This window comes from Bos indicus x Bos taurus, chromosome 5, assembly GCF_003369695.1.
Source record: "Bos indicus x Bos taurus breed Angus x Brahman F1 hybrid chromosome 5, Bos_hybrid_MaternalHap_v2.0, whole genome shotgun sequence".
Lineage (NCBI taxonomy): Eukaryota > Metazoa > Chordata > Mammalia > Artiodactyla > Bovidae > Bos > Bos indicus x Bos taurus.
In genome coordinates, this window is record NC_040080.1 from 86,990,387 (window position 1) to 87,062,475 (window position 72,089).

At 40.8% G+C, this 72,089-nt stretch overlaps 1 long non-coding RNA gene across 2 annotated transcripts; it reads right to left on the reverse strand.

The window, feature by feature from the left end:
- Positions 1–30,949: 30,949 nt before the first annotated feature.
- Positions 30,950–41,100, reverse strand: LOC113893042. 2 transcript variants are annotated; one of them, XR_003511199.1, is made up of 3 exons: positions 41,013–41,100; positions 32,289–32,510; positions 30,950–31,105 (listed from the first exon to the last, which is right to left on the reverse strand). It is a non-coding gene; the product is annotated as an uncharacterized LOC113893042 (long non-coding RNA). The 2 variants fall into 2 exon arrangements; XR_003511200.1 differs by lacking the exon at positions 41,013–41,100 and adding an exon at positions 38,300–38,967.
- Positions 41,101–72,089: the final 30,989 nt, after the last annotated feature.

The following is a 72,089-nucleotide window of genomic DNA, read 5'->3' on the forward strand; positions in this document are numbered from 1 at the left end:
TGATCTTTTTAGTTTTGTCAGCATAAGGTATATCTCTAAGTTCAAGGAACTCTGGGTTTCTGACAGGTCTCAGAGCCCACAGATCTGAGGTCATTCCCTGGCAAGTGCTAAATTCATTACCTGAGACAGTCTCGTCATGTGGACCTTGTGAGGGCAGCCAGCCAGCACTCTCCTGGCAATGCCACTGTCTCCTCCATGCACCTCCTCACTGCCTTTCAGCCAGATTCAGGAGAGATGCCATCACTACCATATTCTTTTCCTCGGAGAGTCCTTCATAGACTCCATTTGACAGTCATTCCTCCTCCAGTAAGGCCTTGTAGTGCCTAACTCCACCGATAGATAATGACCCCACTCTATGATAGAAGAAGGGATGTAATCGTATCTAAATCAGAGAGAGAGGGAAAAGCAACCAGTCAACCCAGTGGACAACCCACCACTCTGTGAATGAATAGGAATGAATGATTGTAACACTTTTTCCTGGAAGTTTTGTGTGCATGGATAATAAGTAGACTCTTGTTCTTTTATATAATGCTTTATTTCAGAGAACTCACCCACCTCAAGATTTCTCACTTAACCCTCAGGCTTTCCTGGCTAACCCCATTCCATAGGTGTCACACCAAATTCATCTTTAGAGCTAAGAAATTCAACCAGACAGTGCACTTTCTCTCAAGAAAAAATTGTGACAAGGACCTTTGTGAATTCTTTGTTTCATTAGATTTATCATCCACATTTAGCTTTCTGTACATGACCAGAAAATATTTTAAAATATTAAATGCTCAAATTAGTGTCAGACATTCAAATGTGAAGTCAACATAAGTCCCATGCCTCTTGGTAGTTAATGTAACATTGCCTTAATAATACACAAGCCTAGAAGAAAAAATATGTTTATTTAAGTAAAAGCAGTTTTTAAAACATGTCATCTAGTGGATCAAACTTTCTGATTTCAAAATTTCAACATCCATCAATCATTACTGGTTGTCCTTTTAGCTGCTGAAGGGACTGTATTTTTATAATTGACTACTGACGTGATTGATTGGGAGGGGGGATGGGGAATATTTAAAAAATATAAAATCTACTGAATTCAAGTAATGTTACTTTGTGACACTTCAAGGCCTAGTATCTCAGAAACAAGCTCAGTCAGTTCAGTCGCTCAGTCACGTCCAACTTTGTGACCCCATGAATCACAGCACGCCAGGCCTCCCTGTCCATCACCAACTCATGGAGTTTACTCAAACTCAAGCTAAATCTATGCAAATTCACTTCATAATCAAAGAAATTAAGTATATGGTTAAGAGTGGAACTCGTATGTGCCACCATGAGGCCAGCATTGTGTGATATACAGAGGAGCTTCAAGTATTTCACAGAACAGGGACCCAAGAAAGAGATGGGATAACTGGGGACACTGCCAGCCCTAAAGGCAGTGGTAGTCTGCCTTCTGGGACTGGAATTCATTTCTATTTCTACCACCCTCAGCTGCCCTCCAGTCAACCCTGCATCACCTCTTGCAAAGTGATTGGCATGAATAATTAGAGACATAGAGATGAAAGGGATGTAGAGACTGCAAACTATAGTCCCTCCATTTTCTTTTACAAAATGTATGCCAAAATAAGTCTTTAGGAATCAGAATCTTTTCCTATTTTTTCCTCAAAAGCGTGATTGAAGGATCAGCAATTTTTAAGTTTTTTGGAAGTCATAGTTTAGCAGCCTGGCCATAGCTCAGCCTGGCATGACTCTCTTCCCCTTTCTACTACCTGCACCCCTGCAGTGACCTGTTTGTTTCTGGGAGTGGATGGGCTGATCACTTCCAACAACTAGTGGGTATGGCTTGTAAAAATAGCTATCCTGGACTTGTTGGCAATGTCTACATCTCAAGGAAGATGAGTAGTGATCTGAGTCAGCTGTTCATGAAATTCAAGCAAGTGGACAGGGTGATTAATCAGGAAAGAGAATTGATGGTGACCAAAAGGTCCCCAGTGGCACCCCACTCCAGTACTCTTGCCTGGAAAATCCCATGGATGGAGGAGCCTGGTAGGCTGCAGTCCATGGGGTCGCTGAGGGTCGGACCCGACTGAGCGACTTCACTTTCACTTTTCACTTTCATGCATTGGAGAAGGAAATGGCAACCCACTCCAGTGTTCTTGCCTGGAGAATCCCAGGGACAGGGAAGCCTGGTGGGCTGCCGTCTATGGGGTCGCACAGAGTCAGACACGACTGAAGTGACTTAGCAGCAGCAGCAAAAGGTCCCCAGATAGCACATAATCTCAGTGAGGAAATGGAGATATAAATTGAGCAGAAAAATGTGCCAGTGAATTAAGAAAAAAAATGATTTTCAATATTATATTTTAAAAGATTATATTGATTATGTTTATCGTGGAATCTTCCCTGGTGGCTCAGACAGTAAAGAGTCTGTCTGCAGTGTGGACATTGCATAAATAAAAATTCATAAACAGAAGGATTAATTCAATGATTCATTTTTTTAATTGGAGGATAATTGCTTTGCAATATTGTGTTGGTTTCCTCCATACAACAATGCAAATCAGCCGTAAGTATTAATATACATATATCCCTTCCCTCTTGAGCCTTCGTCCCACCCCTCCCACCATCCCACACCTCTAGGTCATCACAGAGCATGGAGCTGAGCTCCCTGTGCTATATAGCAGCTTCCCACTAGCTATCTCTTTTACATATGGCAATGCATGTATTTCAATGCTACTCTCTCAGCTCGTCCCACCCTTCCTTCCCTAGCTATGTCCACAAGTCCATCATCTATGTCTGCATCTCTATCCCTGCCCTGCAAATAGGCTCATCAGTGCCATTTAATTCAGTGGCTGTTAAACCTGGAAACTAGAGTAGTATCAGTTCAATTCAGTTCAGTTCAGTCGCTCAGTCGTGTCCAACTCTTTGCGACCCCATGAATTGCAGCACTCCAGGCCTCCCTGTCCATCACCAACTCCCGGAGTTCACTCAAACTCATGTCCATCGAGTCAGTGATGCCATCCAGCCATCTCATCCCCTGTCGTCCCCTTCTCCTCCTGCCCCCAATCCCTCCCAGCATCAGAGTCTTTTCCAATGAGTCAGCTCTTCGCATGAGGTGGCCAAAGTACTGGAGTTTCAGCTTTAGCAACATTCCTTCCAAAGAAATCCCAGGGCTGATCGCCTTCAGAATGGACTGGTTGGATCTCCTTGCAGTCCAAGGAACTCTCAAGAGTCTTCTCCAACACCACAGTTCAAAAGCATCAATTCTTCAGCGCTCAGCTTTCTTCACAGGGTAGTATAATTGTCCTCAAAAGTTCTCTCTGTTTCTGGGATTTAAGTTTTCGATAACAAACCACAGGCTTTTGGGAGAGTCTGCAGTTGGACCAGTGTATCGTTTCTATTCTAAAGCCAGAAAAATAATTTTTTTCTTTTCTGTCAGGATTTCGATCTATCCAGTAGATTTAACCACAACTTACGTGTAATCATTGTTAATAATCTTTCATCTATTTAATATCCATTTGGCTTAGAGATCAGAATATTGTATTTTTAAGAAATTAAAAGGAGTCAATTTAGTTTAATACTACTGGTTATTTTTTACAGAACTGAATATATGTAATCATGCATCCCTGAGACCAATGTCTGGACGTGCGTGTGTGTGTGTGTGTGTCTTTGTGTTCAGTCACTAAGTTGTGTCCGACTCTTTATGACGCCATGGAATGCAGTACGCCAGGCTTCCCTGTCCTTCAGTATCTCCAGGAGTCTGCTCAGATTCATGTCCATTGAATTGGCGGTACCCACTGTGTGTTCTCCTAGTTAGTGCCTGGCCAAAAAAGTGCAGGAGGTAGAAGAACAAAGATTATACCAATACCTGGAAAAGTGACCCATGTAAAAGTGGAATATTTGTTACCAATAGTGCATTAGAAAGTTTCAACATTTATGCCAAAGACTCTTCAGATTTGCAGATTAACTTCAATAATTAATTGGTCTATGGGTGGTATTACTGCTTCTTAGTACTTTTTCATGCTTTAGTATGTATCAGATACTCATCATAATCAATGATTTTAAAGTTCAAGAGGCGTACCCATCTCTGCTCTGCAGGAAGAAGCAAGAGTGGAGGGGATTCTCCTCCATTCCTTTACTGTCAGGGAGAGACCTCACTGCTTCAAGGCACCCTTCTCACAACCAGTGCACAACTAAGAGTAATTCAAGGTTCATAGAGTGATTTCATACCTCAGCACCAACCGTGACATTTTTCGGGATAAAATTGAGGCACCGAGATCTGAAGTGCCTCTCCCTGGAGAACACAGCAAGGGATAGAGGTTGAGTTTAAATCCAAGTCTTCCCAAGAGTCCAAGCCCTTTCCACAGTATCATTTAACAAGTTCCAAGCAGGAAGCATTCATTTCTCACAAGACAGAAACAAGGCAATGTACAATCTAGGAATATAGATAAGGTCTTTCTCCTAAGGCCTAAAGAATATCTTTAACTGATGAGACTTCTTAGAATCAAAATTTTTTTTTTCTTAAAATCTCCAGTTATTATTCACATAGTGTTAAAAAAAAAAAACTTTCAGATTTACAGATTTAAATAGGAAAATAAAATCCATCCTAGAATAAGAAATTTTGAAAATAATGCATGCAAGTTTTTGAAAACATTATCAAAGCTGCTTTGAGAACTAAAGGTGATAAGAATATTAATGAAATACAGTTTGAAAATGACCAGAGATCCTGGGAGGAAGAAGGTGGCTAGATTCTTTGAAATCATACTGAGCCTAAATGACTGGAAAAATATGATAGTAATTGTATCACAGTGACACCCAGACACTCCTCATACCTAAGGACATCAGCTAAGAGCAGAGCTTTGCTCTGTGTATCACAGGCTCTTATTGGAACAGTCTTCTAAATAATTGAAAATATTTTTATCTTCTTCAGAGAAGAAAACTAATGTCAGATTTTCATCTAGAGGGATGTATACACACACACACACACACACACACACACACACTCCTACTCATAAATCTTCTGTGGATGAATTTGGTAGACAGATCATCCTTTCAGGTCTTTCTCTTTAAAAATCAATCCAAAGGTATTTTTAAAGCCATTTCTCACGAAAAATCTCTGTGATGGTGTTTAAAATGGTTGTTTAAAAATATGCCTAACATGCAGTAGATGCTTGTTATTTCTTGGCTATTTGATGGATCTAAAATGGCTTGAAGAGGGGAGAGAAAGAAGACACGAAGACCAGGTATTGACTATTGCAACAGCCCAGCAAAAAGTGATGAAGATTTATTTGGTGGCAATGGGAAGAAGAGAGAAGACACCAGGGCCATTGTACAGGTAAAGCTAACTTCCTTATTGGATATGTGGCAGCTTCTTACAATCTAGAGAAACTAGAGGGCTTTCTACTAATTTCCTTTATCAACTTTCCTAGCTTTACTCATTCTCTATGAAAAGTTTTCTTCTCACCAAATCATCTGGAAAGTAAACAAAGCTAAAACATGTAAATAATTAAAATTAGCTATATTCCAGTAACATCAAAGGCAATCACTATACTCTTTGTGATATATTTTATAGATAAAACATGCCTTTAATGTAGTCATGTCTGGAGAGGTTGAAATCATAGTTAAAAGGGACATTTATCTTCAGGAAGTAAGAAGATAAGAGGAAAAAAGGAAAAGACTATCACTTATATGAAATCTAAAAGTGTGTGTATTTGCCTTTTGTTGAGACTGGTCCTTGGATGAGCCAAACCAGATCTCTCAGAAAGACAAGCTTCTCCTATAAATGGTGTGTCACTTCCTTGAATTTGGGGATGAATGTGGAGCAGAGTCTTTGGTTCCCCTGTAGACTCACTCCTATATACAGAATTCATGGTGTCTGCTAGGATTTATCCTCAAAAATTGCATTGGGTTCATCTGTTGATGCCTGTGAACTACTTCTGGTTGGGAAGGTAGAGGATAAAAGGGAAAGAAATAGCCCACAATCCTAGTTCAGACTAAGGAATTGAGAGAGAGTTTAAGAAATTGGAATAATTGATAGTTCGATTCAGTGATTGTGTTTCAAGGGCCTGCTTTGTGTTTACTAATAGGCTTTACAAAAATTCTTGCATCAAATTGTTACGGATTTTAAAAACTTCCACTTTCTGCATTTGACTTGTTTTCAGTATTCCTTCTTTTGATGCATTGTAAGTTGATAAGATATGAGGCCTCCATACTATTGAGCAGTTAGCACAAAAAACTTTCATCCTTGTTCCCTGTTCTCGCTTATGTGTGTCTTATTAGCAACTGGTTAGAGATAGGATTTGGAGAAGGCAATGGCACCCCACTCCAGTACTCTTGCCTGGAAAATCCCATGGATGGAGGAGCCTGGTGGGCTGCAGTCCATGGGGTCACTGGGAGTCAGACACGATTGAGCAACTTCACTTTCACTTTTCACTTTCATGCATTGGAGAAGGAAATGGCAAGCCACTCCAGTGTTCTTGCCTGGAGAATCCCAGGGACAGAAGAGCCTCGTGGGCTGCCGTCTATGGGGTCTCACAGAGTCAGACATGACTGAAGCAACTTAGCAGCAGCAGCAACAGCAGCAGCAGCAGAGATAGGATTTGGTATCAGGCAGAAATATCTGGGAAGAACTGTTCACATATATTTAGAGTAAAAGGTTCTATAATGTGATGAAAGAAAATAAAGCACAGTTAAGCAGAGCCCAGCCTAGCGCCTCCGCCTGGAGAGCAGCCTCTGGGACCCCCAGGAAGCAAATTAAAGCACATGTAACCTGAAGCAATGGCACCCCACTCCAGTACTCTTGCCTGGAAAATCCCAAGGACGGAGGAGCCTGGTGGGTTGCAGTCCATGGGGTCGCTAAGAGTCGGACACGACTGAGCGACTTCACTTTCACTTTTCACTTTCATACATTGGAGAAGGAAATGGCAAGCCACTCCAGTGTTCTTGCCTGGAGAATCCCAGGGACAGGGGAGCCTGGTGGGCTGCCGTCTATGGGGTCGCATAGAGTTGGACACAACTGAAGTGACTTAGCAGCAAGCCTACATATGGGTATTTTAAAATTATGGCTTATGTGCAGCAGCTTAAAAAGTATATTAGTGTTACTTCCACCCATGTGACCTAATATTTATGTCGTTCACTTAAATGGTGAAGATGACCTTGTCAATGTCCTGCTTCTTTTTTGAGGATTCCAACTTTTTCTTTTCCTATATGCCCATCTAAATGAACCATGGCTGTGGGGGATGGTGGAGAGCAGTAGATGGGGAGATGAACTCTCCACCGAGGAAGTAAAACACTTAAATATGCTTCTATGAAGTACCTGGGGTAGGTCATGTAGGGTCAAAAAATGCAAATAATTCCTCTTAAGGGCACTAAGGATAAGTTAAGAGTGACTCTCTGGTGCTTTTGAGGTCCTTGTGAATCCTAAATTCTGGAAATAGAAAGGGCTTCAACAAGTTCTGCCATATGCCTTGTCCTGGCAGGTTTTGCCCTTATTATTCCCCATGATAGCAAAGAGCACCTTTGCCACTGCCGTGTGCAGGTCAGGGCTGTGCAATCCACAAATCAAACAGGCAGCAATTGGCTTTTAGGATGTGACTCCAAGTCCACAGCACAGGCTCCTGTGGGGATTATGCTCAGCCAGACCTGCCAGGGCACACTGAGAAGGATCTGTCCTGGGACATTTTATTGTTCTTAACTCCCAGGCATTTCTCTGTAAATTTTTCGAGGGTTGTTTTCGATAAGAAATTCTGAATTCAGGGTATTTTTTGTGAATTTATCATTTCTGCATTCCTCAAGGTTGAAATGATTAAGGCTCCTATGTAGCAACTTTGTTCTGGGAAGTGACTAAATTGTGCCTGAAGTGATTAAACTAGGGCCTAATTCCCCATCTGCATTTGTGGTGGCTGCCATTCATCTGCCATGAGGCTACAGCTAAAAGCAGCCATAGAGCTTTCTCAATCCAACATTCTGGGAATTCTATTGGTATTAGTATGTGAAAGGCAGCCTATTTGCCTAGATTAGGGAGCTTCAGTTCAGAGTTGCACAGAGGACTTATTAATAAGAACGCTATATTTAGGACAGGATTCCTTAGTTGACCCCTGGCTTGCCTTGGTGAGGAAACCAAATCTCAAAATAATCCAAAAACTCACCCAGGCTCTCAGGAAGTGGCAGGATAAGCAAGGCCAGCTGACTTGGTCTCATCCCAGGTTACATTCATCATCAACCTGGATTTACTTCCAGAGAAGAAAAATGCCAACCTTACCTTTATTCAAGTTTCACTGTCTCATTTTAGACTGTTCTAGAATAGAGTCCATAATTTTTGTTTTAGTGGGAGAAAAAAGATTCTTTAGGGCAAGTAATACTCTTAACTAATTAGGTGAAAATTGCCTTTGAAGCTCTCCCTTTTCTCTGAAAGTAATCAGATTCACGTGAGCAGGAGTGGTAGATGGAGAAGTTTTGTATGTAAAGCTTTTCTGCTTAAGTAACAATGTTAATTTAGCTAATACTTACTGAGTGCCAAGCACCGTGTTAGTTGAAAGTCAACAGAGAATACAAGGATTCAATACAAGAGATACAATACAAGGATCCTGATCTTCAGAGGATGGAGGGTGAACCCCAAGCAATGGCCATACCGGTGTGTAACTCTCGTGCGATACGGACTATATGTGCAATAAGGCGAATACGAACCAGACGCTAGCTAGAGAGCACAAAGAAGGACGTGCCAGCCATCCTGGAGTTCAAGGAGTTCTCAAGGACATGGAAAGAATGTCAAATTACTCAACCCGCGCATAACAAGACTGGTGGCTTTTAGAGTTTGCCACTTGGTTCTATAAAAGTTCTCAGCCTAAGAACTCAGAGGAGAGTTTCAAGAAGGAGCTTCCCCACTGTCACCTTGTGATCCAGGTTTAAGGTTGCATTGAATTGTTTTGACAACCTCAGGATCAGGTTTGATTTTTTGGCTTTGGCTTTTAATATGTGGTGTTTTCACCTTCAAGTATCCCATACTCAAGTCGTGTCATGCCTGGTCCAAGCGAGGCACCACTGGTTTTGTAAATAACTGAAGCATTGCTCAGAATCTGTGGAGGACAAATCAGAGAGCTGTCTACGTTGGCCTTTACTCTTGGGACGGCTTAGCTTGTCCTGATTGTAAGCCATTGAAGCTACTGAGGATAAGCCTTGGCAGTCAAACCTGGAAAGCCTCGGGAGTCATTCAGAGGATCTTTGCAGAGCTCCCACTGGTGCAGCCAGTGTCCTTTGAGTGAGGACACACAGCCTGGGTCAAGTGTCCAGTGTGGCAATTCGGGGGTTGGGGGGGGGAGGTAATATGCGTGGAGGGAGTGCTAGCGAATGTTACAGCACCAGCCCAGCCGCCAAGAAATTCCAGCAGCTCAGGCTGCCCCACAGCCAAGGGCAGCTGGCAGGGTAGACTTTTGAGGCTTTTCCCGATGGCAGAATTTAAACCACTTATTTTTCTCTCTTGGAACAATGTAAAAAGTTGAGGGGGACTTTTTGGTTATTGCTGAGAATTCCTGCCATCTGACTCTTGATCTGGGGACTTTTCTTGGTTCAGAATGACCTGGCTCAGCAGATGGATTTGATAATTTTTTACTTCAGAGTTGATTAGAGACTAGCGTTTGTGTTTTATGGGTTTTGGGTTGTCAAAAACCCCAAACTTTGGCCACCCCATGCAAAGAGTTGATTCATTGGAAAAGACTCTGATGCTGGGAGGGATTGGGGGCAGGAGGAGAAGGGGACGACAGAGGATGAGATGGCTGGATGACATCACTGACTCGATGGACGTGAGTCTGAGTGAACTCCAGGAGTTTGTGATGGACAGGGAGGCCTAGCGTGCTGCAATTCATGGGGTCGCAGAGAGTCAGACACAACTGAGCGACTGAACTGAATTGAACTGAACTGGGTTGTCAAAGCCCACCCAACATAGCTCAGCTGGTAAAGGATCTGCCTGCAATGCAGGAGACCTGAGTTCAATCCCTGGGTCAGGAAGATCCCCTGGAGAAGAGAATGGCTACCCACTCCAGGGTTCTGGCCTGGAGAATTCCATGGACTGTATAGTCCATGGGGTTACAAAGAGTCAGATTGAGCGACTTTCACTTTCACCCAACGCAATGAAGTCACTCAGCAGGCCTGTGCTGTAGTGTACACTGATGAAGCTTTGTCATTGGAGTCCAGAGACCTGGTTTTAAGCCCCTGGCTCTGCATGCGTTAACTATGTCCCTTAGGGCAGTTGAATTAACTTCTCTGAAATTCAGTTTCTCTTAGTAGAAGCAGTCCCCAGCTATAGAAAATAGGAAGATGAGCTTTACTGGTTATTGTCTCAAGCTAAAAATGCTTTCAGCCCCACGGTGTTTTTGCTATCTAGCTAATGATGAATGAATCATGGGCAACTGCTCTAAACCCCAATTGTCATTTTGTGAGAGAGGTTCTCCAAACCATAGTTGTTTTTATATCAGGTATACAATGGTTTATTTCCTTTGGTTTTTAAGCATATATTTTGCAACTAATTTTTCCTGGAGGAGTTAGTAGGAGAGTAAGCTATGTGACATGTTATATCTCATAGGAGCATTGCTGAAAGATTTCTCTAGCCTGTGTGCCAAGATTTAAGCTAAGTGCTAAGGACACTGGCTCTGTCCTCAAGGACTTCACAGTCTTGAAAGGGATGGAGCCAAGTAAACAGAAAAGTGCAACAGAATATACATTAATCTAGATAGTGCAATGGTTATTATTCCCAGAGATTATAACAGAAAGTGAATGGTGCCTCTAAAAGTTTGTAAATTGTTTGTAAACTAAGCTGTTTATAAACGTAGACAAGAAAGAGCCAATATGAGACTACAAGCCAATATGACTTACATATTCCTTTCCTAAAAACACAAATACTCAGACTGAGTTTCTTACAACTGAGTCACTAGATTGAATGAAGAATAATTTAAAATGCTTATTTCATCCTTCATTTACTATTTATTTCTAAAAACCAGCATTCATATATTTTACATTACAAAAATAATATGAGCTTTTACAGTAACTGGAAAATGCAAAAGTGTTTACAAAAGGAATCACTCATAATTCAATCATTCAGTGACAATAATAATATTTTGATACATTTAGGTAGATTTCCCCATATGCATAAATACATTAATTGAGATAATATGCTTTATACAAAACAGTGTCTCTCTATTTTTTACCAAATATTGTATCCTGTTCATTTTCCCATAACATTAATACTTTCCATCTCCACAAAACATGAGAAAACCAAATTCAACAATACATTAAAAGATATGTTTAAATATTAATTAAGTGGCATTTATCCCAGAGATGCAAGAATAGTTTAGTATTCACAAATCAATCAATGTGACACACCACCTTAACCAAGTGAAGGACAAAAATTACATGGTTATCTCAATCTATTGAGTAAAAGCTTTTGACAAAATTCAACATCCATCAATGATAAAAACATACAACAAAGTGGGCAGACCTCAACATAATAAGGACAATATATGACAAACCCATAGCTAACATAATTTTTTTTCTTTTTTTTTACTAAGTCACTTCAGTCATGCCTAGCTCTTTGCAACGCTATGGACTGTAACCCACCAGGCTCCTCTGTCCATGGATACTCAACAGCTAAAAGCATTATATCTAATTCAGGACTAATACAAGGATGTACACTCTCATCACTTTTATTCAGCATAGTATTGGTAATCCTAGATGCAGAAATCAGAGAAAAAGAATTAAAAAGGCAAGGGAAGAAGTAAAACTGTTCAAGAATGTGCATTGAGGAAAAGACAGCCTCTTAGATACACGATGCTGGGAAAACAAGAAAGCTACATGCAAATGAATCAAACTGGACTACTTTTTCACACCATATATAAAAGTAAGTTCAAAATGGATTAAAGATTTAACTGTACAACCCCAAACCATAAAACTTCTAGAAGAAAGCATAGACAGTACACTCTTTAACATTGATCTTAGCAATATTTTTTGGAGATGTCTCCTCAGGAAAGGGGAACAAAATCAAAAATACAAATGGAAGTCCATCAATCTAAAAAGGCTCTGCATAAAGAAGGAAACTCAATGAAATGAAAGGGTAGCCTACTAAATGGGAGAAAATACATGCAAATGATACACCCATAATATACAAAGAACTCATAGAGTTCAGTTCAGTTCAGTTGCTCAGTCATGTCTGTCTCTTCGCGGCCCCATGAACTGCACCACGCCAGGCTTCCCTGTCCATCATCAACTCCTGGAGCCAACTCAAACTCATGTCCATCAAGTTAGTGAGGCCATCCAACTATCTCATCCTCTGTCATCCCCTTCTCCTCCCACCTTCAATCTTTCCCAGCATCAGGGTCTTTTCCAATGAGCCGGTTCTTTGCATCAGATGGCCAGAGTATTGCAGTTTCAGCTTCAGCATCAGTCCTTCCAATGAACGCCCAGGACTGATCTCCTTTAGGATGAACTGGTTGGATCTCCTTGCAGTCCAAGGGACTTTCAAGAGTCTTCTCCAACACCACAGTTCAAAAGCATCAATTCTTCAGCATTCAACTTTCTTTACAGTCCAACTCTCATATCCATACATGACTACTGGAAAAACCACAGCTTTAACTAGATGGATCTTTGTTAGCAAAGTAATGTCTCTGCTTTTTAATATGCTGTCTAGGTTGGTCATAACTTTTCTTCCAAGGAGCAAGCGTCTTTTAATTTCAAGTCTTCAGTCACCATCTGAAGTGACTTTGGAGCCCCCAAAAATAAAGTTTCCATTGTGTCCCCATCTATTTGCCATGAAGTGATGGAACCGGATACCATGATCTTAGTTTTCCGAATGTTAAGTTTTAAGCCAACTTTTTCACTCTCCTCTTTCACTTTTATCAAGAGGCTCTTTAGTTCTTCACTTTCTGCCATAAGGGTGGTGTCATCTGCATATCTGAGGTTATTGATATTTCTCCCGGCAATCTTGATTCCAGCTTGTGCTTCATCCAGCCTGGCATTTTGCATGATGTACTCTGCACATAAGTTAAATAAGCAGGGTGACGTATATACAGCCTTGACGTACTCCTTTTCCTATTTGGAACCAGTCTGTTGTTCCATGTCCAGCTCTAACTGCTGCTTCTTAACCTGCATACAGATTTATCAGGAGGCAGTTCAGGTGGTCTGGTATTCCCATCTCTTTCAGAATTTCCCCCAGTTTGTTGTGATCCACACAGTCGAAGGCTTTGGTGTAGTCAATTAAGCAAAAGTTATGACCAACCTAGATAGCATATTAAAAAGCAGAGACATTACTTTGCCAACAAAGGTTCATCTAGTCAAGGCTATGTTTTTCCTGTGGTCATGTATGGGTGTGAGAGTTGGACTGTGAAGAAGGCTGAGCACCGAAGAATTGATGCCTTTGAACTGTGGTGTTGGGGAAGACTCTGAGAGTCCCTTGGACTGCAAGGAGATCCAACCAGTCCATTCTGGAGGAGATCAGCTCTGGGATTTCTTTGGAAGGAATGATGCTAAAGCTGAAACTCCAGTACTTTGGCCCCCTCATGCGAAGAGTTGACTCATTGGAAAAGACTCTGATGCTGGGAGGGATTGGGGGCAGGAGGAGAAGGGGACGACAGAGGATGAGATGGCTGGATGGCATCACTGACTCGATGGACGTGAGTCTGGGTGAACTCCGAGAGTTGGTGATGGACAGGGAGGCCTGGCGTGCTGTGATTCATGGGGTTGCAAAGATTCGGACACGACTGAGCGACTGAACTGAACTGAACTGAGATGCTTTTCTGGAACTCTCTTGCTTTTTCCATGATCCAGCAGATGTTGTCAATTTGATCTCTGGTTCCTCTGCCTTTTCTAAATCCAGCTTGAACGTACAACTCAACATCAAAAAACCAAACAACCCAATTGAAAAATTTGCAGAGACCCTGAATACATATTTTTCCAAAGAAGGCATACAGATGGCCAACAGACATAAGAAAAAATACCTAACATCACTAATCATCAGGAAAACGCAAATCAAAACCACAATGCAATATCCCCTCACACCTGTCAGAATGGCTATCATCAAAAGAATAAGGAATAACAAGCGTTGATGAGGATATAGAGAAAAGGGAACCCTTGTGTACTATTGGTAAGAATGTAAATTGGCACAACCACTCTGGAAAACAGTATGGAGGTTCCTCAAAAAATTAAAAATAGAGCTGCTACATGATCCAACAATTCTACCTCTGGATATTTTTTTTGAAGAAAGCAAAAAATGCAAATTCGAAATGGTATATGCATGCCTGTGTTCACTGCAGCATTATTTACAAGAGCTAAGATAATAAAAGGAACCAAGTGTCCATCAATAGAGGGACAGATGAAGATGTGGTGTGTTATACATATACACACACACAATCAATATTGTTTAGGAATAAAAAAGAATGAACTTTCACCATTTGTGACCACACTAATGGACCTAGAGGACATTATGCTAAGTGAAATAAATCAGACAGAGAAAGACAAATACTGTAAGATCTCACTTAAATGTTGAATCTGAAAAACAAAATAAACCAGGAACTTCCCTGGTGGTCCGGTGGTTAGGACTCTGCGCTTCCAATGCAGGAGATGCAGATTTGATCTCTGGTGGGGGAACTAGGATCCTACATGCTATGTGGCAAAAAGAATAAAAAAACAAACATAAATACAGAGAGCAAACTGGTGGTTTCTAGAGAGCAGAGGGGTGAGAAGTTGGGTAAAATAGATAAAGGAGATTACCAAATACAAACTTTCAGTTATAAAATAACTGTCATAGGGATATAATATACAGCATAAAAAATATAGTCAACAATATTATAATAATTTTCTCTGGTGACAAATAGTTACTAAACTTGTCATGGTGAGCATTTTCTAATGTATTTTATTGATCACTGTTTTATACTGAAAATGAATATAATATCATACATCAATTATACATTAATAAATAATAATATTTAAAAATAAAACACTGACACAAAAACTTTTAAAAGGATCCTTTTAATAACAGGATAATATGTTTTAATGAATGTGCCATAATTTATTTGCTACAATTACATTTCAGATAATGCCGTTAATATAAATAACACTATGATAAGCATCACTATACACATATTTTTTCTGTTTCTCATTATTTTCTTATATGAAAATCCTATAAATTACTTATTGTTCTTATTGAATGGTACTTAATTTTGTGATTTGACTCAAATGTCTATTAATATACTAACATTGTATAAAGATTCAATAAGATAATGTATGTTCTTATTTTCCAAATCTGTATAGGAATAAAAGCTGTGGTTATACAACTAGAAGCACTAGAAAAATATTAAGAAGAGGTGGCAAGAATACACAGAAGAGCTATACAAAAAAAGGTCTTAATGTCACAGATAACCACAATGGTGTGGCCACTCATCTAGAGCCAGACACCCTGGAATATGAAGTCAAATGAGCCTTAGGAAGCATATTGTGAACAAAGCCAGTGGCGGTTATAGAATTCCAGCTGAGCTATTTCTAATCCTAAAAAATGATGCTGTGAAAGTGCTGCACTCAATATGCCAGCAAATTCGGAAACCTCAGAAGGGGCCACAGGACTGGAAAAGGTCAGTTTCGTTTTCATTCCAATCCCAAAGAAGGCAATGCCAAAGAATGTTCAAACTACCCTACAAGTGTATTCATTTTACATGCTAGCATGGTAATGCTCAAAATCCTTTAATTTAGGCTTCAACAGTACATGAATCTAGAACTTCTAGATATACAAGCTGAATTAGAAGGTGGAGAAACCAGAGATCAAATTACCAACGTTCATTGGATCATAGAGAAAGCAAGGGAATTCCAGGAGAACATCTATTTCTGCTTTATTGACTACTCTAAATCCTTCAACTGTGTGGATCACAACAAACTGTGGAAAATTCTTAAAGAGATATGAATACCGGATCACCTTACCTGTCTCCTGAGAAACGTGTATGGAGGTCAAGACGCAACAATTAGAACCAGACATGGAACAACTGATTGGTTCAAAATTGGGAAAGGAGGATGACAAAGCTTTTATCGTCACTCTGCTTGTTTAAACCTCTATGCAGACTACATCATGCGAAACGCTAGGCTGGATGACTCACAAGCTGGAATCAAGATTGAGAAATATCAACAAATTCAGATATGCAGGTGATACCACTCTAATGGCAGAAAGCAAAGATGAATTTATAACCTCTTGATGAGGGTGAAAGAGAAGCTGGCTTAAAACTCAACATTAAGAAAACTAAGATCATGACATCTGGTCCCATCACGTCATGCAAATAGATGGGGAAAAGTGAAAACAGTGGCAGATTTTATTTTCTTGGGCTCCAAAACAGCTGCAGATGGTGACTACAGCCATTAAATTAAAAGGTGCTTGCTCCTTGGGAAAAAAGCTATGACAAACCTAGACAGCATATTAAAAAGCAGAGACATCACTTTGCTGACAAAGGTCCGTATAGTCAAAGCTTTTTTTTCCAATAGTCATGTATGGATGTGAGAGGTGGACCATAAAGAAAGCTGAGCACCAAAAAATTGATGCTTTTGAATTGTAGTGCTGGAGAAGACTCTTGAGAGTCTGTTGGACACCAAGGAGCTCAAACCAGTCAATCCTAAAGGAAATCAACCCTGAATATTCATTAGAAGGATTGATACTGAAGTTCCAATACTTTGGCCACCTGATGGGAATAGCCAACTCATTGGAAAAGACCCTGATGGGGGAAAGAATGAGGGTAGGAGGAGAAGGGGACAACAGAGGATGAGATTGTTGGATGACATCACCTATTCAATGGACATAAATTTGAGTAAACTCCAGGAGATAGTTACAGACAGGGAAGCCTAATGTGCTGCAGTCCATGGGGTCATAAAGAGTTGGACATGATTTAGTGGCTGAACAGTAATTATCTTCTCGGCCATTTTTTCTCCATCCAAGAAAAAAAAAAAAAGGTGAGGGGAGTTGTAGAAAGAGAAACAACTGTTCTTACGGAATCATTCCCTGAATTTTACATTAGTTTCTCTGAATCCTCTCTTCATCCTCTATGAAAGTGAAAGTGCGGTCGCTCAGTCATGTCCAACTCTTTGCAACCCCATGGACTGCCACACTCCTCCGTCCAGGGAATTCTTCAGGTAAGAACACTGGAGTAAATTACCATTCCTTTCTCCAGGGGATCTTCCCTACCCAGGGATCGAATCCAGGTCTTCGGCACTGCAGGCAGATTCTTTACCATCTGAGCCACCAGGGAAGCCCCCATCATTCTCTATGGTCTTGTCCTGGTGACCAGATTCTCTCTAAAACAGGTGTCTGAGACTCTGACCAGAGTAGGAAGGTTCTTGAACATTCTTTGCATAGTTAGTGAAAAGGGAGAAACCAGAGAGCTGTGACCTGTGACTTGTAGAGAGATTAACCTTTTACTTTTTAAGGAAGAGATGAAAAGGAAGTCCAGTTTTCTTAGGAAATGTCTAACCTGCTTTGTAAATAATAATGCTGTTCTTTCATGTATCACAGACAGGAATTTTTCAAAGTTATATCTTGTGTAAGGTTTATGAGCTTTACTGAGCTTGAAAAATACTAATTTCTTCAATACTCTCCTCCTAGCAGAGTTTACAGTTGTTTAGAATTGAGGAAATTGGATTGAAATGAAGCTTCACAGCATCCGGGGAGAATTCATTATTTTAAGTTGGCTTCATATCAAACTGTGTGAGGCATTCTTCTCAGAGGGCCTGTAAGATTCCAGACTCCTAAAATAATCTCCCATATAATCTCTTCACCTTTCATGCGTTTGGGTCTTATGAATACGATGATATTCCATTTGTATGATTAAGTTACATGAGGTGCAGAAGTAAAAGGACTGCACAGATATAATAAAGGTCCTTAATCAGCTGACTTTGAATTAACTGAAAGCGTAAAAACCAAACAACTCAATTAAAAAATGGACAAAGGACTTGTATAGACATTTTCTTAAAAATTTTAAACAGACAATAAACACATGAAAAGTTGCTCAAAATCACTAATCATTAGGGAGATGCAAATCAAAGCCACAGAGAGATATCACTTCATATCCAGTCATAAGGCTGTTATCAAAAAAGTGGAAAACAGCCAGTGTTAGTGTATTTGTGCACAGTTGGTTGAGATATAAAACAACGTGGAAACAGCATGATAATACTTCAATAAAGTAAACACTGAATTACCATTCCATCCAGCAATTTCACTTTTGGTAAATTCACAAAAGAAGTGAAAGTAAACTCGTATTTGTTCATATGAGCCTAAAGATAGAAACAAACTAAATGTTGATCGATGGGTGAATGGATAGACAAAACGTGGTATATATGTTTGATGGAATATTCTCAGTCCAGTGAAATTCTGATATATGTTACAACATGGATGAAATTTGAAGACAAATGGTAGGCAAACACTGTATAATTCCACCTATATGAGGTAACTAGTATAGTCAAATTCATTGACGGATACAACAGTGATTACTAGAGCTGGGAGGTGGGAGAGGTAGAAAGTTGTTGTTTCATGGGCACAGCTTCAGTATAGGATGTTGAAAAACTTCTAGAGATGGATAGCGGTGATAGTTGCACGACAACGAATATACTTACTGCCACTGAACTATACCCTTAAAAATGGTTAAAAGGGTGGCAGTGTGGAGGGCATGTCACCCTGGCTGGGCCTGACCTAATCAAGTGAACTCTTTATGACACAGTTCAGTTCTTTCCTGAGAGGCTTTATAGCAGCAGTGATGCTCTCCTATTGGATTGGGAGGAGTAAACCGCCATGTTGTGAGCAGGACCATGGGGCAGGAAACAGAGTCTCTAGGAATTCAGGATCTCAGTCCTACAACCGTACAAAACTGAGTTCTGCCAATAACCAATGAGCTTGGAAGAGGACACCAAGTCTCAGCTGAAACCATAACCAGCCTACACATTGATTTCCCATAACATACAAATGTAACAGAGCTATGTTGCTCTCACTTTTCTGCCTGTCGTTAAGGCAAGGTTCTGTGATAAGGACTTACCTATATGTCCCTGATTTTCCTTTCCCTACTTCAAACCTCACATACATGTTTACTAAAGATCATCATTCTTGATCTAAGAGAGCCTGTGATCTCTCCCATGACTCCCTCATGGCTCACTCCCTCATGAACTGGAGTCACTTGAAATGATTTGTAATGTTCCCCCTGAGCCCAGCTCAGGATGTTCTAAGGTCTTAGGGACCTGCAATCCCTAAGTCACGTGACAACTTTTCCTATTGTGATAACAGGATGAGCATAGAGAAGTGGTGGCTAGTCTGTGGCAGCAGGTCAGGTCCTGTATTCCGCCCCTGCTCCACACACTGACCTGACGTCTCTAAATGAGACAACCTTGTCCCCTGCCACCATTCATAGACACACTTACTTTTCAGATTCAACGTGTTCTCAGCATCCACCACTCACAGAACCAGTGTCTTCCCCCTTGCAGGCTAGTAGCTCCTTTTTTTAGATTTTCAAACATAAAATGTCTGAGTGTTCACCTTTCTTAGGGCATGAATACAAAAGAATACAATGGTGGTTGTGGAGAGGAGTAAGCAGCTGATATAACCTTTCACGTTTCAAAGGTTTTCAGCAACCCTAGGATAACCAAAGTTCTCTCTCTCTCTCTCTCTCACACACACACACACACACACATTTATTCTCTAGAAGACCATCTCATCCCAGATTTATACCCCAAAGTTTACCCTTGTGTGAACCCACTCTCCAGGGGGTATTTGGGGAAGCAGGGAGAGAAGAGGTGGATCCTTTATTCTGTCTTATGCATCACTGGACGGAAGCAAGTATTTTAATCCCCATGATAGGAACATGTTCATATTTCTGTGTTTTTATAACCCTTCGGTCTACTTACATGAATATCTAAGGACCCTATTAGTCAATATTCCATTTAATAGCTTTATTTTTTAAAAAAGACAGTAACAAAACAAACGAGTCAAATAGATGGCCTCATATAAATGGTATCTCCAACACCTTCAGTAGCCAGGCACTTGATGTATGAGGCTATTGTAGTTTTCTTTCAAAAGAACACAGAACAGCTTCATCTCTAAGACCATATCTAAGATTGCTAAATAATAGCTGATAAAATTATATCCCCACTGGGGATACTTGAGAGCTTATTTATTACTTTAGACAAATACATTCTTGTTTCACAGATTGTTTTCGTAAGATTCTTTGCCTGAAACTAAAATTTGGCCAACACAGTGAAGCAGGGGTAATTCCTCATGCTATTGGGGTTTCTTTGGAAACTTGCCCACATATAACCAGCAAGATTTCACTTGAGTGTAGAAGACATTCACAGAGAAAAAAAGAGAATGTACATGAGATTGCAATCACAAGCACCATATTTCCTGGGGTTTTTTTTAATGTTTTTAGAAATGTTTTAGTTTTCAAAACAAGCAAATAAGGATGTGAACAAACACTAAAGTGTTAGCAAAGAGCCCTTCTTTGTGACTTTTTATTTATTCTCTCTAGTAGTGTAAATTTCAACCTATATACACAGTATTTGAGGATTGGAGCAAGAATCAAAACAGAGAAAAAGAATAAGGACTTTGTATTGAAACGGGCCATCCTGCCTCCCTCCCAAGGTGAGGGGAAGACCCTGAGATCATCAAGGAGGGAGCTCCAAGCTGGGCCATGGAGACCCTGGCAGCATTTGGACCTGGCCCGCTCAGGTTCTCACCCTCCCCTCATTCTCCCACCTCCCCTACCCTACCGTTACTCCTGCCTCCACGCCACAATTTGCAGCTCTCCCAACTTCCCGGGATCCCAGGTTCTTGTCCTGGCCCCAGTCTGGAAGCAGAGCCTGGAATATGCCTAGCTGGTATCTCCTTGCCTTCAAGGCCTCAGCCTTCTCCTCCAGGGAGCCTTCCTGGATGCCCTGACCAGACTTAATGTTCTGTTCTGCATGATCTCAAAGCTGGCATCATGTCTGTGACACAGAGAAGACAGGTGGCTCCCCTCTTTACTTGCAATTTTGCGATTTGCAACCCAGAGTACACAATACACTCTAACAAACAATGATGAATACGCTTGCAGAAGGGAATCATGGAAGCAGAGGGGGCCCTGAAAGCTCTAGGTCTCATGTTCTGCTCTGTCAACTAGGCTTATGCACGTAACCTCTAGAGGTTATGAGGGATGAGGGTCTGGCCTGGGGACTCTCCGAGTCCCTCAGGGCTTAGCTGAGACCTTGCCTGCCCCACGAAGACCTCCTCTGCCCCAATTTGCTGGACTGGGAGGGAAGGGGGAGGGGGGTGTACTGTGCCTAAACCTGATTGGGCAGCAGTTATTGGTGTGTTCCCCTTAAATCAGATAATAAATGTAGACATGTAAAAGCTTTTTGTTTTTCTTTAAGCATTCTTGATTTTTGCTTCCTCTCAATAGAAAAATGAGATTTTCATCCTAAAAACCTCTCATCCAGAAAGTTCCACTGTAATGTAATAAGAATCAGGGAAACAGGGTGGGTTTTGCCTCTTCTATTTTTTCAACCTTTTAAAATTATAAGCAATTTTCAAGAAGGTAAACAAAAATTTTTCTCTCAATAAAAAGGCCTTCTTGAGGAAGTGGGGATTTGTACTTTGAAGGTTTAATGTAAGAGTATTTCTTGTGTTCAAGGAGGGGAGCTGGTATATATCCTGGAGCAGAGGTTCCTTTTGGTCTAGAATAAACCATCTGTGAGCCAGTTTGGTTATAGATTTATAACCTATAAACTCTCCCTTTGGTGGGGGGCAGGGAGGGAGATGGGGGGGGGGGTGGAGTCCCACAGAAAGCCCTAAACCAACAAGGTGATATTAATATTAGTACTAATGCAGACGTTTTAGCACAAGTTGAGCTCTTTTCTTATGACCTACCCTGGGATGGATCTTTGCCAGGTCTAAGCCTTTGCAGAATCAAAGCCACCATGGAGCTGCAGGTAGATTGGATCCTACTCCAGGACACTTGTCTAAGAGGAGAGAACTCAGGCAACACTCTGCTCCCCAGTCCATGAGGTGCTAGTCTTCTGGGAGAAATAGCACTTTTTTCTAATTTTCACAGGAGTGCCATAAATGAGAGGGTTCCTGAGAGACATTGCAATACCCCCAGCCAGTGCCAAGAAGAGCCTTGGCATCTGATCTGATCTTCATCTTTTACCAGAGGGCAGACCATGAAGAAGTAAATGAGGTTGGTTCGGAAGTGCTGGATTGCTGGTTTTGTTCTGCTGATGTGCTGTTAAGACCTTGGGAGATGTAGAGCCAGCGGTTGAGAGTGTCTTGTCTAAGCAATGGATGAGGGACCATCCATGTGGAAGGCAGACCACATGCTGCAGTGGAGGGTGGTGGTGGTGGTGGTCTAGTCTCTCGGTTGTGCCTTACTCCTGTGACCCCATGGACTACAGCCTGTCAGGCTCCTCTCTCCATAGGATTTCCCAGACAAGAATACTGGAGAGCCATTTCCTTCTCCAACAATGGAAAGTAGATGTGCTCCTAAACAAATAGGAGCTCCTCCTGCCAACTAACCTAAGAGCAGGAAAGGAAAAGGTCTAGGAGATCCCCTAGGAGGGGATCTTGAGGGTCATGAGTAATTGAGCTGGATTTCAGGTAGGAGGATGCAAGCAATGATCCTTGAAGAAGGCAGCATTCTGAGCATTAAGGAGAAAGAAAGCATAGAGGATGACACACGGAAGGGCACAGACAATGGAATTAATTGTAGTGATAGTTGGATATTTGGGGATATTACTTACAGTCCATTTAGTAGCCTCTAAGCCTTCAATGAAGTTTCCTTAAAAGCTCAAACTTATTTACTGCTGTTTTGGAGAAATGAAAGTGTCCAGACCCATGCATAGGGTGTGGTAAGGGAGAAGCCACAGCAGGGTGGACAAGCTGTCGTATGAGAGGGGAGCAGAAGCTTGGAGATCAGTGGCTGGCTAAAGGGACAAATGTAGGGGAACATTTTGAGGAACTATAAGCATCCGTGCGGACTCTCAGATATACTTGATGAGAGCAGTTATACAACCTGGACTTCATGCAGTTGTGCAGGTCAGGAGCTTGGATTAAGTTAACTGGTATTAAAGGAAAGGTTGGCGCTGGGAGGCTAGAAGTCATAAGGACATGTGAGGTACCCAGGGAAGAGTGAATGGCTAGGAGAGAAAGTAATGTGGTATTACTGTATGTGGTACCACAACACACTTTTGTCTGAGCTTTTAAGGGGGAAAGCTCATAATTCTATTCTTATAAAGAGAGAAGCATTTTGCTAGATGTATTTCCATTTCCTCTCTGTTGTGACTGAAGTATAAATAAATTGTAAATACTTATTCAAGAAAAATTCAGATTCAGATTCTTTAAGAATTAAGTATGTTTTTAAATTAAATATATTATTGCAATGCACATGCAAAGACAGAAAAACAAATAATATTTGTATTTTTTTCCCCTCCTACTCCTTTGATATTGACTAGTTACTCATGTTTTCCTGTATTTCAATCATCTCATCTCAGGCACCTACAAAAGACCATTACTGCCTATTGTTAAAATAAAATTCCCATTTCAGAATGCTGTGCATTATTTTAAATAAAATCAATATAACCTCCAGATGGTCATGTTTAAGCCAACCAGAAAAAAAGTTTGTTAAAATTATGGCATAAAATTCGAAGAAGACAAATAAGACAAAAGCAAGAAGAATATTTATTAGAATACCAGACCACCTGACCTGCCTCTTGAGAAATCTGTATGCAGGTCAGGAAGCAATAGTTAGAACTGGACATGGAACAACAGACTGGTTCCAAATAGGAAAAGGAGTACGTCAAGGCTGTATATACGTCACCCTGCTTATTTAACTTATATGCAGAGTACATCATGAGAAACGCTGGACTGGAAGAAACACAAGCTGGAATCAAGATTGCCGGGAGAAATATCAATAACCTCAGATATGCAGATGACACCACCCTTATGGCAGAGAGTGAAGAGGAACTAAAAAGCCTCTTGATGAAAGTGAAAGAGGAGAGTGGAAAAGTTGGCTTAAAGCTCAACATTCAGAAAACGAAGACCATGGCATCCGGTCCCATCACTTCATGGGAAATAGATGGGGAGACAGTGGCTGACTTTATTTTGGGGAGCTCCAAAATCACTGCAGATGGTGACTACAGCTATGAAATTAAAAGATGCTTACTCCTTGGAAGGAAAGTTATGACCAACCTAGATAGCATATTCAAAAGCAGAGACATTACTTTGCCAACAAAGGTCCATCTAGTCAAGGCTATGGTTTTTCCTGTGGTCATGTATGGGTGTGAGAGTTGGACTGTGAAGAAGGCTGAGCACCGAAGAATTGATGCTTTTGAACTGTGGTGTTGGAGAAGACTCTTGAGAGTCCCTTGGACTGCAAGGAGGTCCAACCAGTCCATTCTGAAAGAGATCAGCCCTGGGATTTCTTTGGAAGGAGTGATGCTAAAGCTGAAACTCCAGTACTTTGGCCACCTCATGCAAAGAGTTGACTCATTGGAAAATACTCTGATGCTGGGAGGGATTGGGGGCAGGAGGAGAAGGGAACGACAGAGGATGAGATGGCTGGATGGCATCACTGACTCGATGGACGTGAGTCTGAGTGAACTCCGGGAGTTGGTGATGGACAGGGAGGCCTGGCGTGCTGCGATTCATGGGGTCGCGAAGAGTCGGACACGACTAAGCGACTGGACTGAACTGAACTGAACTGATTTATAATTTCCCTGGAATGCTAGTAATCTGAAATAACTAAGGAAAAGTTTACTTTGGTCAATTTGCAACTTAGTATTAATCTAACTTGTTGATTTGAAGTGTTGAAAGTAAGTCAGTAAAAGAAACATCTGGGATGAAGTTATGGATTTAACAATCCACTGTTCCCACTCCAGTTGAACAGCTTGCAGAGTATTTCACTCTAAAACTCCACTGCCAAGCACTATGGGGACCACTCTTTTCTATTTGTCTTCAACATCCACAATTTAACACAAATTGTACTTACTAGCAAACTAATACCGTAAGTGTTAAGCAAGAAGACAGTGAAGCAACAAAAAGTTATATGCAAATTAGTCCACAAATGAATATTTTTTGGATTCCTTCTATGGGAGGGCTCAGAATTAGATGCTGGAGTTGAAGATGTGGATAGGACACACATCATTTCTGTCTCACAAAGCTGACTCTCTAACCCTACCTTAAACAAGTGTAACAAGTTATACAACAGTGTGTGGGTGGCCTGGATGTGGGTAGCATGGAAGAAGAAGCATCAGTGAGATGTGAGCAACCTCAGTGTCCTAATCTAGTTGTAACTAGCATCCCTGAATAAGAAAGGGAGACATAGAAATATTTGAAGAAATAAAGGCATATTTTTTCCTAATTTGATGAAATTATAAACACACAGATTCAAGACATTCAGCAAAGCACAAGACAAGAAGCATAAAGAAAACTACACAAAGGCACGTCATAATCAACATTTTCAATAAAGCAAAGATAAAGGGAAAACCTTGAAACCAGTAACAGGGAGGAAAGGAAAGCACTGGCTACAGAGAAAAGGAAGATAGCAAATTGTTGGTCAGAAACAAGGTAAACAAGCAGACATCTTTAAAACACTGGGGGGAAAAACATGTCAGCTGAATAGATTTCTATAGCTAGGGGAAATGTCTTTCAAAAATGGAGGCAAAATACATTTTCAAACATACCCAACCTGAAATAATTTATCACCAAAACATCTGCACTGCAACAAATGTTAAAAGTCCTTCAGGCAAAGGAATATTTATACCAAATGGAAGTCTGGATCTACACAAAAGAATGAGAAGTTTTGGAAATAGCTTCTCTATTATTAATTAAATTTCTCTGAAAAGAGAAGTGATTATTTAAATAACAATGATAACAATACACTGTAGGGTTATAAAATATGTAGAAATAAAATATATGAAAAAATAGCACAAAGATAGGGAGGGGAAAAATAGAAGTATTTTACATTACATTGCTCTTGTACATCAAGAAAATAGTAAACTGGGATAAGTCCAAGTTTTGTATTAAAATCCTAATACAAGTGAAAACATAATAACGAGTTATATTAAATGATGTAAGAAAGGAGATGAAATGGAGTCATCAATAAAAAATTAATCCAGAAACTTCGCTGGTGGTTCAGTGGTTAAGGTTCTGTGTTCCTAATGCCGGGGGGCTGGAATTCAATCTCAGGACAGGGAAAGAGATCCCACAAGCCACAACTAAGAGTTCGCATGCTTTCACTAAGGATCCCATGAGCCTCAACTGAGTCCCAGTGCAGTCAGATAAATAAATAAGTAAATAAATATTTTAATCATAAAACTTAAAATCTTTAAAAATAAAAATTTAATCCAAAAGAAGACAGAAAATTAGGGGAAATGGTAATAAACAGCAGATAGGACAAGGAGTAAAGGCAAGAGAATGGATTTTGACACAAACAACCACATGAAATTTAACTGGCGTACACATCCCAAATAAAAGGCAGAGGTGGTTGGATTGGAAAACAAAAGCAAAACCTAATACATGCTGCCTAAAAGAGACACAAATAGGTTACAAATATAGAGATACAAATAGGTTAACAGTAAAAGGATGGGAAAAGATATACCAGGTTAACACAGGTCAAAAACTAAGTTGAAGTGGCTGTATTAACACCAGAAAAAGTAAATTTTTGAACAAAGATTATTATCTGGGATAAAGAAGATGATCTGGTAATGATGAAGGAGTTAATTCATTAAGAGGAAATACTAATCATGACCATATAACAGACTAATAACATGACTAATACCAGAACTTTAAAATACCTGACAGATACACACAAATTATAGAATATCAAGAGTGGTAGAGAAATCCACAATCACAGTCAAAGATTTAAACAGCGTTATCAACCAACCTGACCTAGCTGACATTTGTATAACACTGCACCCTTGATCAGCAAAATAGACATTCTTTAAAGTGCATATAGATCATTTACCAAGATAAACAATATTCTAGACTATGAAACAAACCTCAGTAGATTTCAAATCATTCAAACCACATCTTCTCTGTTTGTAAAAGAATTAAACTAGAAATATGCAGCAAAAATATATCTGGGAAATCCTCAAATATCCAGAAACTAAATAACATACTTTTAAATAACCCATTGGTCAAATAAAAAATCAAGAGGAATTAGGAAGGTTTTTTTAGCTCTATGAAAATGAGAGCACAGCATACAAAATTTGTAAGAGGCAGCTAAAGTATATTTTGAAGGTTGAGCCAATAGAATGTATTAATCAAATGGATGTGGGGTATGAGGAGAAAAGAGCCAGGCCTGACCCCAAGGACTCTGGTCATAGCACGTGGTTGGATGGTGGTACAAACTGCTGAAAAGGGGACAATGAGCTGAAAGAGTTTCTAGGCACTGCCAACACCCTCCCTTCCTGGGGCAAGAAGCTCATAAACATAACCTTGCACTTGGAAAATATACAAGGAAATAAAAAGGAGAAATAAAAAGGCATTGGCTTGGGCCTTCCCTGGTGGGCCAGTGGCTAAGCCTTCAGGCTCCCAGTGCCAGGGGCCAGGGTTAGATATCTGGCTGGGGAACCAGATCTCACATGCTGCAACTAAAACATAGCACAGCCAAATAAATAAATATGTTTTCAAAGGCATTGGTTTCATATTTGTAAAATGCTATCCCCAAATTACACTGTACATTGTCTAGTCTTAATCATGTTTTTCAAATGCATCAAAAAAAACCTGGAAAGATACATCAAAAAGTTAACAGTGATTATCGCTAATTAAAGGTTTGCTAGAGGATTCCATTTTCTTTATATAGGTTTCTGTATTTTACATATCTTTTACAGTGAGTGTTTGCTATCCAGATACTCAGAGATAAAATTATTTTTAGAACTACCTTAAGCCCGGAAGCATTAAGTGCTATATACAAACTTGAGTATATCTCTATTTGAAGAGACACAGTTCAGTTCAGTTCAGTCGCTCAGTCGTGTCCGACTCTGTGACCCCATGAATCGCAGCACGCCAGGCCTCCCTGTCCATCACCAACTCCCGGAGTTCACCCAAACTCATGTCCATCGAGTCAGTGATGCCATCCAGCCATCTCATCCTCTGTCGTCCCCTTCTCCTCCTGCCCCCAATCCCTCCCAGCATCAGGGGCTTTTCCAATGAGTCAACTCTTCGCATGAGGTGGCCAAAGTATTGGAGTTTCAGCTTCAACATCAGTCCTTCCAATGAACACCCAGGGCTGATCTCCTTTAGAATGGACTGGTTGGATCTCCTTGCAGTCCAAGGGACTCTCAAGAGTCTTCTCCAACACCACACTTCAAAAGCATCAGTTCTTCAGCACTCAGCTTTCTTCACAGTCCAACTCTCACATCCATACATGACAACTGGAAAAACCATAGCCTTGACTAGATGGACCTTTGTTGGCAAAGTAATGTCTCTGCTTTTGAATATGCTATCTAGGTTGGTCATAACTTTCCTTCCAAGGAGCAAGTGTCTTTTAATTTCATGGCTGCAATCACCATCTGCAGTGATTTTGGAGCCCCCAAAAATAAAGTCTGACACTGTTTCCACTGTTTCCCCATCTATTTCCCATGAAGTGATGAGACCAGATGCCATGATCTTCGTTTTCTGAATGCTGAGCTTTAAGCCAACTTTTTCACTCTCCTTTTTCACTTTCATCAAGAGGCTTTTTAGTTCCTCTCCACTTTCTGCCATAAGGGTGGGGTCATCTGCATATCTGAGGTTATTGATATTTCTCCCGGCAATCTTGATTCCAGTCTGTGCTTCTTCCAGCCCAGCGTTTCTCATGATGTACTCTGCATAGAAGTTAAATAAGCAGGGTGACGTATATACAGCCTTGATGTACTCCTTTTCCTATTTGGAACCAGTCTGTTGTTCCACATCCAGTTCTAACTGTTGCTTCCTGACCTGCATATAGGTTTCTCAAGAGACAGGTCAGGTGGTCTGGTATTCCCATCTCTTTCAGAATTTTCCAGTTTATTGTGATCCACATAGTCAAAGGCTTTGGCATAGTCAATAAAGCAGAAATAGATGTTTTTCTGGAACTCTCTTGCTTTTTCCATGATCCAGCGGATGTTGGCAATTTGATCTCTGGTTCCTCTGCCTTTTCTAAAACCAGGTTGAATATCTGGAAGTTCATGGTTCACGTACTGCTGAAGCCTGGCTTGGAGAATTTTGAGGATTACTTTACTAGCGTGTGAGATGAGTGCAATTGTGCGGTAGTTTGAGCATTCTTTGGCATTGCCTTTCTTTGGGATTGGAATGAAAACTGACCTTTTCGAGTCCTGTGGCCACTGCTGAGTTTTCCACATCTGCTGGCATATTGAGACATAATCCTCCCTCAAAAATACATCAGTAGAAGATGCTTCATATTATTTATTATATATATAATATATATTATGTATCAAGTGTAATTTCCATCCTAGTTTATCTGTTCACCTTTAACAATCATTGTTTTCTACCACAAAATTTTCTTCAACTTAAAAATTAAACTCAATGCAGTTTAGATTTGACATTTTTCGGTGAGAAAGAAGTGTTCTTGGATAGAGATTCTGAAAACCCCTGATTAACACAATCCCTAAAGATGCTTGCTCCTTGAAAGGAAAGCTATGACAAACCCAGACAGCATATTTAAAACAGAGACATCACTTTGCTGACAAAGTTCTGTATTGTCAAAGCTATCATTTTTCCCATAGTCACATATGGATGTGAGAGTTAGACCAAAAAGAAGGCTGAGCATGAAGGATTGATGCTTTTGAATTGTGTTGCTGGAGACTTTTGAGAGTCCCTTGGACTGCAAGGAGATCCAACCAGTCAACCCAAAGGAAATCAGTCCTGAATATTCATTGGAAGGACTGACAGTAAATCTGAAGCTCAAATACTTTAGCCACCTGATGTGAAGAGCTGACTCACTGGGAAAGACTGAAGGCAAAAGAAGGGGGGACCAGAGGATGAGATGGTTAGATAGCATCACCACCTCAATGGACATGAATTTGAGCAAACTCTGGGAGACAGTGGAGGACAGAGGAGCCTGGCACGCTGCAGTCCACGAATCGCAAAGAGCTGGTCACGACTTCGCAATTGAATAACAAAGGAAACATCAAGCTAAGTACAAAGTTAGTCTCTTGTTCCTTGTGTCCCTGTGCTTGTAGAATCAATTTAATGCCAAGTTTTGGAGAATCTATTTGAAATGAAAGCACATTTATCAGTGAGGCTATACATGTGACCCTTGAATAAACAGAGAGCAGATAGAAACAAGTTCCCACTGCTGTCGGTGAACTGGGTGTCCCAGGGAGCATGCCATGTACCCTGGTTTGATAAGCTACTGACTGAAAACCAACCTTTGTCTGTGTGCCTGCTGTGTCAGAGGTCAGTGAGATGGAAAATGGAAATTTCTTCACATCTAATAACACTCACTTTTCTTGTTTCCCTTCATTACCTCAAAAGACTGTCAAAGTAAATTTTTGGTTTGGTACTGAAAAAGCATTTCATCCCAGCTAAAAAAGCACCCAGCCACTTTAAAGTTAATAAGATATAGTAAAAATTAAAAATTACCTCTCAGATTTCTGTAGGGTCTTTGAAGTCATACTGTCCACAGTTGGATTATAAAAATAGCCTTAGTCACCAAGGGAGCCCTGGAGCCTCCTGGTGCCCAGAGCATTTCCCCATCTATTTTCCCCATCGTAAGCTCTACCTGTGGAATAGAGATTCTTCTGGGACACCCAAGAGGTTGTGAGGGATGTGGCTGTTGCTTTTGCAGCAATAAAGGCAATCTAGCTGGTCTCCAAGCAACTTCCTTTTTCAATGAGCCCCAATCTGAAGTCTACCATCTCTCTTCTTCTGGTTCTTCCCTAGATTTAACAACCAACTGTTTCCCTGTTCATTCTGGGGAGATGGAAAATTCATATAACATATGCAGGAAATTCAGGACCAAACCTCTTTGAATGTCAAGGTCATTCCCCAAAGTTTATTTAATCACTTATATTTTTGATCAAGTTTCATTCAACCAAACCACTGTGAGGTCACCTTCTGTTTTTTCGCCTGGCTTCTGCCTGTATAGTCATTCCACAATTCTGGAATACTTCCCATCTTTTCCTGGGGGATTAAAAAAAAAAAGCTAATGAAGAAATAAAGTTAAACAAAACTAGAAAGATTGTGTTTAACTATAAGGAATAATCACTACTTTTTAAATGTCAGCTGAAGTGAATTTTGAGATAAACTGTTCTGTGTCATTTCTGGATTTAGTTAAGAGAAAAAGCCTCATGGTGTGCCTGATAAGGCATTCCCTCACCTAGACAAAGAGGCTTGGGTGAGATGGTTTCCTAAGGCTCCTTCCAGAGCTGAGGTTCCATGATTAATACAGAGGAAGTGACTTTAATTCATCTCACAATTCAATTACATTGTCACAATAAGTGATAAATACATGGTTGAGATAATAAAAGCATTTGCTAATATTTTTAAAAGAAGATAAGACCATCCTCTAGGAGAGAGAAAAAGTGGTCTAATCTATACATAATAAAAGAGATGTCATCATGGTGGCAAACCCAGGGACTTTAAATGTTTGTTTGAAGAGTTTTGACAACAACCAGAATTCCAGTCAAGAGCATGGTATAATCTCAGGGAAGCAGGACTATAATCTAAGGGAAACTCTACTCAATTTTACTCTTCCCTGTCTGGATAAAGACCATGAGAACAGAAGGGAGTGGCCAGTGTGAAGCAGAGAAAAGGGAAATTAAGGAGTTATAGGTAATAGCATATGTTGAGGTACATGCTATGAAGAATTTGACTGAATGCAGATATAATTATTTAATAGTGTGTGCTTTGGTGGTTCACAGTCTCATCTCCTAGTGAGATATCCCTCCTAGTTTATTCATAGTCTTTTCCACTAACTATTATTTTTGAAATGTGACTTCCTACTTACTCATGTTCCCAGCTACCTTAGTAGTAATAGCAGGGACCCTGGGTGGAAACAGAGTATGGTCATTAGAAATAAAGACATCTCACTATTTTTTTTTTACTCTCTTTGATAAATGTGTTTAGTAATTTGAATAGTTGCTTTGCAGAAACTTTAAATTTAAAAATCTCTTACTTTTTATAAAAACAAAATTCTTTATTGACATTATATGGATAAAAATATGTACCTTTATGGAGATAAAAATAGAGAATATATATAAAACACCTGCACAGACCTGACCCATAATAAATATTCATTATTTCCCTTTCCTTGCTTCCATTCAGATAAGTGACGCAGAATAATATTAGGCAATTGATAGATTACCTGCTCAGCTCTCTATTTCTAGTGAGCTGTGTCCTCAGGCAAGTCATTGATTCTGTTGGACCTTCAAATTCCTAAGATAAAGTGATGGGTTTGGAGTAGATGGTGTCCAATTTCCTTTCTGTCTCCAACAATCAAAGAGACTGAATGTTCAAGATCAATCCTTAGAGGCTCATTATGATCCTATTCAGCCTGAGATTCAGTTATTCTGCTCAGTTGATCTGTCTTAATAAAAAACAAAATCAAATAAAGTAGAAAAACTTTCAGGTTAGCATGGCAGCAACTTAGCAATACCTAACAGATACTTCTCAATGTCTTATTAAACTACCCATGAAAATATACAGAGAGATGAAAATGTGGCGCCAGCATGGCAAACCAAAGAGAAGATGTGTCAACATTCAGGGAGCCTTGCCAACTTTCCACCAATGACATCATTCATGGGGAGGGGTTGAGAAACAATTTCTTGGATGGCACAGATACTACCCTTTGAACCACAGCAGCAAGAGCAACCGCAAAGCACGAGGAAGACTTTGACTCTGCCCCATTGCCGTCCCTTAACTTCAGGACGAGGGAATCCACTGTCCAGAAAAGGAGAGTTGTCATCTGAGCCAGCCAAAGTCATAACCTCTCTCTTTTTCCCTCAGCAATTCTATTTCTGTATCCATTTACAGGCTCCATTTCCCAGTGTGCCACTCAGCCTGAAGTAGAGGAGGTTGGGTAACCGTGTAATAAGTATCAAGTACAAGCTGGAATGGGAATTAAAACCGTGTGTGGTGAGTGCTGGTGGGGAGGGGGAAGGGTGCCATTTTTCATGTGCTGCACTTTCATAGGAATTGCATTTCAATCACTGTCAGACATCCCAACTCCTTCCAGCAGTTGTATGCTATGCCCATAAGGTAATATATACAAAACCTTTGACCTTCTTTGGGAAGATCTGGGAAGGAGAGACTGCCAGGCCCAGAATGAACAGTAAAGGAGACTTAGACCCGCTCACTCACCCTATCTATTGGTGACCCATTACCAAGGCCTATGAAATTATTTAGTAACATCAGGGGAAAAAATATTCATACCAATGAGTCAAGGAAGAGCTTATTTTTTAAATGATTGCTACAAAATTCAAACGGGATGATTCTTTATTTTAAAACAATTACTTCAATGTTTTCACTAGCTAAATAGTCTCAGCCTCTTTTAATCTTCGAAAGCCATTTCCTGGTGACCCTTATTCACATGGGTTGTTTTGATCATAGTTTTTCACAAGAATTATCCAAGAGACTGGATTAGCTTGCATAATTGTATCTCCTTTAGCGGTTCTGTGAACTGGAATATAGCACATGCAACTCGTCGGTTGTATGATTGAATGTATTCTTAACTTGAAAGGAAAAACCAAATGGAAATCCCTGTCATGATCAATAATGCATTAGACACAGTACAGACTGTTACCAGAGGATTTTGTTCTGCTTTTTCTTCAGTAGGTCATGTTGAAAGAATGGCTGTAATATTCTAAACTGTCGTATTATTACAGTCAAACTGGGGCTGGAAAGACAAAATCTAGATAGTTTGAACAGATGAAAGGCAATTCAGAACTTGCTCACTTTTCCCTTTACCATCAGGATAACAAATAGCTATATTTTAGATCGGTTAATTCTCTCCATAAATTTAGGAAATAATTTAGAAATATGTAAATGATTAATAAATTTCTCCCCCTTTTCTGTACTTTGAAAGCTTTCCTTATAGAAATCGAGAGGTGGCTGCAGCTGCAGCAGTAATCAGAGCTAATACTTGTTGAAGGCACAATGTGTGTGTGATCAAGTGCCACACACCGCTCAGCATTTTACATACGTTACCTTGTATAATCTTGATGATCACTCTAGGATATAGGTGTGTGATTACCTCCATTCTACAAATAGGGATGCAGACATTAACACTCTGGAGAATGCTCTTGGATAGAGAAAATTCATAAGAGTGGAAAGGTATTGGTTCATAAAATGTTATGGTGAATTAAATCTTATGTGTAACCAAAAGAGTTTATCTTAGTTAATTAATTACTAAAAATCATCAACAATTTATTGTGTGATTACTATGGCAATTTTCTGGGCAGTTAGGGATATAACTGAATAAAGCAGATAATACAATCAAAATGAATATGGGTTATGGGTAGACACCAGCCATAGATAAACAGATGAACGAGTTATATGCATAAAAATGAAGCATGATAGGGGACTTGGCTTTGATGGGAAATAGTCAAGGATGTGGTAGTGGCTACAGATAGTTTCTCTAGAAGATAGATTTTAAGTTGAGAACTCAATGAAGTGAGGGAGTGAGACATGTGAAAATCTGGGGGAAAGGTTCCACACAGACAAACAGCAGTTGCAAACACCCTGGAGTGAAAACAGACTTGGTAAGGTCAAGGAACAGAAAGAGGACTGGGGAAGCTGGAGCTAATCAGCGGTAGAAAGATTAAAGAAAGTTAGTTGTGGGCCACTTTGTAAGGGCTTTATGTCTGGTAAGGACTTTGGATTTTATTGTGTGAGATGGGAAGTTTGCTGCTGCTGCTGCTGCTAAGTCACTTCAGTCGTGTCCGACTCTGTGCAACCCCATAGAAGACAACCCACCAGGCTCCCCTGTCCCTAGGATTCTCCAGGCAAGTTTTTATCCAAATCTCTATTCTCCTCTTCCTTCTGGGCATGTAGCCAGACCAAATTTTATAGCAATTCACTTAGCAATGGTCATACGAATGAGAACTAGCCAATAGAATGTGAGTAGAAGTGATGTGAACTTTCTGGACTGGCCAATACAAATGATCCACCTGTGTGTCTCTGTGCCATTTCTCCGTTCTTGCTGTCTGGGATAGAAATGTTGATGGCAACCTTCAAAGCCACATGTGTAAGATGACAGAGCCTCTACCCACTGGAAACCTAATGACCACATCCAGAAAAGTTACATCAATTGATATTCACTTACCCAAAACTCTTTTGTGGGATAAAACTAACTTCCATTTTGTTGAGTACCAACATAGTTGGGTCTATGTATTATCATAACCTAGTCTACCATATTGTTCTTGAATATCCATTCTCACTTTTTGCTATTGTAATAGAAACCTTAATTTCCAACACAGTGTATAACTACATGGAATTAAAATTATATCTCTAAGCCTCCCTTGCAGTTGAGTGCAGTAACAACTAATCTCTGGCCAATAGAATGTGAGTGCAATGGAAACCTGCATCCCCTCCCCTTTTCCAGTTCCTACTGGCCTGGAAGCAGATGAGTTGACCTTAAGCCATCTTGAATGAGGATCCAGATTACAAACTATGCATAGTAGAGCAATAAGATAAAAGTCGCCTGGGTTCCTGACCTGTGTAGACATCATTAACAGCCCTTTTGTCTTGTTGAAGCTGTAGTTACTTAGGGTCTCAGTTTAAATAGTTGCCTGTATGTTAAATAATTCAAAGTCATTAGAGGATTTTAAGGAAAGATATAACCCAGGCAGCACAGTGGTAAAGAAGCCACCTGCCAATGCAGGAGACACAGAAATGCAGGTTCGATCCCTTGGAAGATCTCCTGGAGGAGGAAATGGCAACCCACTCCAGTATTCTTGCCCGGGAAATCCCATGGACAGAGGAGCTTGGTGGGCTACAGACCATGGTGTCACAAAAGTCGGACATAACTGAGAACAGTATTATACATATTTTGGTTTATATTTTAAAACTTTGGTTGCTAGGTGGAGAATCAACTGTGAGGGGCAGAGTAGAAGCAGAGAGACTAGTACAGAGTTTATTGCAGTAATCAAGGTAACAGATGATGGAGCAGCCTGAGGGGGAGAGATGTGATACGATTCAGAATGTTTCTGGAAGACTGAGCAAATATTACCTGATCTAGATGAAGGTAAGGTGGTTGCCAGAAGAAAAAGACGGGAGAATGACTCTATTGTTTCTGACTTGAGTGTGGGTGAACGGTGGTACCACTAACTGAGATGGGGAACATTGAGCAACGAGCAAGTTTTGGGGAAGAAATCAGTTATTTTTTGGTTACTTGTCCAAATGGAGATGTCAAATTAGTTTAGAAGTGCTCAATCTGGAGTTTAGAGAAAATGTCTGGGCTAGAATATATTTGGAGAAATCAAACTAATACATTACTAAAACAACATACTAGTGTAATCTCAAGAGATCTTTTCATAGCCAAAAATACAAGTAAAACAGAGGCAATATCATGTTAAATTGGTCCAACATGATGTTGGCTATTTTTCTAATTGTCAATAATATAGGACTTAATACTTCCCTGGTGGCTCAGAGGTGAAAGCATCTGCCTGCAATGTGGGAGACCCAGGTTCAGTTGTTTCTTTTGAGTTGACATGTAATTTAAAATAATTGCTGTACAGCTCTGAGTCCTTCAAAAGATGACATATTATTTTTTCTTAAAGTATAGTTGATTTACAATGTTGTGTTGGTTTCTGGTGTACAGCGAAGTGATTCAGTTATATATTTATTATTTTTCATATTGTTTTCCATTATAGTTTATTACAGGATATTGAATATCACTCCCTCTACAGTACAGTATATACACTGTATATACAGTACACACATTCCCTCTACAGTACAGTGCTATAGAGTAGGACCTCGTTGTTTATCCACTGTATATATAATGGTTTGCATCTCCTGGCCTCAAACCCCCACTCCATCCCTCTCCCACCACCCCCTTGGTAACCACAAGTCTCTTCTCTATGACTGTGAGAGTGTCTCTGTTTCATAGACAAGTTTATTTGTGTCGTATTTTAGATTCCACACATAAGTGATATCATACCTGTTTGTCTTTCTCTTTCTGACTTAGTATAATAATCTATAGGTCCATCCATGTAACTAAAAATGGCATTGTTTCATTCTTTTTTCTGGTTGAATAATATGCCATTGTGTAGTTGGATAGATAGGTAGATAAGTCGCACATCTTCTTTATTCATTCATCTGTCATATGGATGTCATATGGACATATGGATGTTTAGCTTGTTTCTATGTCTTGGCTATTGTGAATAGTGCTGTTATGAACATAGGGGTGCGGGTATCATTTTGAACTAGAGTTTTGTCCAGCTATACACCCAGAGTGGCACTGCCTGATCATATGGAAATTCTAATTTTAATTTTATGAGTAACTTCCGTACTGTTCTCCATAGTGGCTGCACCAATTTATATTCATACAAACAGCATAGAAGGGTTCCTTTTTTTCCCATATCTTCTCCACCATTTTTTTATTTGTAGACTTTTTAATGATGGTCACTCTGACTAGTGTTAGGTGGTAACTCATAGTTTTATTTTTTCTCTAATAATTAGCTGTGATGAGCATCTTTTCATGTGCGTGTTGGCCATCTGTAAAAAGATGGCATAATATTTTACAACATTTAGAGAGGAAAAAGAATTATTGGCCTGATGCCCAAGAACAGTCAGCTGTCTTCTACTTGTTTTTATTCGTGTTAACTACAGAAGTGTTCCTGTATGTCTTGCACTGACTATCTCCCAAAGAGTGGGAAAGCCTTTATCACCAGGAGCCCTGCTTGCTAAAGCATAGAAAAAAGGGGAATTTGCACCTCCAGAGGCTCAAAGTGAAAGAGGTGACTTTCACTGTTTCCACTCCCTTTATCTCACATCTTCTTAATGGATATATATTCTCTAGGTAATTGTTTATTTTTTGTTTATCTTATATTAACCCCTTCCCTACCCACCTAGGAAGGCATATAATCTTTTCCTGAACAGACTCGTAAAGCCCACATGCACAATGGGTTTAACTACATAGACTTGAATGACCATTCCTAGTTAATGCAAATACGATTTACAAGAGTTTACTTAATACTTTTAAGATTGTTAATAATATATAGATGGAGCTTCCAACAGTGAGAGATCAAAATCAAAATAGCCTGTTAAATTGGAAGCATTTCTAAATGGCAAAAAGATGTCCTATATTATTTTCAATGTTTTCTCTCTCACTCCCACATTCAATCCTACCTTAATTACTTCGCTGTTCTCTCTTACCTACGTCAGATCCTTGTATTAGTTTCTTAGGGATGCTGTAACAAACGACCACAAACTTGGGTGGCTCAAACAACAATCCTACAGGCCAGAAGTCAGAAACCAAGGTGTTAGCACGTTGTACTCTCTCTGAAGGAGAATCTTTCCTGTGTCTTCTGGTGGCTCCTGGCATTATTTGACTTGTGGCTGCATCATTCTAATCTCTGCCTCTATCTTTACACAGCCTTCTCTTCTTCTCTCTGTGTCTTATAAGGACACTAGTCATTGGATTTAGGGCCTACCTACATAATCTAGGATGATCTCATCTAGAGATGCTTCAGTATGTGGCAAAGATTCCTTCCAAGTAAGATCACATTCAGTTTCCAGAGAATAGGACATGGACATATCTTTTGAGGGACATCACACTCCCAAACCTGGCTAGATTACTTAAGTAACTTTATAAAATAAAGATTTCTAACCCCATCTTTAGAGACTCTGAACCAAGCCTCATTGGTTTGCACATTTGTGTTTTCTTAATTTATTTCTTTTTAATTGAAGCATAATTGCTTTACAATATTGTGTTGTTTTCTGGCATACAGCAACACGAATCAGTCATAGGTATAAATACGTACCCCCGCCTTGAACCTCTCTTCCACCTCCCACCCCGTCCCCCAGGCTCTAAGTTGTCACAGAGTCCCAGTTTGAGTTCCCTGAGTCAAAGAGCAAATTTCCACTGGCTATCTATTTTACTTACGGTAGTGTTTATGTTTCCATGCTACTTTCTCCATTCTTCCCACCCTCTCCTTCCCTTCCCCTGTGTCCATAAGTCTGTTTTTTATGTCTGTGTCTCCTTCAAACAGTTGTGTTTTAAGGTGGAAGATAAGAATTACATCAGGGTTAAAAAAAAAAAAAAAACTCTCCAGGTGATTCTGATGGTTGTTAACCCCATTCTTTCAAGTTCTTCATTTTTTTTAATATTATTTTGATCGTTATTTCATCAATTCAGTGAAAGACAATATAATACCAAGAATGGTAATACGGTACAGGGGAATTTCTGGACTTGGGATCCATCCAAGACTGAATTTGAAATCTGTCCTAAATTACTTAAGTTACCAAGTTCTCTAGGCTTCAATTTTCTCATCTGTGGAATGGAGATCTTTATGTCATGCTGTTATTGTGAAGATTAATGAGAGGAAAAACCCCAGCACATCACATGGCCAATGGTCAGTTAAGTCAAGACTATTATCGGCAAAAGGTAGATTGAGCAGAAGGGCTTTCCAGATGGTTCAGTGATGAAGAATCTGCCTGCCAATGTAGGAAATGCAGCAGACATGGGTTCCATCCCCAAGTCAGGAAGATCCCCTGGCATAGGAATTGGCAACCCACTCCAGTATTCTTGCCTGGAAAATTCCATGGACAGAGGTGCATGGCGGGATACTGTCCATGGGACAGCAAAGAGTCAGACAGGACTGAATGACTGAGTATGCACAAAGACTGAGCAGCCCACTTTATTCCATATAGTTATAATACATTTATGTGAAAATAACTCATTAATCATGTGTCATTATTTGCTTGATTTTGATATATCAAAAGAGTAGTCTTGATCAGTTTTAAGATTATGGGAAAGTTTAACAAACTAGTGAGAGAATGCGGTAGAAAGTATAACCTTCTTACCTGCCACAGTGATGATTCTGCATCTTCCATCAAGTTTTTAAAATCCTAGATAAGTGAAAAGTCTCCAATGTGCAATTGATTCAGTGCTGCATGTAACCCACTGTCATGGACTGAATTGTGCCCTCCAAATTTACATATTGAAGTCTTAACCCCCAAGTGACTGTATCTGGAGATAAGATCTTCAGGAGGTAATCAATGTTAAATGAAGTCATATTGATGGGACCCTGATAGAATAGGACTTTTGCCTTATAATAAGAGGAAAAAAAGTCCCCTCTCTCTCTCTGCCATGTGAGAACACATCAAGAAGCAGCCATCTACAGCTCTCACCAGAAACTATTGGCTAACACCTTAATCTTGGACTTCCCAACCTCCAGAACTGTAAGAAATAAATTTTTGTTGTTGAAGCCCCCCAGTCTATGGCCTTTTACTAGTCTTCCAGAGCAGACAAATACACCCGCCCACACCTAGCCTACACCCCTTTTTTAGCACCATCTTGAAAGGATATGTCTTCAGAGATTCAGCACTCATTCTCCAGGCCTGCCGCTTCTCCTTATTTCTGACAAGGGACAGTGATACGGCCAAGTGGCAGGCAAAGGGGTGTGTATTTCCTAGAAATGAGTTTGTAAACTCATCAAGCCTAAACTAAAGGCATCATTATAATCTGCCTTAATGGAAATACCAGATCTATACATTCTCTTAAATCAGAATCAATTTCTTTCCTTGAGTAAATTTTCTTTTGCTTTTTCCATGAGTAAATTCCTTGATTGTTGGATGGGTTTATTGTTCATCCCCAGGCTCAAAAAGCTTTGATAGTCACCACTGCTTTCAGAATAGTCCAAAGATTCATCAATTCTCAGTGGAAAAGACCTGCATTACCTTACCGCCTCCTCTTTCTGTGAATTTTCTATCAGATCCAGCTTGCACACCAATGTGATATCTCACTGACCGGCTTTGTTCTTCCCGCCTCTGCACATTCTTGCATCTAATTTCCTCTGCCTCACATGCTCTCCTGACACAGTTGCCCAGATCCAGTCTAAACAATACTTTCCACTTTACCTCCTACCTTTTCTGAAAAGGCTTTGCTGCCCACTCCAGGCAAAGGCTTAGGTCATGGCTCCTTTCACTTATTCTTGTCCCAGCACTCTAGACAGGGTAACTGTTTAAAGAGACTTGTTGACTTAAATGTGTTTGTCTGTATAAAGATAAAATGGGAAGAGGAAAGACAGATTTGAATGACCTTCTCAGATCCCTTCTGAATCCAGATGCCCTGATTCTATGAACTTGAAAGTGTATCAAAACACACGGCACAGAGGCCTCTCAGTGCAGAACAATGTGCCCTTTAGCTAGGCTGCTGCGATACCCGCATTTCTCTCATTGTCCAGAAGAAGGCCCGACAAGCCCACGAGATGATTTGGAATTCCTCCAGGCCTCATGAGCCCATTGTTTGCTGTTATCTAATTGGCATTTCATAGTTACTGGACCCTAAGGAAGGAGCCTGAAAACTTGTTGGAAGAGATGGAAATTTCCAGTTGTAGAGAAGAATGCTAATAATTCAGAGACACCTCACTCCTGCTGATGTCCCAACAAAAGGTTAATGTGAATGCAATTGCCTGTCAAGATTTTCCAAATATAGACTAGTTATCTTTCTTGAAGACAGATGTATAGAGATGCAAATTAATATTTTATTTGGATGACCTTTCTACCCCAAAATGAAGCCCCAAAGAATTTGCTCTCTTGACTTAAATTGGAATATTATACTCCTTTTGACTCTCATTTCCATATATTATTTCCGTGCAGGAAAGGCCAATGCCTTGTGGGACAGTGACATGAAGAGTTGTCTGTGTTGGCATTTCTGGAGACACGAAGGCTGAGTGATTTCAGGGGCATCAGAATCCCTGTTGCTTTCAACTAGAACCTTTTCTGGTTTTCATTCAGTCTGAACTCTCTACCTTTGATATCATATTTTTTTAGGGAAAAAAGTCTGTTTCATACACACATACAGAAGTGAATTGCAAACTTTTAAAAAGATATGGAAGTTAAAAGGTCTACAAAGTCATCCTGAAAAGGAAGAACACAAAAATTTTAAATCCTGCTTGAAAATTTTATTGGTGTGTCCCCATGTGAGAACCAAAATCATCTATGCCAAAACCTTAAAAGCCAAAAGCATGTGTCAATATTTCAAGATGCTCGGGTGCCGGAGCCAGCCAGCAAAGTCGATCAGGTCCCGAGAACGTGCACGGCGGGGCTAAGAAAGAAACTAAAGCAAGAGACTACAAAGATGGGGTCGAGAGGTTCAGACACGTCACCACGAAGGGACGCAGTCTGACACCAACTTTATTCAACATCTCATATTTATACAGAAAAGCGTGAGAAAGACAAGACAGTTGACATTTTTTCTTGGTTAGCCTATACATCTTACAAACAGTCACAAGAAATCTTGAGAGCATGGGAATGGCTCCCTGTTATTATTTCTTACACCAGGTAACATTTCTCTGTGCGTGAGAAGTTTGCACAGAACTCCAGGTGCCTGCAGTAAATAAGCGCCTAATCTCTGGGGTGGCGGGACAGAGAGCTATGTTTGCAAGCAAACCCTCAAGGACTGAGGCAGCTCCCAGAGCTGTGTCCTTCGGACAAAGGACCCCGTTCTCATGGGCAGCTCCCCGCACTCGGGGTTTATCAGTAGCTGTCATTCTAAGAGCAATTCAGCCTTCACAGAATCTCTCCACTCTTCATTTTCCTGCTCAGTGTCTTTGTTCAGCCCAGCATCTCATCAGAATTTTAAAAACAACTTTCTGTTCTCCCAGTCTTTACTTTCTCTCCTCTTCCATCCAGAGCTGAATCACAGAGCCTGCTCTGCGTAGCCACCCCCTAGGCTCTGTGTGGCTGCTGTAGAAAGTCTCGGCTCCTTTGAGGACCCATGTGTGGGGTCCTTGCAGACTCTTTGGCTCTTTCCCCAGCATTCTGCCCTCCATCCACACCTTCATCTTCCTAGTTCCTAAACAACTTCCAAACACTCAAGCATTCTGCACGCATCTGTGCCTTTTCACAAACTCTTTGGATGTCCTTTCTCTTTCTCTGTCTGGCCAAGGTACCCTAATTTTTCTGGCCTCACTCACCTGCCACACAGATGCTACAGGCAGGATCAGGCTGGATCTAGATGCATATGATTTCAGAGTCCCAACTTCTTCCTCCCAAGTTATCCTAAATGGATTGTGAAATGCAAACTGCAAGTCTGTGGCAAGAGGCACAGAAGTTCTGTCCCACACGGCCCAGGTTCCTCCTCACCCCACCTCAGCCAGCTAGCCCAAAATTCTGGTGACAAGGTACCGCTGCTCTCCTCGCCACCTCCAGCATCATCCCTCTAAGTTTCTCAGTAGGGCCCATGGCTGGAGGTCAGACTCAAATTTAGAATTCTCACATTCCTGGAGCCCCACGTGGGAATTTTCAGGAGTCACCCCTTCTCCTCCCACACTGCTTCCTTCTAGTACCAGGAGGACCCACAGGCACAGGTACATGGATGCCCGAGCTTCCGGGCCAAACTCAATCCACACTGGTTCCAAATCACCACAACTTGGCAAATGGAGCTATTTGGGCAAAGATTTCCAGGATCCTGAGAACCTAGAATATGGCAGAAGGGAGGGCATGGGCCATGGGTGGCCATATCTTTGTGGTCTCAAGATCAGTTGCATTGTGGGAGGAATGCAGCCTCATCCACCTGGACCTTCTGATAAAAGCAAGGGGTGGGGGATAGGGACATTACCGTAGGATGCTTGGCAATGTCCAATGTCTGGTGGTTGTCCCATGTGAAGAGAGTGGGAGTTGCTACTGTTATTCACTTGGTAGAGACCAAAGATGCTGTTTAATGCACAGGACAATCAATGTAACAACAGAACATCTTCTCTAAGGAATTCCCTGGTGATCCAGTGGTTAGGATTCGGAGCTTCCATAGCTGGGGCCTGGGTTCCATCCCTGGTTGCAGAATTAAGATCCCACAAGCAGCACAGCCATATATAGAGAAGGTATATATACCTTCTCTAAAAAAGTTAGTTTGTAAGTTGGCTATATATAATATTACTGCCAAATATATCTTCTTAAAGCAGAGTTTGGTTCATGTGACTTGACTACCCTCCCCCTACCAATTCCTTATAGACCAAAGTCCAAATTTCTTAGCTTCACATTCCACCATTCTTTATCTTGAGTCTACTCTATCAATTTCATCTTTCTCTATTATCTCCATATGTAGCCCAAAGCCGGTGTCTGCACTAGACCCAGACTTAAATATTTCAGAATGCCATGTGGTCATCTCCCATATTTTCCCCATCAATCTTTGGCTTACTCAACCCGGTATCCAGTAGTGAATTAAGTCCCCAGGTGAGCCTTTTAATGCAAGTCAGAAATTGTCTATATTTAAACATAATTACCCAATAGGCTGTACTAATCAAAGCTGTATCAGTAACATAATGATGACAAGCTCTTGGAACTGGGAAAATTTTTAATAATGATACCATGTATAAATCACTGAAGTTATTACCATTATGATATCCTTAGCATAAAATAGGTGATCAATAAAATAGTCTCTGTCCCCTACCTCTATAGTGAAAAAAAAAGCATTCCAGTTAGGAAAATCACTTTTGTGGATAAATTAAGGTAAGACTATTTGCTGTGTAAAAAAAATCTTAATGACTTAGCACAGCACAAGCTTATTTCTCACTCACATAAAATTCAAAAGAAATGTTCTTGGTTAGGTGGCAGGAATGGAAAAATGGGCATAGAAGTGGAGGAAGACTCTGCTCCATACAACCATTCAGAGCTCCAAGCTGATGGAATCTCCACCACCTTCTACACGGCTTCCAACATCATCCTGTTTGTTAATATCTACTTGGCAGAAAGGGAGGGAAAAGTACCAAGAAGGTTCTTAATCATCTTGGTCAAGAAATGGCCAACATCATCTCCACTCATATTGTGCTAGCAAGAACTAGCAACATGGCCCAGCCTGGATGCAAGGGATGGAGGGGCTGGGAAATGTGGGCCTGGGCTGGTTGGGCCTTCTCAGCATGAGCTCTGCTCCCGGACAGGGATTTTGCCATCTTTGCCACAGCAAAGTGCGGGGGAAGAGAAGAGATTAAGCAAAAGCCTACAGAGTGAACCAGTCTGCCTGGCAAGCCTAGGCATTGAGGTCCCAAGGCAGATACAACTAGAGGTTATCATACTAAGTGAAGTAAGTCAGAAAGAGACAAATGCCATATGACATCATGTACGTGTGGAATCTAAAATATGACACCAAGGAACCTATCTATGAAACAGGTTGTCAAGGGGAAGGGAACTGGGGAAAGGATGGAGTAGGAGGCTGGGGTTAGCAGACGTAAGCTTTTGTATATAGGATGTACACACGACGAGGTCCTACCGTATAGACGGGGAACCATATTCGACACCCTGTGATAAACCATAACAGAGAAGAATATTTTTAAAAGAATGCACATATATATAGCTGCTAAGTCACTTCAGTCCTGTCCAACTCTGTGCAACCCCATAGATGGCAGCCCACCAGGCTCCTCTGTCCCTGGGATTCTCCAGGCAAGAACACTGGAGTGGGTTGCCATTTCCTTCTCCAATGCATGAAAGTTAAAGTGAAGTCGCTCAGTCGTGTCCGACTCTGTGCGACCCCATGGACTGCAGCCCACCAGGCTCCTCCATCCATGGGATTTTCCAGGCAAGAGTACTGGAGTGGGGTGCCATTGTCTTCTCCGATATATATATATAGAGAGAGATACACATATATTGCAGGCAGATTTTTTTACTGTCTGAGCTGCCAGAGAAGCACGGGGAGACAAAATAACATTTTTGAAAACTGCAGTTACAGTAGTAGATTATATGGTTATACATTATATTATTGGATGAAAGAAAACATTAAAAAGTTGAAAGTTGACTGTAAATATGAATTTCTATACAACAAACTTCCTCTTCCCACTGACTTCTATTATAAATGAAAGATGCATTTCTCTGGATAATGAAAGTTGATGTGGGAGATACCATGTAGGAAAGTAGTAAGTCTTTTATATTGACATATTTAAAGGAAAATTCTATTTTAACATCTCAATAAAGGTATTGAGATGTCAAAATGTGAACGCTGTACAGTTAAGATTAATTTCATGTTTGACACAACATCATGGAAGTCTAGGGAAAAATGACATTTTAACGGCACCAAATATATGGGCTAAAAATCACGCAGGCATAATTCTTTTGAGGTTCTCTGAAGTTGTCCTAACAGTCACTGGATGCTGATGGGTTTTAGAAATTAATAGTCTGGGCCAAGATAAAGAAGGAGAACAAAACATTGCAGAGGCAGCAATTAAAGCAGAGCAGCAAGCGAAGAAACACAGTGGCCGAGCCTGCAGGTTTATAAAAGTAACCATGGGGAAGCACACTGACTGAAAGGGAGCGTTGGAAGGGATGTGAGAATTCCATGAAAAGGGTCCTTAGTGATCCAACTGATTCATTTTTTTTAATTATGGAGAAGTGCCTGAATGAAAACCAGGTTCATTTTATAATGAAAGGAACATTTTTCTGAAGCTACACTTTTGCCTTTAAACAGCACTGTTTATCAAGTAACTGTTCCTCAAGGTCTGATTTACAACTATCTCAAATCAAAATAAAATTCATAATAATAGGATCACAGGTGCCCCACTGGCTGTCTGTCCTTGCCTAACTATTGTTTTTTTTTTCCCTGGTGGCTCAGACGTTAAGAATCCGCCTGCAATGCGGAAGACCTCTGTTTGATCCCTGGATGGGGAAGATCCCCTGGAGAAGGACATGGCAACCCACTGCAGTATTCTTGCCTGGAGAATCCCCGTGGACAAAGGAGCCTGGCGGGCTACAGTCCATGGGTCCGAGTCACACGACTGAGCAACGAAGGCTTTCACGTTCACATGCCGGGGTATCACCGCTGCTCGTGCGCCATCTAGTGGTCCATGCTGTGATATTTTCTGGTTTTTTGCTGAGGTAGAAAACACTTTAAAAGACGTTTCAGATCAGATCAGATCAGTCGCTCAGTCGTGTCCGACTCTTTGCGACCCCATGAATCGCAGCATGCCAGGCCTCCCTGTCCATCACCAACTCCCGGAGTTCACTCAGACTCACATCCATCGAGTCAGTGATGCCATCCAGCCATCTCATCCTCTGTCATCTCCTTCTCCTCCTGCCCCCAATCCCTCCCAGCATCAGGGGCTTTTCCAATGAGTCAACTCTTCGCATGAGGTGGCCAAAGGACTGGAGTTTCAGCTTTAGCATCATTCCTTCCAAAGAAATCCCAGGGCTGATCTCCTTCAGAATGGACTGGTTGGATCTCCTTTCAGTCCAAGGGACTCTCAAGAGTCTTCTCCAACACCACACTTCAAAAGCATCAATTCTTTGGTGCTCAGCCTTCTTCACAGTCCAACTCTCACATCCATACATGACCACAGGAAAAACCATAGCCTTGACTAGACGAACCTTTGTTGGCAAAGTAATGTCTCTGCTTTTGAATATGCTATCTAGGTTGGTCATAACTTTCCTTCCAAGGAGTAAGCGTCTTTTAATTTCATGGCTGCAGTCACCATCTGTAGTGATTTTGGAGCCCAGAAAAATAAAGTCTGACACTGTTTCCACTGTTTCCCCATCTATTTCCCATGAAGTGGTGGGACCGGATGCCATGATCTTCGTTTTCTGAATGTTGAGCTTTAAGCCAACTTTTTCACTCTCCACTTTCACTTTCATCAAGAGGCTTTTTAGTTCCTCTTCACTTTCTGCCATAAGGGTGGTGTCATCTGCATATCTGAGGTGACTGATATATCTCCCGGCAATCTTGATTCCAGTTTGTGTTTCTTCCAGTCCAGCGTTTCTCATAAGGTACTCTGCATATAAGTTAAATAAACAGGGTGACAATATACAGCCTTGACGTACTCCTTTTCCTATTTGGAACCAGTCTGTTGTTCCATGTCCAGTTCTAACTGTTGCTTCCTGACCCGCATACAAATTTCTCAAGAGGCAGATCAGGTGGTCTGGTATTCCCATCTCTTTCAGAATTTTCCACAGTTTATTGTGATCCACACAGTCAAAGGCTTTGGCATAGTCAATAAAGCAGAAATAGATGTTTTCCTGGAACTCTCTTGCTTTTTCCATGAGCCAGAGGATGTTGGCAATTTGATCTCTGGTTCCTTTCCCTTTTCTAAAACCAGCTTGAACATCAGGAAGTTCACAGTTCACATATTGCTGAAGCCTGGCTTGGAGAATTTTGAGCATTACTTTACTAGCGTGTGAGATGAGTGCAATTGTGTGGTAGTTTGAGCATTCTTTGGCATTGCCTTTCTTTGGGATTGGAATGAAAACTGACCTTTTCCAGTCCTGTGGCCACTGCTGAATTTTCCAAATTTGCTGGCATATTGAGTGCAGCACTTTCACAGCATCATCTTTCAGGATTTGGAATAGCTCAACTGGAATTCCATCACCTCCACTAGCTTTGTTCGTAGTGATGCTTTCTAAGGCCCACTTGACTTCACATTCCAGGATGTCTGGCTCTAGGTCAGTGATCACACCATTGTGATTCTGTGGGTCGTGAAGATCTTTTTTGTACAGTTCTTCTGTGTATTCTTGCCATCTCTTCTTAATGTCTTCTGCTTCTGTTAGGTCCATACCATTTCTGTCCTTTATCGAGCTCATCTTTGCATGAAATGTTCCTTTGGTATCTCTGATTTTCTTGAAGAGATCCCTAGTCTTTCCCATTCTGTTGTTTTCCTCTATTTCTTTGCATTGATCGCTAAAGAAGGCTTTCTTATCTCTTCTTGCTATTCTTTGGAACTCTACATTCAGATGTTTATATCTTTCCTTTTCTCCTTTGCTTTTCGCTTCTCTTCTTTTCACAGCTATTTGTAAGGCTTCCCCAGACAGCCATTTTGCTTTTTTGGATTTCTTTTCCATGGGAATGGTCTTGATCCCTGTCTCCTGTACAATGTCACAAACCTCATTCCATAGTTCATCAGGCACTCTATCTATCAGATCTAGGCCCTTAAATCTATTTCTCACTTCCACTGTATCATCATAAGGGATTTGATTTAGGTCATACATGAATGGTCTAGTGGTTTTCCCTACTTTCTTCAATTTAAGTCTGAATTTGGCAATAAGGAGTTCATGGTCTGAGCCACAGTCAGCTCCTGGTCTTGTTTTTGCTGACTGTATAGAGCTTCTCCATCTTTGGCTGCAAAGAATATAATCAATCTGATTTCGGTGTTGACCATCTGGTGATATCCATGTATAGAGTCTTCTCTTGTGTTATTGGAAGAGGGCGTTTGCTATGACCAGTGCATTTTCTTGGCAAAACTCTATTAGTCTTTGCCCTGCTTCATTCCGTATTCCAAGGCCAAATTTGCCTGTTACTCCAGGTGTTTCTTGACTTCCTACTTTTGCATTCCAGTCCCCTATAATGAAAAGGACATCTTTTTTGGGTGTTAGTTCTAAAAGGTCTTGTAGGTCTTCATAGAACCGTTCAACTTCAGCTTCTTCAGCATTACTGGTTGGGGCATAGACTTGGATTACTGTGATATTGAATGGTTTGCCTTGGAAACGAACAGAGATCATTCTGTCGTTTTTAAGATTGCATCCAAGAACTGCGTTTAAGAGGATCCAATGGAGAGATAAGATTATTGTATTAAAATAGCCAATGGCAAAACGTTGAATCATCCAAACATGCATAGGAGGTTATGTGTAAATTCTTATTAGCAAATATAATTAAGAAATGGAGCTTTTGGAGCAAGTGCACATGCTTGTTAACTTATTGTATCATAATACACAAATCATACCTGCATTTATACCTGCAATGTATCAAGAATCAGAATGCAATAAAATAAACTTGACCCTAAACTTGTGTGTACTCTGTCACTTCAGTCCTGTTAGACCCTGTGACCCTATGGACTGAAGCCTGCCAGGCTCCTCTATCCATGGGATTCTCCAGGCAAGAATACTGGAGTGGTTCAAATGTATTCTTTTTAATGGCTAAGTAATACTCAATTGCGTATATGTACCACAGCTTTCTTATCCATTCATCTGCTGGACAGCAAAAGAGACACAGATGTATTGAACAATCTTTTGGATTCTGTGGGAGAGGGAGAGGGGGATGATTTGTGAGAATGGCATTAAAACATATATAATATCATATTTTAAAAAAAGAATACTGGAGTGGGTAGCCACTCATTTCTCCAGGGGATATTCCTCACCCAGGGATCGAACCTGCATCTCCTGCATTGCAGATGGATTCTTTACCAACTGAGACACCAAGGAACCCCCTACAGATGTTTGGCTTGAATATTTTTAAAAAACAATATTTGGGCTTTCTGGGTGACTGGACTTAAAGTGATTTTCTACCTATAAAGGACCAAACCTATAGGGACAATGTAAGTGGTGTCAAGCCCACCATTTTAATTGATCCTTTGTTGAATTATAACCATATATCGCATTATTCCTTATGTGTAGTGAATAAATAATGAGAGATAATGATATTGGTTTCTATCTTGTAGCTTTATAATGCCAAGTGCCTTGTTTTCTAACCATCCCAAAGTGATAGAAGAGATTCTTTTCATGCTACATACTTTTCCAGAGGTAAGTTGTGAAAGAATGAGAGATTTTGCTGTTGAAGATAAAAGAAGAAAGCAAAATCATATTCTCCAAGCACATATAGATAATATTAGAAGTGTGAAACGTATTTATTGCATATTGGTCCTTGAAACAGCATTTATTATAATAAAGGTCATATTTATTATTATTAAAGGGACATTTATTATAAACATAATCATTTCAGGAAAATTTTCTGGAATCAGACATGGGAAAACAGCAACTCCCACTTACTAAGTTCCTAATATACACTAGGGCTTCCAGGGAGCTCAGTGATAAAGAATCTTCCTGCCAACGCGGGTGATGCAGGTCCGATCCCTGAACACACACACACACTGAGTCCTGAGCACTTCTTTCTTTGCTTCCTTTAACCATAACAACAAAACTGTCATTTTACAAAAGGCTGAGTCACTAAGTAATTTGTTCCAAGTCACATTACCAATGTAGGGTCTCATCTGGGTAGAACCTATGTGTGTCTGGCTCTGGATCTTATGCTTGTAAATGTGACCATGCATTTCAGAACCATGTTATAAAAGCCTACACTGTCCATGCTTCTCAACAGTGCCCAGCCAAGTGCAGATATCATGCATTCTCCTGGTTGCCATAATCAAGCCAATGGGATAGTGAAACATGTGCTGTGCTTAGTCACTCACTAAGTCACTCACTGTCTGACTCTTTGTGACCCCATGAACTGTAGCCCGCCAGGTTCCTCTGTCCATGGGGATTCTCTAGGCAAGAACACTGGAGTGGGTATCTGTGTCCTCCTCCAGGGGATCTTCCCATCCCAGCGATCAAACCCAAGTCTCCTGTATTGCAGGTGAATTCTTTACCGTCTGAGCCACCATGGAAGCCCAAGAATACTGAAGTGGGTAGCCTATCTCTTCTCCAAGGGGTCTTCCTGACCTAGGAATCTAACCGGGGACTCCTGCATTGCAGGTGCATTCTTTACCAGCTGAACTACCCAGAAAGCCCATAATGAAGCATAAACAGTAGTTAACTGTTAACTAGTATATTCCTTGGGGTTACTTGATGAAAGACCCAGCCATTATTGCAGAACAAAGCTACCAATCATTGGAGTAACATGATTCTTAAATGCCAAGGTAGATAAATGTCATGTCAGACTTTTTCAAGGATATAATCATCACAACAGAATAGTGTACTTCTTTTTTCCTGGCTTCTTCCAGATAACCAGCGTTGGGCTTTTTCTTCAGAAAGATTTGTAACATCTGTTATATCTTTATCTTCTTTCATCTGTTAGACCAACATGCCAAATCATTGATTCTAGCTTAGTCAGGGTCCCTCTTAATCAAAGAAAGATTCGAGCTCACAATTCATAGCTGTAAACAGACCACTGTGGATCACAGAGACCAAAGTCTGGGGACTGAGCTTTAAGAATGCATTGTAATAGTGGGATCATATAAATCTTGAAAAACTGAGTCATACCCGCTGCGTGGATTTTTGAGCTGCAGGCTGACTAGGCACAACGCTAAGCAATCAGTGTAGAGAGTATACACTCTGAGTGATTTACACATTTAAACTAAGAAATGGATGATCTCGTCCTAGTTTGCTAAAGATCTAAAATGTCTAGATTCCTAACCAGAAGGGGCTTGTGATGGATACCACTTGCTGTCCCCCTAGTATCTGCTCCTTCCCTACTTCGCCCAACCAGTGAAACCCCAGTATTCTCAGGTGGCTGCTAAGATCTCTGCTTTTCAGAGACAGCGAGTCCCCACCCCAGTGCCAGAGATGAATCACGGCTGGTCTAAATCTGTCTTAGTATCTCATTCTCCTCCATCTGGGAGTGTCAATGTGACAAGCTTTGGTCAATGACATGCAAATAGGCTCTTCTGAGAGGGGCCTCGGGGAAAACTTTTGTCTTCCTGAGTAATATGAGTAAACTTGATGGGAATAGCCTTTTATCCTTCTTCACCCTTCTGCCAGGGACAGATGCATGGTGCCTGGAGGCACAGCAGACATGTGTGATCATGAGATGACAAGTGTGAAAACAAAAGGTGACTTTATTAGGAGGGTAGGACAGAAATATAGAAAGATCCTTGGTCCCTGACAGCATCACTGAACAGCTATCTCATCTCTGGGCTGCTTTGCATCTCTCATTATACAACACAAGCGTTTATTTATTTAAGCCACTGTTTGCTGTATTTTCTGCTCCCTGCAATCTCTTATACTAAGCTGTGCTTAGTTGTTTTCCATTGTCCAGTTTCCCCAGGTCCAGTGTGTGTCCTCTGTTGCTTCAGTCATGTCCCTCTCTTTGAGACTTCATGGACTGTAGCCTGCCAGGCTCCTCTGTCCTTGGGGATTCTCCAGGCAAGAATATTGGAGTAAATTGCCATGCCCTTCTCTAGGGGATCTTCCCAACCCAGGGATGATCTCAGGCCCCCCGCATTACGAACGAATTCTTTACTGTCTGAGCCACCAGGGGAAAAATAATTGCAATTTTGGGGACTTCCCTGGCTGTCTCGAAGTTAAGACTCTGTGCTCCCAATGCAGCGGGCACAGGTTTGATCCCTGGTTGGGGAACCAATATCCCATATGCCATAGCCATAAAATAAAATTGCCATTTTTTTAGGTCAAAAATTGTTGAAAACCGGAAGACTTAGCTGTGCTAAATCTCTTCAGTCATGTCCAACTCTTTGCAACCCCATGGACTGTAGCCTACAAGGCTTCTCTGTCCAAGGAATTCTCCAGGCAAGAATATTGAGGTGGGTTGCCATTTCTGCCTCCAAGGGATCTTCCCAACCCAGGGATCAAATCTGTGTCTCCTGTGGCTCCTGCACTGCAGGTGAACTCTACCGCTGCGCCACCAGGGAAGCCCTCATATGGCTCAACCCACATTTTAAATAGATGTGGAATTCAAAAACATTTCACGTCTTCAGTAGTCAAAACTTCTCTTTTCTGTCTCCCTTTCAGCCACCTGAAAGTAGATCTTTTTTGGAATATTTCTGATACTTTATCTGTGGTGTGTTAATGAACCACCTCATTTGTAGGCGGAGAGGAATCCCTAATTCAGCATTTGCTGATTTCTGTGATGTAAATGCTCCCACCATGGCCATTTCAAGCCAACTTGAGGTCACCAAACAAGAAGTTGGAAGATATGCACACCATGTGCTCTTGTGAGCTGGAACCACAGCACCCCCTCCTCCACCCTGGCCACAGCTTTTTGCTATAGTGTCTAATGGGCTGTGCTAAAGTTACTACAAAGTGATTGACTACTCCTACTATGAGTTCTCTTCATAGGGTTAGGACAGAAATGTGAGGAAAAGGATATAATTAGGACTTGGTTTTCCAAATGACGCTAGTGGTAAAGAACCCACCTGCCAATGAAGGAGACATAAGAGATGCCAGTGTGATCCCTGGGTGGGGAAGATCCCCTGGAGGAGGGCATGGCAACCCACTCCAACATACTTGCCTGGAGAATCCTCATGGACAGAGGAGTCTGGTGGGCTACAGTCCATAGGGTCTCAAAGAGTCAGACATGACTGAAGCCACTGAGAACATGCACCAAACCTGGGGAAACTGGACAACGGAAAGGGTATGTCTCTACCCTTTGATTCATTTGAATATTCTACTGAAAAAAAAAATGCACAATGTGAGAGTTGGGGGTTAAGTTTTATTTGGGGCAATATGAGGACTGCAGCCTGGGAGACAGCACCTCACATAGCTCTGAGAAACTGCTCCAAAGAGATGGGGTTGGGGGGGGAGGGGTACAGTATATATGTGATTTTGTCAAAGGGAGAGTACATGCAATCAAGCACATATTTTTTGTAGAAAGTTTCTGCTGGCCTCATGAAGCGTCTACTAGTCATAAGAAACTGTCGTCATCATGATTTTAGTGCTTTTGTATATAAGAGGAGATACTAGAACTGGGCTCATAAAATCAGCTCCTGAGAATATCTATCTAAAGACCTGTTCTGCCAGTTTTTTTCCTGAACACAGAGTACCTTATTTCTGCTCTCCACCCTGAACTCCTTCAGGGGGTGATGGAGGTCAGCAGCTGCAGGAATACATGATTTAATCCTTATAGAGATAGATGGAAAGCACCCACGGCAAGTGCCAATTTGTCGTTGACAAGATCTTATGAGAAAGAATACAGAAAATATGTAAGATGGTACCCGCCAGGGAAACAAACAAACAAATAAACAAAACTTTCGTTCACACAATTTTTTTTTTTACCAACCAGCACTTCCATTGCCTAAGTCTATTCATTGTCTTTAAAAGAACGGATAAGAAAGAAAAGATACCCCTTATTTGCTTATTCACTTTTTTTAAAAACAGTGATTCTGTCAAAGTGACAAAAGATGAAGTGTTTGACTTCCTTTTGGGATAATGATCTTTATAAAAAGGTCATAACAAAACTCATTTCCTCTAGTTCTTAAATGCCAAATAACTGTCTAGTTCTCAGACATTGACACTTTCATTTGCTTTGGGTAACTGATCCAAGAAATGAGTAAAATTCTTCCCAGTTAAAACCAGAGCACAGCAAGGACACCAGTATCAAGTGTGAAGTCTCCACATTCCTTTTCATAAGCATCTTTACCCTAGACTGAGAGATTCTCTCCAGAACTGCACGCAGAATCACTTGGTATTACCTTGGATTTCCTTTTATGCTTAAGGGGACCACCTTTGGGGAGTGGAAGTGTGGAAGCTTTTGTCCTTTGCAGGCACTTGAATCTGACAAATGACACATTGAAAGATTTTCCTTTCAGGGCTGAATCATACCAGCCCTTCAGATGTTGTAAGTTGAACGTTCTCCCTGGACAGAAATCAATGCCCTTCAGTCCCAGAAATATTTTTAAAATAGGCTAACCTTTATATTAAAATTAAACATATTTTGGTTGCAAATAAACTTTTTAAGAAAAAAATGTCTAATATTGATTGATTTAAGACATACTTACAAAAGAAAGGATATAACAAATGAGAGGAAAGTGAAGCTAACATGAATTTGAGGCAGGAAGGTCTTAATAGAGGAGGGATTTGACCAGGGCTTTGAAGATGGGGAGAGATGTAAAGATAGGTGAAGCAAAGGAGAGTGAAGAGAAGAGAAAGGGAGGTGATGGAAAGCCCACATTTCCTCCCTAGTGGCTTTCTAGATCTTACAATGTTGCCTATTTCAAGAAAGATACACCAAACAACTTCTAAAACCCATTCATCTTTCCAGCTATTTTAAGCCATAATTCAGGATTCTAATCTCTGGACCCATTTGTGGTGCTGATGTCCTTGAGAATAAGGAGCCATTTGGGTATGATGTCTATTCCAGCAAGGCCATGGATATACAGGTCTGTCAGATTTCTTTCTCCAAAGTGCCATTCATTTGCTTCTGCTTAACCACTGCTTTAAAAACAGGAAGAGTCTTTGTTTTTCTGTTTTTTAATTTGATAGGCTGTTCAAAGTGTGATAATGTATTTTCTATTTCTAGAAAGAAAAAAAAAAAAAAAAAGGCAAAATTCCCAGCTAGTCCATCTAGTCTGTGAATCTTAGAGACTTAAGTTCTGAAGTCACTTCCATCCTAACTCTTTTTCTGTTTTGCGTCCTTGCGGTGCAAGTAGGAACACATCTCTCCCTGACTTCTGGATGCACCAGTCCTTGTAAGGCAGTGAAAAAAACACAGAGGTTAGCACTCCCCACACACTAGTTCATTAAATCCCTGCAGTAATTCAGTGTGTTCCATTACCAAACCCGTTTCACAGGTGAGGAAGCCGAGGCACTGAGAAGCTAAACAACTTGCCAGAGCCATGCTACAGTGGCAGAGTCTGCAGAACTCCAATGAAGGCAGTATGTTCCCAGTGCTAACCTTGACAGCCACCCTCCACTCCTTTGGCAAAATTACAGTAGGTTCCCCTGCTTAGTTATGTCTCGGATACCTTCGTTCTTTCCCTGATATGCTACTTTAACTTCACACCAGTTTAGACCATCATCAGTTCTTACCCAGATTTATGGTGATGACCTCCTAACTGGTCTCCCTGTCTCTGGTCCGTTTCTGTCTCTCCTAGCGCATCCTCAGCCCAGCCTGTAGGGACAGAGTGCTTTTCCCAGATTGCCCATCAGATCAAGTCGTCCTTCCCTGGGGCTTTCAGGAGAAGGCTGAAACTTCATCTCTTAGTAACCCTGACCCTGTGTGTTGCGAACCCTCTATCCCCACTCTTCAGCACATCCCAACAGAACAGTCCTACGAAACTGCCTCCACCTTCCCAAGCATGTCATGCTTTCGCTCGTGTTGCCCAATTGTGCTGACTCCCTGTTTTCCATTTAGTTAATTTTTGCTAACCCTTCCAAATTCTAATCCAAGAGCATCTGTCAGCCCTCTCCTATCTATCATCGTGTCCTGGGCATAGCCCACATCGTAGCTCACATCCTCAAGAAGCTCCTGCTGAGTTAAGGAGGCAGACAACTAAACCAAGTAATGGACAATTCCTGTTTCCAAATCACAGTTCTTAAGATTGTATGATGTCTTATAGTAATCACAGACATTCAAGCAGCTGATAGTATTCACAGAGAAAAGTGTCACTTGGGGATTGCTATGTTTTCAATGGGAAAGATAGCTTGTCTAGTCAAGGAGGCCCAGCCATGTCGTGTGTTTCTAAATACATCTGTGCAACTCTCCTCATTCAAGTCTACTGAGAGGAGACCTGTAAAGTGTTTTACAACGGAACTAATTTTTTAGTTTTATTTCCTTTGGAAGTTATAGCTTTTAACTTATTTCTTATTTAACTTATTTAGTTAATTTCTTAGTATTCTTTCTTTAATTTCCTAAAAAGGATGAAGATTAAAAAATAAGAAAAAAAGGAAATCTTAAAAGACAATTTATTTTTTAAATAAGTGAAGTACTGCTTATTGCTCTATTTTATAAGTTTATAAAGCTTTGACCCTGGACATGAAATAGGAAGAGAAGCTGGATAACTGTAGCAGAGGCAAGTGCATTTTATGGATTGGCTGTGCTGGAATCAGATTAATCTAAAACTAAGGAAGACCTGTAAGCAGTATGTAATGTTAGTATATACTTTCAGGCTAGATTCTGCCAAATTGTGAACCTCTCCCATCAAATACAACCTCCTCCCCCCCAAACACACACACACAATAGTCGTTTCATCTTTGGGGCAGTTGATCAATTGATTAATTATTTGCTTGTGCGGATGAAAAACCTGGAGAAAGATGCATGCTATATCAATACCATAGCCTAGTTTGGAGGGCACCTAGATATAGATTATCCAAAACATTTTTACTTAAACTACTTTCAACGAGTGTTGAGTAAAAGACATTATCATTGCCAAAGTGTGAGTATTCTTTGGAAGCCAAGCAGAGAGTAAAAGTGGAGGGTAACAAACTGACAAGAACCACAGGACTTCCGTCCACTATAGGATGCCAGAAATGCAAATATCATGTTTATGGCATCATGTAGAAGTTGCAGTTTTAAGAAAATGGTTAAGTCTTATAAACTTTCACAAGACCTACAACATTGTGAACAAATTTGGACTGAATATCAGCTATTCTTATTTGGAGCCTAGTTCCCTTTCTTTTGTATCCTCTCTGTATTCAAAAGGCTGAAAGTCTAAAAACTACCTTTTTCAGAATTGCTTGGAGCTAAAGTTTTAAATATGATTTAAGTCTGGCTAATGACACAGACTCATATAGATATAGAAAGCAAAATGGCAGGGAAGTCCACCTTTGTGGTGAATAAGATAGCAAGCAAGTTCCCCAAAACATAGGTGTTTGTAGCGGCCGGACTCTGTTCTCACGCCTAGTTCTCAGCTTCCCAGACGTGAGCAGGTGTGGTGAAGGCAGCTGTGACAACAGGAGCAATAGCAGCTATGGTGGTTAGATATGGGAACTAATAATTGATCAATGGTAGTCCCATGACCTTCCAATACATCTGCAAGTGCCTAACTGCCTATGTTAAATTTCCTCTTAACTGAAAAATCTAAACTGATTCCTATGTTATGCACTGAACTCTGGTATAATATCTAAAGTGTAACTTGGAAAATCTGATTTATACTCTGTCCTATCCCTACTGTGCTAGGTCAGAAGATAGATCCCCAAACTGAGGTTAGGGTTGCTGTCAGTCTGTTTGTGAGTACAGTACTTACATATATGCTCTGAGTAAAGTATGTGAGGCAGAAACTGAGGAATCAATAGTTATAAGAGGGATCTGTGTCTGTGGAAGGAGTGGCCTCTGAATTCATGAACAGCCAGTAATGAAATGGCTTTTTTTTCTTAGACCGTAGTTAGTGATTCTCCTCCTCTTCCCCTCCCCCATCACCTCCTCTGCTGGGTTCTCCTTTCTCAGAGCTCTGGATGTGGAGGTAGCCCGGACTCTCCACCTAGGACTTCTCTCTGCCCTGTGCACACTCGTCAAGCAAACTCATCTGGGTGTATGGCTTTAAATGCCATCATTATGCCAATGACTTGGAGTCCTCAAGTCAGAGCCTTTCCAGGGCACCACATGGTTAGTTTCTTCATGGATGGGGAGAGGATTGTGGTAAGAGGTGGATAACTGACTAATTCTCATGTGTTTGGGTTTTTTGGAATCCATACGAACTGATGCATAGAGTCTTCTAGAAACTATCCTCAAAGGGCCTCTCTGAGGCTGAGAGGCGTAGACTACTCAAGATATACTGAAGCCCCTGATATGTTAACAAAAGAAAAAAGACAAAGGAATATTATAAATTGTAGTGTATTTCAAATGTTTATAGTGCACAAATTAATGCCTTTAAAGTACACACAAATACCGTCCCTCTGCTGACAGCCTCATTTGCCATAGACCCAGTGGCTTCTTGCTCCCTCCTACTGCTGGTCTTGTAACCTTGTGAACTGCTAACACAAGCAAGACTCTGGGGATGTGGAAGCATTTAAGCTGGAGGCCATCCTTCTTCTGGAAAAGGGAAATGGAGCTGGGCTCACCACTTCTGGAGTCCCTACACTCATCCACTCAATCCCAATGTTATCTTCAAGTATTCCCACCTTTAACAGACACTATCTCCTTAACCAACTTAAGTTGAGTCTTCTGAGCATTCTTCCTGACTGGGCCTTGTCCTTGACTTGCTAAGTCAGCTTAATCATAAGTGTTCACCTGTTAATAGGATGCCAGAAATACAAAAATTTTGAAGACATCCCCCATCTTTGATATCTAATCATGTCCCTCTTCCCTCACCTCTGGTATCTCACCAAGTCTCTCTTATTACTTTTCAATCCACTGACCTTCTCACTTTGCCCCCTGGCTGTAATTCCACAGAAACCCTTACTGTTTCTGCAGTCGAGCTCAGTTCCGTATTGAAGTCTCTCTTCTCTACTGCAGTACCTCAAGTAAACTCTGTCTTTCCATTTTTAACAAATATCTGATGCAATTTCTCTTTGACACTTTGTGTCCTTCGTCTCTAAAACTCAACTTACTTAAGACTGGATAAAGCGTGCTAACTTTAGAGATGGGGCTGATAGACTAACACGAAGTCATCAGACTAGCTTTCAGGCAGGAGTTCTGCTACTTCTACCAGGCGCTTACGGGTCAGACGCTGAGCTCTGAATCACAGAAAGGATTAAGTTTACCCAGAGCAAAACTGAAGACAATATTGTGTCTTTCACTCACTGCATCTTTCATAACATTGTTTGTTAGTCACTCAGTCGTGTCCAACTCTTTGTGATCCCACGAACTGTAGCCCGCCAGCCTCCTCCATGGAATTCTCCAGGCAAGAATACTGGAGTGAGTTGTCATTCCCTTCTCCAGGGTATCTTCCGGACCCAGGGATCAAACCTGGGTCTCCCACATGGCAGGCAGATTCTTAACCATCTGAGCTAGGTTTGGGGAAGCCATTGTGTTCTGCACAGGTGCCTTGTGATCCTGAACTCTGACATCCTACTAACCTGCCAACTTTCTGTGCTTGAAAAAGTTCTATCTTTTACCAAGATCAGAACTTGGTAAAACTACATCTATTCCTTCAGAGAACTATTTCCATTTAAATCTCTTAATGGGAAACAATCCTGAAGCACAGTCTTTCTAAAAAGTAAAATGTTTATAGTAGTTTGATATGACGTTCTCTGAGTATTTGTATTTTTAACAGGGAATATTGTTTAGACGCCATGAAGGCATCTTAATTGTGGAAGCCCACCAAGAACTGAAACTGTCTATTCTGATACTTGGTCTGCACATCATGAACAAAAACCATACCCACTGTCTACATTAGCATTATTTTGCTACTCCTCTGCCTTCATCAGCATTGCATTATTTTTCCAGAAGTCCTCTGCCCAGGGACATGGCTTGATTTTTCACTACAGGACCTTCCCAAAAAACCCATCACCTCTTCAGTGAATAACATGAACAGACAGTTTGCACTTAAGAATCTTTGAACCCCTTGCCTTGATGTTTCCAATAATCTTGGATGGTTGCATTGTGGTCCTTAGCCCCGTTTTGAAAGACTTACCTTACATCATCCTTTTAATTCTCAATCAACTCTGTCCTCGTCTTCCCCCACTCCAAGAAAATAGTAGAGCTTTGTGAGGTGGTGGTCACCCCTTTTGGGGTAAGTGATCAATGCAGACTTGTCTTATCAACAGTTTCTATTGGTGATATTTGGGGAGCCATCTTTTATCAGCCCAAGAATTTTGAATTGAGTGAAATCTGTAGCTGTTCCTTTAAATCATCCATACCACTTAAATGTGAGGCTGGCTCTAGGCTGACTTCTTCTACACTGTATATAATAGAAAGGCATAAAAGTGCCAGAAAATTCTCTTAGTTGTCAGGATAGGTTAAACCTCATAACATACCCACAAGATGCCAAAATTCTATCATTCCTCAAAAGTCCAAAAACTCATGAGTCATAACTATGTCCACACTTGAATGTGGCAGTTAAGAGTAAGATAAATCTTGCAAAGTGTTGTTGCACTAGTAGAGTCTGTCAGTTCTAAATAGGAAAATATTCTATATTTCTGTTGTAAGATACCCTTCAGCAAGGAGCTATTTTCATACATAACTACTGTGGGAATGCAAAAACAGTAACACATTTCATTTTGGAAGGAGAGAGATATATGAGCTACCACAAGTTTTACAATATGTCTTTAAAGCTTCTGAGAGCTGGTATATAGCAAATTGAAAGAGATTTTTATTTCTCTCTCATTCAGCTTAAAAGTAATTTTTACTATTTCATAGTCAAGGAGCCACTAGAGGGCCCTAAAGCCCACCTTAAATCCAGAAAATTCTCATTTCAAAGGGAGGGATCAGTGCATGTAGGTTGTGTGTGATCTGGCAGGAAGCAGAAAAAAACTGTAGTCGTTTGCTGGTGAGTAAAAACCAGAAAAATGGAATTCATACAAAAGTATAATATATATCCTGCATCTACTTAATTGCTTAATAGAAGGAAGTTTTATTCCTAACATAGCAGCATTTTTCTCTCTGGGAACAAACAGGTACAGACCATAATAACCACTTGTCTCCAACGTGAGTGATTTTCTCAGGTAATAATACAAGTAGTTTGTTTTCCAATGTTGACCCAAGGGTTGAAACTTTTTAGCAGGAATTTTATAGTAAAGGAATTCATTTTATAAGAGATAGTGAATTTGAGTGAGGCAGCAACTCAGTTGCATTGATCAGCATAAGAAACAATACTACACAGAATTTTTTACAAAAAATCATGTGCCCATATATAGTACACAGAGAACTGCTGACCCTCAGACACGACTGAGCGACTTCACTTTCACTTTTCACTTTCCTGCATTGGAGAAGAAAATGGCAACCCACGCCAGTGTTCTTGCCTGGAGAATCCCAGGGATGGGGGAGCCTGATGGGCTGCCGTCTATGGGGTCGCACAGAGTCGGACACGACTGAAGTGACTTAGCAGCAGCAGCAGCATAGCCCATAGCTCCGCCATCCCTCGCTGACACCCTTTGGCCTGTCTGCCTCGCTCCCTACAGGGCCAGCGACTATGGCCCCCCTGGTCCAGTTCCCTCCCCATTACCTAGTTCAGTGGCTCTTTAAAATGTCCCTGGCATGACCGTTCCAGGGACAAAAGAAGTACTCAGTGCATATTCACGAAAGTTTTACATATTACTTAGAAGGAAGCAGTCACATTTAGTGCTGTAAATTAGTTGGCTCATTCAAAACAGACATTCACATTAAGCAAAGGTCCAGAGTTCCACAGCTGAGATAATGTTGAAGTAGAGATAAGGAATAACCACAAGTGCAGAATGAAAAGCAGCAGCTTATCACAGCAGGAAGTAGGTCTCCCTGAGACCCAGGTGAGACTCCTGGCAATGAGGAGGAATCTTGGAGAAGACACCAGATTTTCCACAAGGCGGAAAACGGGGACTCAAGCCAGCCTGATTAAAATCTTCAAGGATAAAAAGACCCTAGCGGGCCCAAAGTTGTTGCATAAGCGTTTTAAAATAGAAACTATACAGAGAAGTGGGCAGCTGAAATGCGAATGACAGAAAGGTTCTGGGCAAATCGGTTCAGCAGCAGCCTCTTGACACAGGAGAAAAGGGAATGAAAAGGGAATTGTCCTCGGGCAAAGGGGATGGCGGGTGAGACAGAGCCAGAGAAGTAAACTTTGGTAAAGGCAGAGGGTGAATGCTGCCTGAGTGCAGGTAAGGTCAAGAGTGAGCATTTCTTAATTAGTCATGGCTCCAGGTTCTTTAAAATACACATGTCTAGATTCATCTGGCAAAATAAAGCTCCATTTCATGAGTGAGCCGCCACAAGACTAAGGAGAGAAAAATTATTTTGCCCTTTTCTGTGTTTTGTTATTATTCCCAGCACTTCTCCTCTTAAGGTTATTTCTATGTCTGAGATGAGCATATGTTTTCATTATCTGGTAACATGTCTGATTTTTATGTTTATTAGTATGCTTTATTTGTTTTTCGGAGAAGGCAATGGCACCCCACTCCAGTACTCTTGCCTGGAAAATCCCATGGATGGAGGAGCCTGGTAGGCTGCAGTCCATGGGGTCGCTGAGAGTCGGACACGACTGAGCGACTTCACTTTCACTTTTCACTTTCCTGCATTGGAGAAGGAAATGGCAACCCACTCCAGTGTTGCCTGGAGAAGCCCAGGGACGGGGGAGCCTGGTGGGCTGCTGTCTATGGAGTCACACAGAGTCGGACACGACTGAAGTGACTTAGCATAGCATAGCATTTGTTTTTGTCATAAAAGATCCAGAAATAAGTGAAACTGCAAGTGTTCGGCTGATGACTCGTGAGCCTTCATTTCTCAAGGCGCCCCTGGTTTCTCAACAAAGCGTCACCCATCTCCTGGCTGGATCATAGCAAGCTGATTTGCAAGCTCACTTATCACAGGGCATCGATTGAAACAGATTCACTCACTCATTGAATACCTACTGAGCATCTACTATAGTACATGCTGCAAAGAAAGAAAGAAATAAGCCAGATTCCTACCCTCAAGGAACACAGGTCTAGTAGAAAAGAAAGAAAATTAAGTAATGATAAGACACTCTAGCAATGATAAGATACTGTTGGTGTTTGTATGGTCTAAAGCTTTAGGCTGCAGGAGGTATTTATTTGTGAGTACTGTTTGGTGTTGTCTGGGGGGCTCTGAAGAGCTCTGCCTAGTCCTTTATGTCTCTGTGAAAAAAAATTCAGTAAGAGACAAAGTGATAGACAAGAAGTGACTTATTAGAATAGGATGCTTGTGAGGGCAAGGGGAGGGAGTGCCGTCCCCTGAGAACTTATTGGGCTACCCTTTTATAATCAAAGGAAAAGTGGGGAGAAAGAAAACCTTTTTTATCTTTCTTGAGTAGATGTCATTCTCCTCCTCCAGGTTGGGCAGGGGAGTTTTCTCATCCCTACATGGTCAAGCTAGGTGCACAAATTATTGTTTTTTATGTGTACGAAGAGTGTGCCCTAGGGATCATTAACTTACTGAGCTCACTGGGCAGGATGTGAGCCTCATGGCACCATTGTTTTATTATTTGGGGGCATGTCTTGTGCTTCTGTTGCATGGTTTATTGCTAAGCAAGCCTGATTGGTTTTCTAGTTAAGTAAACCTACTTTCTTGAATAATCATTAACTTACAGGTATCTCCTTTTTTTTTTTTTAACTTATAACTCCCTCATGGGATTAACTATTTGACCTCCTATTTTGTTTCCTGGTGGCTCAGAGGTTAAAGCACTGCCTGCAATGCGGGAGACTGGGTTGGGAAGATCCCCTGGAGAAGGAAATGGCACCCCACTCCAGTATTCTTGCCTGGAAAATCCCATAGACAGAGGAGCCTGGTGGGCTACACCCCATGGGGTAGCAGAGTCGGACACAACTGAGCGACTTCACTTTGTCCCTTTACTCTGTCTGCATCGTTAGGAGTCCACTCAAAGCAAGAAAACCCAACCACCCCTCACCACAGTTTATTTTTCTCAGACAAGAGCAGAGGTGGGCAGTTCAGGGCTGGTGCAGGAGCTCCACAATGCCATCAGGGACCCGGCATTTCCATCTTTCTCTCCACCATCCTTAGCTTGGAGGCATTTGCCTTCATGCTCATTGCCTTATGATTGCAAAATAGCTGCTACACTTAAAATATCACATCTGTCCATGTTCAAGGAAGAAGAACTGGCAAAAAGAAGCACGCTAGCCCGTTTGGTCTCTTTTTTATCAAGGAGGTGTGGATGAAGAATGTCATCAGTAAATAGAGGGTACTGAAATCATCAAGCCATCAGCCACTTCCACTGCCCCCAAGAAAAACAGGATATTGTTTCCCTACATAGTTAAGGTGCTTTCAGGGATGACAGCACTACAATTATCCCCTAACTTACTCTCAAATAGGAACATGGCCTTCCTTAGGCATTCATTGTACTTTAGCCACTGTGTTACACTCCTTTAATCTTTTAACAATCACTTTATGAGAGGTACTAAGGCACACAAAAATTGAGTTAACTGCCCAAGTCGTCGGAGAAGGCAATGGCACCCCGCTCCAGGACTCTTGTCTGGAAAATCCCATGGACGGAAGAGCCTGGTAGGCTGCAGTCCATGGGGTCGCTAAGGGTCGGACACGACTGAGCGACTTCCCTTTCACTTTTCACTTTCATGCATTGGAGAAGGAAATGGCAACCCACTCCAGTGTTCTTGCCTGGAGAAGCCCAGGGACGGCGGAGCCTGGTGGGCTGCCGTCTATGGGGTCACACAGAGTCGGACACGACTGAAATGACTTAGCAGCAGCAGCAGCAGCCCAAGTCATGGGACTCATAAGTAGTAGAGTGAGGATTCAATTCAGACAGTCTGCCTCTCACTGGAAGACTGAGTAGTCACTTCAGTAGCCCAAAACTATAGCCCAATAAGAGGGCATGGCACGCCCCTCCCCCTGCCCTCCCACTTATAAGCCTTAGGACACTAAGTCACCTCTCCTGATATAGAGGGAGATTACATTCTCAGCAGTTCTTCAAGCTACAGACGTGAGACCCCTGGAAAGTGAAAGTGTTAGTCACTCAGTCATGTCTGACTCTTGTGACTCCAGGCCCTTGAGAGTCAACTGTGAGCAAGACAGTGTAGACCCTGGCCTAAGAGTTCATAGCTTCTCAAGAAGACAAGCAAATAAATGACATTTAATGAGTGATACAATAGGAAAAATTTAAGGAGCCATAAAATAGTACAGGGGCATCGTTTTTATTTTAAGAGTGGAAGTGGGAAGTGATGCTTCAGGCCTCTGAAAGGTTGAAGTTGGCCAAAGAAGCTGCTGAAAGGAAAAACTGTTCCAGGAGGAGAGAAAGAGAGAGCATGTGTGTTAGGGAGGGGAAGGGCTGTACATCTACTGTCAGGAAAACCTGGTTTATTGGATAATTGGAATGAATTACAAAACCCCTGGGGCAAAAGTTCAAGGAGAAAAATGGCAGAAGAGTCATGAAGAGCTCTATTACCTAAAGCCAATATAAGGTCAAGTGCTTTGTTTATGGATTTAGTTTGTCACAATTAGAACTGTAATTATAATTACAAACTGTCAGCAGTAAAGAAACCATAATATAGCTTATGTCATTTTTATTCCAAACGAGCTTGTTAACTTCATGGTACATTGATCATTTTTAAATGAGTTTTTTTTTTTCTCCCTAACTTAAAAATGTTTGGAAATGAAATGCTTAGCGTTCTGAAACATTTCTTATGCTTTATAATGGAGGAAAATAGATGTCTGTGTGCTATCTGACAACACACTTTGGTCTTAGTTCTCCTTGTTTCATGCCCTTGGGTAATCTGGGTTGGAAGCCAGTGAACAAGTGACTCATTGATCTGCTAAATCCTGGGTATAGAATGTAAGGGGTCTCAACACATAGGAAGGACAGGGAGATAGGAAAGGAAGCAGAGCGGCTTTGAGAAGAAACCATGAAAGGACATACAACTCTGGAGTTGTTTGGATATATGCTCTCTAGAAAGTGGAGTAAATGTAGTGCCGAGTCCTGCAGAGAAGTGACCCTTGCACCGCCAGGAGAAATAGTCCCCCCCACCCCACCCAGAGGCTCAGGGCTCTCCTTTCATAGGCAGAATAGAAAAGACACAATTCTGAGGGATTCTTTCATTCATCAACAAATATTCCATGGTAACACAGCAGTGAATAAAACAAACAAAAACCTCTGCCTTCTTGAAACTTATATTCTAGTGCAGCAGAGAAAATCCAGTAACATGCAAAAAGTAAGATTTCATGACTGTACTGCTGGGTGTGCTAAGTTGCTTCAGTTGTGTCCAATTCTTTGTGACCCTATGGACTGTAGCCTGCCAGCCTCCTCTGTCCATGGGATTTCCCAGGCAAGAATACTGGAGTCAGTTGCCATTTCCTTCTCCAGGGGATCTTTCCAACCCAGGGACCAAACCTGTGTCTTTTACATCTCCTGCACTGGCAGGCAGGTTCTTTACCACTAGCGCCACCAAACTGGATTTTTTTCCAAAAATGCAATTTTGAATTTTGGTCTTACATTGAAAACTAAATCAATATCAGTATAATTCACTGCATTTGTAGAGTGAAAGAAAAAGCACACATCATTTCAATAGTTTCAGGAAAAGCATTTGGTAAAAATCTAATGTCCATTCATGATTTTAAAAAGCAAACATTCAGGGGACTTCCATGGTGGCCCAGTGCCTAAGACTCAGTACTCCCAACGCAAGGGCCCGAATTTGATGCCTGGTTGGGAAGTTGGTCCCAAATGCAGCAACTAAGACCTGCTGCTGCTAAGTCGCTTCAGTCGAGTCCGACTCTGTGCGACCCCATAGACGGCAGCCCACCAGGCTCCCCCGTCCCTGGGATTCTCCAGGCAAGAACACTGGAGTGGGGTGCCATTGCCTTCTCCAATGCATGAAAGGGGAAAGTGAAAGTCAAGTCGCTTAGTTGTGTCCGACTCTCAGCGACTCCATGGACTGCAGCCTACCAGGCTCCTCCGTCCATGGGATTTTCCAGGCAAGAGTACTGGAGTGGGCTGCCATTGCCTTCTCTGACTTGGTGCAGCCTAATTAATTAATTAATTAAAAAAAACAAAACAAACACTCCTAGCAAACTTGCACTACAAGGAAACTTTCTTAATTTAATAAATTTAACAAAAGATACTTATAAAGTAAATTTAATGAATGTAATAATGGTAAAATGGTGAAAGCTTTCTTTTGAGATCTATAACAAGACACAGATTCACTTTAATTCAACATATAGCATTGAAGTCCTAGCCAATGCAGTATGGAAAGAAAAATAAATAAACTGCATCATTAGTGGAAATGAAGAAATGAAACATCACTATTCACAGATGATATAATTATGTGAGTGGGATAACTGAAAAGAAACAACAGCCAAATTAAAATAATAAATGTGTTTAGAAAAATCACTAGAAACAGTATTTTTAAATCTATTTAAATTCTATATATTAGTAACTTAAAGATCAAATTAAAAGATACCATTTATAATAACTTCAAAAATATCAAATATAAGGAATACATCTAACAAAGGACTTCAAAGCAAAAAATAATAATAACTGTAAAACATTATTAAAACAAATAAAATTATATCTAAATAATTGATGAGAAATATATTCATGGATTATAGGAATCAAAATTGTAAAGAATAATATCAGGGACTTCCCTGTCGGTCCAGTGCCCCAAGGCCAAAAACCCAAAACGTAAAACAGAAGCAATGTTGTAACAAATCAAATAAAGACTGTAAAAATGGTCCACATTAAAAAAAAAAATCTTAAAACAGAAAAAAGAATAATATCAAGTGGATCTATATATTTAAAGCAAACCTCCTTTGATTATTGTTACTATTATTCAACTTTACAAGCTGAAATTTAGTTAGACATTCAAGAACCAAGAATGGTCAAGAAATTTTTTGAGATGAACAAAGCCAGATTCCTGATTATCAAGACTAGGAAGCTATAGTTGTTAGGAAATTTGTGCAAATTAAGAAAATGGTACAAGGTATCACTTTGCCAACAAAGATCCATCTAGTCAAGGCTATTTTTTCCAGTAGTCTCATATGGATATGACAGTTGGACCATAAAGAAGGCTGAGCACTGAAGAATCAATGCTTTTGAAAGCATTGGAGAAGACTCTTCAGAGTCCCTTGGACTTCAAGGAGATCAAACCAGTCAATTCTAAAGGAAATCAACTCTGAAAATTTGTTAGAAGGACTGATGCTGAAGCTGAAGCGCCAACACTTTCGCCACCTGATGCAAAGAGTCTACTCATTGGAAAAGACCCTGATGCTGGAAAAGACAGAAAGCAAGAGGAAAAGTGAATGACAGAGGACAAGATGGTTGGATGGCATCACTGAGTCAATGGACACGAGTCTGAGCAAGCTCCAGGAGATGGTGAAGGACAGGGAAGCCTGGTGTGCTGCAGTCCATGGGATCATAAAGAGTTAGACACGACTGAGTGACTGAACAATATACAATGGTAGAAATAGACCAATGAAACACCTGATTTATGAAAAAAGTGGTATTATAGAACAGTGGGAGAAAGGAAGATCTGTTCAACATAATATTGGGAATTAAATATTCACATAGAAAAAAAACCCTGACCTCTACCTTACACCATAAACACATATTAACTCCAGATTTCTTTCAGTTATAAATGTGAAAGAAAAAAATGAAAGAATTTCAAGAAAATATGATATTGTCATGATTTCAGAGAAGAGAAAGACTTTAAAAACAGCATAATGTAAAAATTGCAAATTATAAAGAGACCATAAAAGCACAAATCACTTATTTTATTACACTGATATTAATAGCTCCTGTTCATCAAAAGATACCTTTAAGAATGAACAGGGAAGCCCAAAGACAAGAAAACATTTGCAACACAAACAATGGTTAAAAACTTATCCCAAATTATAAATGGCATCTACAAATTAATAAAAAGAAATATAAGAAACTATAAAACTCCTAGAGGAAAACATAGGCAAAACACTCTCCGACATACATCACAGCAGAATCCGCTATGACCCAGCTCCCAGAATATTGGAAGTAAAAGCAAAAATAAACAAATGGGACCTAATTAAAATTAAAAGCTTCTGCACAACAAAGGAAACTATAAGCAAGGTGAAAGACAGCCTTCAGAATGGGAGAAAATAATTGCAAACGAAGCAACGGACAAAGAATTAATCTCAAAAATATACAAGCAACTCCTGCAGCTCAATTCCAGAAAAATAAATGACCCAGTTAAATAATGGGCCAAAGAACTAAATAGACATTTCTCCAAAGAAGGCATACAGATGGCTAACAAACACATGAAAAGATGCTCAACATCACTCATTATCAGAGAAATGCAAATCAAAACCACAATGAGGTACCATTTCACGCCAGTGAGAATGGCTGCGATCCAAAAGTCTACAAGCAATAAATGCTGGAGAGGGTGTGGAGAAAAAGGAACCCTCTTACACTGTTGGTGGGAATGCAAACTAGTACAGCCACTATGGAGAACAGTGTGGAGATTCCTTAAAAAACTGGAAATAGAACTGCCATATGACCCAGAAATCCTGCTGGGCATACACACCGAGGAAACCAGAACTGAAAGAGACACATGTACCCCAATGTTCATCGCAGCACTGTTTATAATAGCCAGGACATGGAAGCAACCTAGATGTCCATCAGCAGACAAATGGATAAGAAAGCTGTGGTACATATACACAATGGAGTATTACTCAGCCATTAAAAAGAATACATTTGAATCAGTTCTAATGAGGTGGATGAAACTGGAGCCTATTATACAGAGTGAAGTAAGCCAGAAAGAAAAACACCAATACAGTATACTAATGCATATATATGGAATTTAGAAAGATGGTAACAATAACCCTGTATGCGAGACAGCAAAAGAGACACAGATGTATAGAACAGTCTTTTGGACTCTTTGGGAGAGGGAGGTGGGGGATGATTTGGGAAAATGGCATTGAAACATGTAAATTATCATATGTGAAACGAATCACCAGTCCAGGTTCGATGCATGATACAGGGTGCTCAGGGCTGGTGCACTGGGATGACTCAGAGGGATGGGATGGGGAAGGAGGTGGGAGTGGGGGTTCAGGATGGAGAACATATGTATACCCATGGTGGATTCATGTCAATGTATGGCAAAACCAATACAATATTGTAAAGTAATAAATAAATAAATAAAATAAAAATGATACAATCCAATAGAAAAATGAATAAGAGCAAATCACAAGAGGGTATCAGATGGCCAATAAATTTTTCTATCAAAAACAAAACAAAAGATAAACAAGACACAAATGTGGATGCCTTGTGGCTGATTGACAAGCAGAGACTGTGGCAGGGAGGAAGCAGGTGTGCCAGACCTTAGGCTAAGAGAACCTGGGTGATAGTCAATAAAGCTCCACTATTTTAATCCGTGATTCTTGGGACCAGCCCCTGTCATTGAAAAGTTTATCGGTTTTCTGTGGGCCTTTGGGTTTTCATTAACTCCTTCCCTGCTCCCATGTACCAACTCTGCCCTCGGTCATAGAGCCCAGTCCTTCTCTGTTGGTGACTAAGTATGATCATCCTGAAGAAGGTTTAAGGCTGTTTCTTTTCCCATTAGAAGTGCCTTTCAGAGCTGAACAAAGAGCTGCAGTTGGTGTGTTAGCAGGCAGAAAGAAGTGTGGAAAATGTAAATTGCAAATTGAATTTTTCTTGAAGGGACAGCTATCAGTTCGAATCTTCAGATAATCAGTTATGATGCTGTCAAATAAAATCACTCACAATAGGGGCCATTTAACTCTAGCAAATGCAGATTACCCCATTCACTCTTAACTCCTAAAAACTCTGGCTGTGGTGTCAGGCAGATCTCCAGTGAGAAAAACTTGAAAAAAGATTCGACCTGAAATCAATGATGAAATCTTGGGCAGCATTTTAAGAGTAACTGTATAAAAAGAAAGCAATTATTGTCATTCATTTAATACACCTCTGAAAGTTAGCTGAATTCTTCATGTGGAGGTGAAAGAATCTACTTGAAAATTCTACTTTGCAATAGATTGTACCCTGAATGGCCCCAGTAGCACTGTCTGGGTATAACAAACTACCCAACACTTGTGAATATTTTAACTTCA